The sequence below is a fragment of the Amblyomma mixtum genome, chromosome 10, assembly GCF_055824585.1.
Source record: "Amblyomma mixtum isolate Tamu chromosome 10, ASM5582458v1, whole genome shotgun sequence".
Lineage (NCBI taxonomy): Eukaryota > Metazoa > Arthropoda > Arachnida > Ixodida > Ixodidae > Amblyomma > Amblyomma mixtum.
The window spans coordinates 98,083,225-98,155,313 of NC_143021.1; the positions used below are offsets into that span (position 1 = coordinate 98,083,225).

The following is a 72,089-nucleotide window of genomic DNA, read 5'->3' on the forward strand; positions in this document are numbered from 1 at the left end:
AGCCCGTTCGTTTGAGGATGGTACGCTGTAGTGAGTTTATGCTGCGTGGAACAGGACCGGAGTATGTCGTCAACTACCCGGGACAAAAAGTAGCGGCCGCGGTCCGTCAGCAATTGGCGTGGGGCACCGTGATGAAGGATGACATTTTGCAACAGGAAATCGGCGACATCGGTGGCGCAACTGGTTGGTAAGGCGCGTGTGATAGCGTACCGAGTGGCGTAGTCAGTCGCGACGGCGATCCAACGGTGGCCGGAACTGGACGTAGGAAAAGGTCCGAGGAGGTCTAGTCCGACACGATGAAAGGGTTCCAGAGGTACGTCGATAGGCTGCAGAAGGCCGGCAGGCAAAGTGGAGGGCCGCTTCCTTCGTTGACGGAGGTCACAGCTGGCAACGTAACGGCGAACACTACGGTAAAGGCCGGGCCAAAAGAAGCGGCGTCGGACCCGATCGTACGTGCGGGAGACACCGAGGTGTCCCGCGGTGGGCAGGTCGTGTAGTTCCGCGAGGACAGACGAGCGGAGACGCTGAGGAACGACGAGCAGGAGCGGAGGGCCGTCAGGGCGAAGGTTGCGGCGGTAGAGGATGTCATCCTGAAGGACAAAGAGTTGAAGCGAAGGATCGGGGTTGGCACAGGTGAGGCGGTCAATAAGGGGACGCAAGGAGGAATCTTGCCGTTGCTCGGCCGCGATGTTAAGCAGATCAGAGATAGCGAATAAGCACGGGCCTAGGTCATTGTCTCCAGGATCTGGCGGCTCCACAGGGTGACGAGACAGGCAGTCAGCGTCTTGATGTAGGCGCCCGGACTTGTAAACAACGGTGTAAGAGTACTCTTGCAGGCGCAATGCCCAACGACCAAGCCGGCCTGTGGGGTCCTTCAGCGAAGAAAGCCAGCAAAGAGCGTGGTGGTCCGTCACAACTGAGAAAAGGCGGCCAAACAGGTAGGGTCGAAATTTAGCGACCGCCCAAACAAGGGCGAGGCACTCGCGCTCCGTTATGGAGTAATTGCGCTCGGCGGTGGAAAGAAGACGGCTGGCGTACGCAATGACACGGTCTTGACCTTGGTGACGTTGGGCGAGCACAGCGCCGATACCATATCCGCTGGCGTCTGTGCGAACTTCAGTGGGTGCCGACGGGTCGAAATGGGCCAATATAGGAGGGGAAGTGAGCAATTGGATTAAGGTAGAAAAGGCCTCTCCTTGGGCAGGGCCCCAGGTAAAAGGGCTGTCTTTCTTAAGGAGGTCGGTGAGGGGACGTGGGATGCCAGCAAAATTTTTGATGAAACGTCGGAAATAAGAGCACAGGCTTACAAAGTTGCGTACGTCCCTGGACGATTGCGGAAGAGGGAAGTCTTTGACAGCTTGAACTTTAGCAGGGTCCGGGCGGACACCCGAGGCATCGACCAGATGTCCAAGGATGGTCAGTTGGCGACGAGCGAATTGGCATTTCGACGAGTTGAGCTGCAGCCCGGCTTTACGGAAGACAGAAAGAATGCTCGTCAGTCGTTCGAGGTGCGTGGAAAATGAGGGCGAAAAAACCACGACGTCGTCTAGGTAACACAGACATGTAACCCATTTAAATCCTCGAAGCAAGGAGTCCATCATTCTCTCGAAGGTAGCTGGCGCATTGCAGAGCCCGAACGGCATAACTTTGAACTGATATAAGCCGTCTGGTGTGACGAATGCAGTCTTTTCACGGTCTTGGTCATCCACAGCAATTTGCCAATAGCCGGATCGAAGGTCGATGGAAGAGAAAAATTTGGCTCCGTGAAGGCAATCCAAAGCGTCGTCAATTCTGGGGAGAGGATACACGTCCTTTTTCGTGATGCGGTTAAGGTGCCGGTAATCAACGCAAAAGCGCCAGCTCCCGTCTTTCTTTTTAACTAGAACAACTGGTGAGGCCCAAGGACTCGACGATGGCTCTATAATGTCTTTGGTAAGCATTTTGTCCACCTCCTGCTGAATGATGTTCCGTTCTGTACTGGAGACCCTATACGGACGTCTGTGGATAGGAGCGGCGTCACCGGTGTTAATGCGATGCGTAACCACAGAGGTCCGAGCCAAAGGGCGGTTGTCGAAGTCAAAGATGTCGTGAAATGAGGAAAGAAGACACCTGAGGTCGTGAGTTTGTGCTGGTAAGAGGTCAGGGGCAATCATTTTTGCGTATTGGTCAGATGGTGGTACGTCGGACGCGGAGCATTTCGGCGAGGGAGGTTCACAGCCGGTGACAGCTGACACAACGCAGTCGGAAGCAGGGCACAGCGTGGCGAGCGACATGCCTTGGGGAAGCGGCTGAACGTGCGATGAAAATTTGAGGATCGGAAGGGACACTCTATTGGCAAACATAGTGACCACTGTATGTGCGAGGGCAACACTCCGTGTGAGAGTTACATCAAGGGCTGGAGTAACGATGTATTGGCCATCGGGAACTGGTGGGACGGAAGAGAATGATACGTAAGTGACGGCTTCGGGGTTCAGGCGGACAAAATCCACGGTACATAGGCGATGGACAACTGGAGCCGGTGGTTCCTCGTTAAAAGGTAGGGCGAGCTGAACGACACTTGTGGCGCAATCAATGAGGGCAGAATGTTCGGAAAGAAAGTCAAGGCCAAAGATGAGGTCATGAGGGCAGTGTTCGAGGACAGTGAAGAGAACCGAAGTATGGCGGCCGGCGATTGACACACGGGCTGTGCACATTCCAACGACAGCGGAAGTACCGCCATCGGCGAGACGAACAACAGCGGAGTGGGCAGGAGTGAGCACTTTCCTTAGGCGACGGCGTAGAGAGGCATTCATAACGGAGACGTGCGCTCCCGTGTCGATGAGAGCGGTAACAGGGATCCCGTCCACGTCTACGCTAAGTATATTCCGTCGGGCTTGTAGAGTCAAAGGAGGATTTCCAAGGTCGGTCGTCGGAGCAGCATCACCTCCAGACGCTGCAGCCATCAGTTTTCCGAACGGGATCGAGCATACGGGCCAGGAGATGATGGGCGTCGAGTTTGGGGCGACGGAGATCGACGACGGTAAGGAGACGACGAGCGGTTAGTTGGAGGGGCCTGAGCGTCGGAGCTTGCGAGCTGTGGTTCATGGGGCGACGACGAGCGGCGGGGATAGAAAGAATCAGGATAGCGGCGGTAGGTCGATGACGGACGGCTTCGGCAGTGTCGGGAGATGTGACCAACTCGGGAGCAGTTAAAACAGATGGGCCTGTCGTCAGGTGTTCTCCACTCATCCGGGTTGCGGCTGCGGCGAGTGTGGTACGGATGTCGGGCACCGAGCACGGGAGACACATTGCGAGCATCTGGGCAACTAATGGAGCATACAGGTCGGATCCCGAGATTGGCGAATTCTTGTCGGACAACAGCCTGTATAAGGGATACTGCAGGGGCACTGTCCGGTACCGATAATTGGGAAATTGTGGGAGACACTGCCTATAGTTCTCGGCGTACAAGTCGTGTCAGGCTGTCGGATGTTGGCAGGGAGCACGGTTGGGATGAGTCTACGCAGGACGACGTTGCCGCCGTGTTCGGCAACCGCGTGAACTGAGGGGAAATACGGCGGCTTTTCGCTTGTTCAAAGTGGCGGCATTCTTTTAAGATGGCGTCAACCGTTCCACAGTCCTTGTACACCAGCAAGTTAAAGGCGTCGTCTGCAATTCCTTTGAGAACGTGACCTACTTTGTCACTCTCTGACATGGCGGAATCAACTTTCATGCAGAGGGCTAAAATGTCCTGAATATAAGACACATATGACTCTGTTGAGGATTGTGCGCGGCATGCAAGCTCCTTCTTCGCAGCCAGCTGACGTCCGAATGGCTTACCGAACAATTCGGTGAGCTTCTGCTTGCACAGGTCCCAACTGGTCAGTTCTTCCTCGTGTGTCTCGAACCAGACCCTTGCAGTGCCCGTCAAGTAGAAAATGACGTTGGCCAACTTCATCGTGGGATCCCACCGGTTGTGTGTGCTCACACGCTCGTACAGCGAGAGCCAGTCTTCAACGTCCACGCCATCGGTACCGCAGAATGTGCCCGGGTCTCGAGGGTGGGCTAGGACGACAGTTGGCGTGGCAGGCGCGTCGGTAGCTATCTCGACGGATCGGCTCGTCAGGTCAGCGGCATGGCGGCTCTTACCCCGCACCTCCACCAAGAGATGTTACGTAAATGTAGGCGCACAAGAAGTAGTCACTGAGGGATGCTGACAGCAGCTCACAGCAGCTCAATTGAACTACTGACGGCCAACGGCGCACAGATCACACTTCGTCCTCTTCGCGCTCCGTGCACGAGCCCAGCACTGTCTTCTTCGTTGTCCACTGACAATATATATATATATATATGTGTGTGTGTGTGTGGGGGGGGGGGGGGGTGCGTGTGTGTATTATATATTGTATATACTATAGAATAATGTATGTATATATTGTGTGGAGTACTTTCACACATTCTTTTGTCATCACTTCACTCGCTATCTGTAGGCCTGCATACCAAAGCGTCCGAAAGCTGTTTATGAATTGGGTCTGCTTGCTTTTCCCTCTGGCCACGTGCGCATGATAGGTGACGTTAACTTTGACGTGCTGAGGAAAGAACGGCACAATGTAGCTTGTCACTTCAACAGGCTTCCTACGTTGGAATAAAAGCAGTTGCCAACCTTCTAATACGTGTCGAAATTTTGGGCGCATCACTTGTGCCTTCATGTATAGATATGTCAAGGTGCGCACCGAGAACAACCAGGTATGTCCTTTCATTGTTAAGCAAAAATCTCTCTGATCACTTCTTTGTTGGGTGCAGCTTTTTTCGTCGCAGCATGCTGCCGTTAATAAAACCCTTATAAGAAATAGAGGTTGTTGATAAAAGAAACCTCTGCTTCTAGTTACAACTTTAGGATTGGCTGTCTTGCCTTGCAGAAGTTCCTCCAAGTAACCTGGACGAATTTTTTTCGCGAGTGTTACACTACGCTACCCTGTCGAGCATTTCGCCCCGAGCCTGGGAGGCCGGTAGTGCACATGAGCGAACCCAGAGAGAAGCAGCAGGTGCGCGGCGCGTGACGTCAGAGTTCGCCGCTGCCGCCGCGCGAGGAGCCGGGCCGACCCGACTGCGCCCGCCGGCACCGCGCATGAATGCGCATGCGCGGCAGCCAGAAAGGGGCAGCTGGTGGGCGGCACAGGACCACAGGGCTCGGCTGCCGCCGTGTGTGGTGGGGTCGTGTGGATAAACTGTTTATGTGCCGCTGTGAGTATGAAGGCTGAGGTAATACGGCTCGATGCATCACAATCGCTTCGTATTGGTGACGAAAGGAGACTCCAGCCCCCTCTATGCGGTGGTATCATCAGGAGAAAATCACTTCTTCGAGAATTCTTCGCGAAGAGATGGCTTGTCGGTGGACATTCTTCGAGGGAACTTCCAGGCCGTGAAGAACGTTCTTTTAGCAGTCATAAAAAGCATTATAGGAACATAAATCATACGGCATGGCGTCAAGGAAGCTCGTGGAGTTGTGCTTTACAAACGCACACAAGTTATTTTTTTCGCAAACTATATACCTATTTCGATTCTTTCGTGCATTGATTTCATACTTGAAAAGCATATTTTCACGTATTGCAAAGCGTCATTGATGCAAAAGCTGTTCTTTTCCGCGTTGTCATTCGAACGGCTTATAAGAAGGCACTCGGCCTGCTCACAAAAGCATCTACGGAGCGCCTGCTAAAACTAGGGGTACACAATACGGCTGATGATTTGATTAGCGCCTATCTTACAAGCCGGGTAATGCGGCTGGCCACAACTACGACCGTCCACAGGGCCTTAGAAGGTTTAAACATTAGCTTTCCGCAGCAAGTGGCTGGGAGACAAGATATACCTCAAGAGTGGAAGAGGAAATTCCTTACGCTTGCGCTTCCCAAAAACATGCACCCGGAGCATCATCATGCTAGACGAGTGGCGAGGAGCAAGAAGATGAACGAGTGCTATTCATAAGAGGGAGCCTTCTTCATGGACGCTGCGGGTCCTGTACAAGGAATATCAACAATCTCAGTGGTGCACCAAATGCAAGTCGTCGACGGGCTTTCAGTTCGTAACGGGGATACACAGGCTATGGAGGAAGTAGCGGCAGCCCTAGCCGCAAAGCACTCCGCATCGAGATACATAGTTACAGATTCCCAAGCGGCTTATAGAAACTATATGCGTGGCAGAATCACGCCGCTAGCCTGCAAAATTTTTAGTCAGTGTAGGACTTCAGCTGAACGGAAGGAATTAATATGGGTACTAGGTCACCAGGGAGTTGAAGGAAACGAGCGCGCACACGCTTCGGCCCGAGCTTTTCTTCCCCGGAATCCTTCTACGTCATCCCTTACTGACTTAGGCTCCCCTCTCTGCTAACAACATAATCAGAAATACTGCAAGATTTGCGCCTTGGAAGGCAGACACTCCCGAGGCCCACTAAGGGTCTTAGTAAATCAGAAGAATGTCACCTTCGCAGGCTACAAACTATGTCTTAGTAATCCAGCTACGCTTCACGCCATTGCGTCCGAGTCCTTTTCGGCACAGTGCAAATTTTGCGGCCAGAAGGCAAACTTATACCATATGGTATGGGCTTGTCAGAAAAGCGACAGCATCAACATCATAAATCAGCCAACGCGGGAGGGCTGGGAGGTTGCCCTGTCTAGCTCGGACCTCGAGGAACAACGAGCCCTCGTCGCCAGAGCACGGGCAGCGGCTTTTACTAACGGCGTCCCGGCCTAGGGACCCGATGAGCCTTCCCTTCAAAAGGATCAAGGATCAATAAAAGGATCAAGTCAGGATTTCAGTTTGCCATAGCAAAGTTGGTCGCAGGAATTGTAGTATCGGCAAAACGCTTGGAATATTTTTGAACAAGATATTGGTCTGGGACGCTCAAGTTGGTAGTTTTCTGTTGTCTTGCGAAGTGTGTAGGAGTGCTAGCAAGATTTCGGTACTTTCTTCCAACGTCTATAAAAATGATTTACAATACACTGTTTTTATCTAACCTAAACTATTGCTTCATGGTATGGGGAAATGCAACGGAGGCAAACATAAATAAAAAAGTCAGGAGGCACTTTGGTGGTGGTGGTGAAAACTTTTAATTTCTGAAATAGAGTTTGGGAGCCACAGAGTGGCCACGCTACATGGTCGGCGTCCCTAGTCCGGGATACCGCATGACAATGCCCCGTCTCTAGCCCGTTTCACCAGAGCCCTTTGGGACTCAAGCGAGGAGCAGTTGAGAAGGGCAGTCTCCCATGCCTCTCTGGAAGGGGTAGGGGAAGGGGGGAGGTGGGGATTTTGAGTACATGCCCACACCATGTGGAAGATATCACAGGTCTCCCCACAGTGTGGGCATCGCCCATCCGTGTTAGGATCGTAATGCTTTAAGATTGCAGGACAGAGTAGAGTACCTGTCTGCAGGCGCCTTAAAGTTCGCTCCTCCGTCTTACTCAGCCCCTTTGCAGGGGCCGGGAAAAGGCGGTGGATGTCGCTATAATGCGTTATAATTTCTTTGAATCGCAGCAGCGGCTGGTTAGTCTCCGAGCCAGAAGAGCTAGGATGAGGAGCCCGGTGAGTAAGCGCTCGGGCAGCCGCGTCAGCGGCCTCATTACCTCGTAAGCCCTGGTGGCCAGGAGCCCAAATGATTCTTTTGGGTGTTGGATCAGTGGCAGTCCCTCTTAGAATGCAATTAATAAGAACGGTAAACTGGGCTAGTTGGTAGGAATTCATACTGAAAACTGCGCAAAAAACGAAGACACAGAACGAGAAGGCACGACACGGGCGCCCGTGTCGTGCCTTCTCGTTCTGTGTCTTCGTTTTTTGCGCAGTTTTCAGTTAGAATGCAAGCAGCTAAGGGGGAGATCTCCCCTGCCAAGTAATGATCACATGCTTTTCGGGAGTCCGTAATGATGATTCTCGAATTGGCGTGGGCGGCAGCAAGCGCTATCGCTACTTCCTCGGCTCGCATTGAATTCGGGGCTCGAAAAGAGAGTCCATCAACGTGCATTTCCTGGTGAACGACAGCGGCCGTGTAAAATCCCGTGGGCGATGGGCCTGCTACGTCTACATAATATACACCGGGTCGGGAGCCGTGTTGTCTCTCAAGAGCCCGAGCCCGCGCTTGTCGCCTGTTTACGTGCATGTCGGTGTCCATGTTACGAGGGAGCGGGGAGCCCAGAGCATATGGCGCCACAGTACTGGGATACGCTCCGCCTCCTCTGGAGTGCAGTCGTGTTGGATGTGTAAGCGGTTTAGCAGGCGGCGCCCAGGGGCCGTCTGCATGAGCCGCGTGTATTGGTTCACGAGGTGGGCCTCCCGCAGCTCCTGGTAGGAGTTTAGCACCCCCAATGCCTTGAGTTTGGCATTAGAGGTAGCCACCAGGAGATCCAGGGCTCGCTTAGTTGCCTTGCGGATGACGGCGTCTATTCGCGCCTCGTCTTGCTTAGTAGTGCGGAGATATTGCACGGCGTAGAGGATCCGGCTAGTCACGAAGGCATAGACGAGCCGAAGCGCGTCCCTGCCCCGCAGACCGCCCCGCTTGTTGGAAACGCGGCGGATCATGCGCCCTACCTGTTCGCCTACTCTCTTGAGTTTCAGAATGGTGGAGTCCGGTCTGAGTCTGTGGTGAATGAAAAGGCCCAGAATACGGAGCTCCTCCACCTCTCTAATAGGACCTCCTGACAGAGAGATGTAAATTGCTGTCCTATCCTTTGGGTTCGCTCTGACATGCAAAAGCTCTGATTTCGCTGGAGCACATTGGAGCCCACAGTCAATGGCATACGCATCGACTATGGAAGCGGCCTGCTGAAGGCGGGCCTCCATGTCCCCAAGGCTCCCCTCAGTGGTCCAAATTGTAATGTCATCTGCATACAACGCGTGTTGAATGCCTTCCACCCGGGCCAGGTGGCTTGGGAGGTGCATCATAGCTATGTTGAACAGGAGCGGTGATAACACCGCTCCCTGAGGGGTACCCCGTGTTCCCATCATGTAAGGGCCGTATTCCTCGCCCTCAATCCGAAGAAAGGCCTGGCGATTAGTCAAGAAATCTCTTACATACGCGTAGGCCCTAGCCCCACAATCGGTAGAACTCAAGTTGGCCAGGATGCTTCCGTGTTTAACATTGTCGAAAGCTCCTTTCAGATCAAGGGCGAGGATGGCTTTGTCATTGTGTTGCATAGTTGTGGGTCGTATTACATCCCTGTGCAGCTGGAGAAGGACATCCTGTGCAGACATGGGGGGGCGAAACCCGAACATGGTAACTGCAAAGAAGCCCTTACTCTCCAGGTATGGAGAGAGGCGATCCCGAACCATCGTCTCCATAAGCTTGCCCGCACATGAGGTCAGTGATATGGGCCTCAGGTTGTCCGTATTCACGGCCTTACCTGTTTTAGGGATAAACGTCACAAGTGACGTTTTCCACTCGGGAGGGAGTGGACGCCCGTCCCAGATCTGGTTGATGTATTCTAATAAATGGAGGTAGGCTGAGTCCGGTAGGTTCGCCAACAGGTTCACTGTTATGTGATCCCGTCCCGGAGCCGTACCCCGGCGCATTTTTGCTAAGGCCGCCTTAAGGTCGTGCAACTCAAAAGGGGCATCAAGTGTTTCATTAGGCCTGCCAGAGTACATGTACTCAGGCCCAGGCGGGCCCTCCGTACGACAAAGATATCTGTCGCACAGAGTGTCCGCAAGTTGCGCCGTCGTACCTTGATACCCTTGCAGAGCCCGCCGGAGCTGCTTTTGCGTCTCCCCTCTCGTTTGAGAGGGGTCGATTAGACTGCGAAAGAGACGCCACGTCCCCTTCGAGCTCATCTGATGAGCTGCGGCGTCGCAGCGTGCTATCCAATTTGAATCTGAGAGTTCGGCAGCATACGCTGCAGCTTGCTCTGTGAGTTTGACTATCGGTCGCGTAATTTGCGATTAGTTTTCTGCTTTGTCCACCGTTTAGTTAAGCTCCGGCGCGCCTCCCACAAATGCAGGAGGTGGGTGTCCACTGCGGGGATCTCTTCGGTGGTTTGTAGTGTTGTGACGTGTTGTTTCTGAATGTTGTATATGTGGTTAGCCCACTCCGCGTAGCCGCCGGAAAATAGTACGCCTGGCTTGGCCTGACCCCATTTTTTGCGCGCTGCCTTCGCCATGAGTGTAATCCGGAGAAGGAGGTGATCGCTGCCTAGAGAATCTCCCAAGTTCTCCCAAGCAGCCGCTCTAGCATTTTTGACGAGAGAAAGGTCTGGACACGTGTCGCGGGTTACCGAATTCCCCACTCGGGTGGAATACGCCGGGTCCGTGAGCAACGTGAGGCTGAGGGTGGAGATGAGCTCCGCCAGCTTACGTCCTCTTGCCTGTTCGAAGTGGTAGCCCCAATGAAGGCTGGGAGCATTGAAGTCTCCAATGATCACTAGAGGCTCTTTGGCTGCCATTTTTATCGCGCGAAGGAAGATTTCATTAAAAGTTACGCGCGGCTTATGCGGAGGGCAGTATATGTTGAGGATATGTATTGACGGGTCGCGGCGTCTGAGAGGCAGTACCCGGACCATTGTATATTCTTGCTCGGTACTCAAGTCTATGTCGACCTGAACCCCGGTGTAAGCCTTATTCACCAGGATGCACGTAGAGGGGCAAACATAAATAAAAAAAAGTCAGGAGGCACTTTGGATGTCTAAAGTGCGTAGAGCGAAAGCGTTTACCCCACCACTTTGACTGCCTCTGTGGCACTGGTGACGTCACACGTAATTAATTAATAACTCCTAAGTACTAACTAATCATTAATCAACGAGTAATTATTGCTTAATGAATAATTACTAATTAACGACATTTAAGCGTCGTCTTTAGGAGTGGAACACGACAGCGTGTTGCAGCGCAGCCAGGCAGTCCACGGGACGCCATCGCCCGTTCGGCGCGATTCCTTGCCTGTTTGAAACACCTTCGAACGCAACGCATTTTTGAGGAAAAGAAATTGCGCAGTAACCATCTCACATATGTCGGTGGACACCTGTCAACCGTTTGTACAGAAAGGGAGGAAGTCTGAGTGAAAGAAGAGAGGCCGTAATGAAGGAGATGAAAATTCTATTTCAGGAAAGGAAATTACGCAGCGACTGTCTCACATATCTCGGTGGACAACCGTCATCCGTTTGATTAACAGCTTGAGCTGGATGTAACGCCGGACGGACGGGAGCATGAGCCATTACAAGCTTTCGCCTTAATATTCATGCTCCAAAAGAAAGCTGTCCGACACATTGCAAATGTGGATTACGATGCGCACACAGAGGAATTGTTTGCTCGCTTTCACATCACACCAGTTCATGACCTATTAGAATATAATTGTAAAATGTATCGGTTACCACGAAAATAAGTTTCTAAAACTGTCTTGCCTGAAAGCAACATTTCCAAGATATACGTTTCGCAAACAATCATTTTGGTGCATATCCTTCTCCCGCACAGAATGCGGTCGTTTGATGTAGCGCTTTGCTCTTCTGCATTTATTAAATAAAATTCTGAGTAAAGGTATATCTGTGGAAACGCGCAACCCGCGTGAAATTCGTGACGCGCTGATACGATGAATTTCATGTATCTTTTGATATCTGCGCTCAGGTACGAAATTCTAAATTATTTTTTTGCTGAGCTAAAAGTTTATGAGTGTATTTTGCCGTCCTAATATGACCTAAATAGTCTTAGCAATCTTCTTTTCCTGCCTTTTGTTTCTTTTTTCTTACCAGATGTGCCCGCGCTGTTAAATGTTGTTGAATTCATATTCCTTTACGCCAAGCTAATCTGTAGTATATCGCGTGTTGCGGAAATAAACGCGCCCCGTAAAATGCTTCTTTCAACTAAACGGGAGCATTGTTCGAGCTCAAATTTCGCATAGAAATGGAATTTGGTAACCAGAATTGTTTAATACCACGTTTTCTTGGGGTACTTACCTGATTCGAACAGAATAAGTCGGATATTCACATCGTCTGCGGCTACGACGAAGGAAATTAAGCTGCTCTGTCAGCTATCGCACCGGTGGCGCCATCTCGTTTGTTGGTCGTGAAGAATCAGCAAAGGAGGGAGATTTGGGGGGTTTGAAGACGCTCTTTCAACTGGTTTTTTAATGGTCACAGAAAACTTAACTTGCTGGAAACTTAGTTTTGCCAAGCTAAGTTTTCTGTGACCATTAAAAAAACCAGTTGAAAGAGAGTCTTCAAATCACCCGAATCCCCCTCCTTTGCTGATTCTTCACGACCAACAAACGAGATGGCGCCACCGGTGCGATAGCTGACAGAGCAGCTTAATTTCCTTCGTCGTCGCCGCAGACGATGTGAATATCCGACTTATTCTGTTCGAATCAGGTAAGTACCCCAAGAAAACGTGGTATTAAACAATTCTGCCGACCAAATGCCATTTCTATGCGAAATTTGAGCTCGAACAATGCGCCCATTTAGCTGAAAGAAGCATTTTACGGGGCGCGTTTATTTCCGCAACACGCGATACTATCATGGTGGAAAGAAACGCGAACAGTGCGGCGCCTAAGCACTCCATTGTTCGAATATCTTTTGATGGCGCTTTTTTCTGGGCTGTAAGGAAAGGACGTTAGAGTTTTCCTAGAATGCATCCCGGACAACTCTAGCATCTTTTTACTACCACCGAAGTTAAGGCGTGTTGGAAAAAAAAAATCTCTGCCTCTCCCGTAAACGAGAGTAGAGTAAGCATGAAATGTTTACGGGCCTAATGTCATCTCGGTGGACACCCGAACCGCACCGTACAGGAAGGGAGGAACGCCACCACCCGTTCAGCGCGATGCCTTGCCATTTGGTTTTTTGAGGAAAGGAAATGGCGCAGTAATTCTCTGCCATCTCGGTGGACACCCGAACCGCACCGTAAAGCAAGGGAGGAACGCCACCACCCGTTCGGCGCGATGCCTTGCCCTTTGAACGCAGCGCTTCTCCCCCGGGCCCCTGTGCACCTGCGCAGCTTTGCTTCGATGCGCGAAGCCCCTAAGAGATCACGTACGACAACGAAGTGTACGTGGCATTTATGTGCTTTTTGCAGGCGTTATTAGAAATCGGAAATTATAATTTTTTGCATTATCAAACGCACAGCGCGACTGATATCTTGATAAACATTGAGAAGGACTGGCAGCAGTTATTTTTTGTGACTCGTTTGGAGACCAACCGTTGCTTGCATGCCGGTCGCGTAGGAGGGCTTAGAGAGTCTCGTTAAATCTCGTTAAGTCTCGTACGGTGCCCGGATGTTCTCGTTTCAGAGCCCGGATGACTGGAATTCAGTGCCCGGATGACTCGATTTCAGTGCCCGGATGACTCGATTTCAGTGCCCGGATGACTCCATTTCAGTGCCCGGATGACTCGATTTCAGTGCCCGGATGACTCGATTTCAGTGCCCGGATGACTCGATTTCAGTGCCCGGATGAGTGGATTTCAGTGCCCGGATGAGTGGATTTCAGTGCCCGGATGATGGCTCTCGGTCTCGGCGTGACGTCACCACACTGCCGACAACGGGGGCTAAAAGCATTTCATGCTTAAAATGCGAACAGAGCGGAGCCTTGGCGCTCTGCTCTGTTCGCGTTTCTTTTCATCGTGATAGTACATGACTTATCCACCATGCTCTGTCGTTTGCATACTGTTTTGCCTTGTACGGGCCCGGGCTGCTTCAAGTGAATGTGATTCAATTTTTTCCCGGGCCTACACACATTGTCCTTGTTGTGATGCGTGGTTCATCAGACGCGCGCGTTCATGCGAAGGAGAAAAGTTTCCAGGGGCGAACGCGGTGTTTATTCCCGCATGTTCGTCGGTGCGTGGCTGGCCGAGAATAACCAACCAGTAGGTTGCGGCGCACGCCTTTTATTAGTTTTTTGGCGCACATGCGCATCAGCGACGGCGGCGGCGATAGCCGGAGACCACTTCCCTCCCCTTTATATTGACTAATTTAACAAGCTAAACTCCAGCTTGATATCTGTCCGGTGGTCGACGGTCTCTGGTCGGGAACGCTTCTGGAACGCCGTCTGGAGCGCTTGCGAAGCGGCAGGACCTCTGGCGGTAGGGGCGGAGGATGGCACTGGATCGACGCTTGGTGGAAACGCCAGGAACTCGTCTCCCTCCTGGTTGGATGCCTCGCGTTCCGGATCGGTGGTCCGCGCGAGCAGCTGGTCCTTGTGACGACGCCAGGTGAAACTGCCTCTGGGTTTGGTAGCACGAACGGTAAAAGACAAAGGGCCGGACTGCCCCACAAGAACACCAGGGACCCAGTTTGGTCTGTCTTGATAATTGAGAGTCATCACTTGGTCACCGACTGCTATGTCACGATCACGACGTGGGCGAGCCACGGATTCCTTGAACTGATTATATGCAACCCTTCCTCCCACCGCTGGCTTGACAACATCGAGTCGATTCCGCAGCCGTCGTCCTAGTAGCAAGTTTTCTGGTGACAGCTGTTGTCGCATGGGGCGAGTTGCCATAGGTAAACAAAAACTTGTGAAGCCTCAGTGTAATGTGTCCGCTCCGCTAGACTTACGAAGAGCGTTTTTAAGTGTCTGAATAAAACGCTCTGCAAGCCCGTTTTAGCTGGGATGATACGGTGCAGTAAGCACGTGACGACAGCCCAATTCTTTCCCAAAAAGCTTGAACTCTTCGGAAGTAAACTGCGGGCCGTTTTCAGTGACCATGGTTTCTGGGAAACCAAACCGTGCAAACAGCTCTCTCAGTTTGTCAACTGTAGCGTCCGACGTAGTCGAGTGCATAACAAACACTTCCGCCCACTTTGAATGCGCGTCCACGACCACAAGAAACATTGCGTTCAAAAAGGGCCCAGCAAAATCTATATTTACGCGCTGCCATGGTGCTGTTGGCCAAGACCAAGGGTGCTAGGGGCGCTTTGCACGGCTCGGAACGCTGTTCTTGACAACTTACGCAGGCCTGCACGGCTCGGAACGCTGTTCTTGACAACTTACGCAGGCCTGCACGGCTCGGAACGCTGTTCTTGACAACTTACGCAGGCCTGCACGGCTCGGAACGCTGTTCTTGACAACTTACGCAGGCCTTGACACGAGTGTCTTTGAGCGGCTGTTTGTGAGACAGGGGTCAGCAGTGCGTTTGTTGCAGTGCATTGCCTACTTACATGCTGCAGCGTGTTTGTTTACTTACTAGCATTGGCTCGTATACTCGTTTGTTTTGCATTTACAGGTGCATCGTCTACCTAGATGAAACCTGGGTCAACGCAGGATACACAAAAGAATACGTCTGGCAGGAAAAGACTGTAAAGTCATCTCAGGATGCCTTCCTGAAAGGTTTAACAACGGGATTGGCTGCGCTTTCGGGCAAATGAGCCCGTTTGATTCTTGTACACGGTGGGAGCAGTGCGACAGGATTCGTGGAAGACACTGCTGACTTCTTCAGAGCAAAAAAGGGAAACCACGCTGACTACCACTCTTTTTGCCAAACATTCCGACCAATAGCATTGTCGTCATGGGCAATGCTCCATATCATAACGTGGCTCTTGAAAAAACACCACTGGCTGTTTCCAGAATAAACCATTTTTCGCAAACACTCCGGGGTCAGCATTTTTTATTGTCCTATCTCATTTATTGTTTGCTCTTTCTAAATATTTTTACCTAGCATTGTACAACTTTTTCTGCATTCTTACTTGACGTTCCCACAGCTTGGAACTCTTTTTACCTGACAGCACGGGAAAACAGGCCATATCGAGGTGGTGTGTGTAAAAATAATTTGACCCGAAAGTTACAGACGGCCACTTGTTAATCGGGCCACAGCGGAGCACTCAGAACTGTGCTAATTAACTAAACCCGACGAATGAACGTAATCTTTCGCACAAACCTCTCGCTTGCATCTAAAAAGTATAGTCGCAATGCTGCTGAATCGGGAAGAAAACCGCTACTGGTGACCAAAAGCCGGTGCGAGCTCATTGACAACGAATTTCGGACAGCTCACATTAAAGCGGTATGCATCAAATGAACAGATGCATGCAGTTCATTTCAGAGCACGCCATAATATTCAAGCGATTCTGAACAAAACGAGTTTGCTCATTCAAGTCATGCGAAATTCAACTTGCGATGAAAAAAAAATGTGCGAAAAAAAAGTTTCACCACCCGGGATTTGAACCCACGCGCCCCCACTGCCTGTCGACTCCCCGGAGCGACGCGTTAGACCACACGGCCACAAAACATCGCGCAGTGATACATTTCTCTTTATTTTTTTCTGCGGACTACTTCCGTAGCCTTCACAGCGTTGCACATGATGTGTGAAACGGAGTATAATGTGAACAAACGACCGAAAATGTAGAAATGAAACTTCTTAACACCAAATATTATTGCAAGGGCCTCTTTCTCAAGCTGGCTGTATTTATTCTCGGCATCGGTCAAGGTACGCGATGCGAAAGCGATTGGCTTTGTGCTGCCATCATCCAAAACATCAGAAAGAACCGCGCCTAAACGATAGTGCGATGCATCGCATGATAGCTGCAATTGTTTGCACGGGTCGTAGGGCGCCAAAATCGGCGGAGAGGCTAGCAAGCTCTTTATCTTGATGAACGCTTCCTGGCAACGCTCATCCCAGCACCACGGGGCGTTTTTACGTCGCAGCCTGAAAAATTGTTGTGCCACCGTTGCTAGGTTAGGAAGGAACTTGCCGTAGAAATTGACTACTCCCAGGAACGACTGCAGCTGCTGCCTGTTGTTAGGGGCTGGAGCCTTGAGGAGTGCGTCAACCTTCTCCGTCGTTGCCGAGATGCCTTGTGCGCTGATTCTGTGTCCGAGGTAGCGAAGGTCCTGTTGGAAAAACGAGCACTTCTCTTTCTTGACACGATCGCCTCTTTCAACAAGTCGTTTTAACACAGCTTCCAGATTGGTTAAATGCTCTTCGTCACTTTTACCAGTGACCAGAATGTCGTCTAGGTAGCAGCAAACGCCGTGCAAGCCCTTCACATGGTGTGAATTATTCCTTGAAAAATCCCAGGTGCGGAAGAAATTCCAAACGCGAGTCGATTAACAACAAAAAATCCGTTTTGCGTATTTAACGTGAGGTATTGTTTTGACGACTCAGACATGACCACTTGCTGATAGGCCCGGCTGAGATCAATCTTCGAGAAATGCTTACCCCCCGACAAGGCTGTGAACAGGTCGTCCACCTTTGGTAATGGGTAGCGGTCGACATCAAGGCACGGGTTCACGGTCGTCTTGTACTCGCCGCAAATCCTGATGCTAGCATCTTGCTTGATTACGGGTACCGCAGGCGTAGCGTATTCTGACGTCATAACCGGCGATATAATTCCCAGTTGTTCCATTTTGGCCAATTCAGCGTCGAAAGCTTTTTGCAACGCGAACGGGACATTCCTGGCTTTTAGGAATCTCGGCTTCATACCAGGTTTAAGAAAAAGTTCTGCGCGCTCTTCCGTTATGGTGCCCAATTCGTCTTTGAAAAGGGGCTGGTACTTCGCCAGCAATGCGTCAAGCCTCTTTTTTACGCTGATATGAGTAGGAGTATCTGACCTTGTAATGTTGTTGAGGTTCCAGATTTTCGCCCACTCCAACCGGACGGCGCGGAGATACTCCCGGCCCGGCCACATAACTACCACCGGTGGTAGTTATGGTGGTGGTGGTGGAAAGAAACGCGAACAGCGCGGCGCCTAAGCACTCCACTGTTGCAATTTCTTTTGATGGCGCTTTTGTCTGGGTTGTAAGGAAAGGACGTTAGAGTTTTCCTAGAATGCATCACGGACAACTGTAGCATCTTTTTACTACCACCGAAGTTAAGGCGTGTTGAAAAAAAAAAATGCGAACAGAGCGGAGCCTAGACGCTCCGCTTTGTTCGCGTTTCTTTTCATCGTGATAGTACATGACTTATCCACCATGCTCTGTCGTTTGCATAGTGTTTTGCCTTGTACGGGCCCGGGCTGCTTCAAGTGAATGTGGTTCAATTTTTTCCTGGGCCTACACACATTGTCCTGATGTAAATAAAGACGTCTTGACTTGACTCGATTTACTTGCGGGCGCGGCACTTGTTTTGCATTAGCTAAACTAACTGATTTCCAACACAATGCACTCGAAGTGCATTGTTTTTAGACATATCAAAACCTTCTGAATCCGTGAAACATAGTATATTACTTCGGAAACTACATAGCTGTGGCTTTCGAAGGCCCTTCATGACTTTCCTTGAGATTTATTTGTATGGTGGTGATAGCGCTCCTGAGATTCTTAAAGGACTCGGAGTTGTATTCGCGTCTATAATCTTCAAGTTTTCAGTGCGCGCCCTCTGTCCCCGTGACATAGTGGTCGCTGGAAACTTAGAAAACTCATTTCGTTGCCGCTCTTTTTCTTTTTTCCCCTTTGTTCCCCTCCCCAAGTGTAGGGTAGCCAACTGGTCATCGTCTGGTTAACCTCCCTGCCTTTCCGTCCTTCTCTCTCTCTCTCTAATAGTATGGTCCAACCCAAGTGGTAGTTATCGAAAATATTAAATGCAAGCCCACACAGATGGCAGCTGTTGTTCCTCAGGGATCGATTTTAGCCCCTCTTTTATTCAATTATAACGTTGACGACATCAGTCAGGCCATTCTTTATAGACTGGTCATTAAAGTGCGCAGATGACACGCTTTCAGCATCGTGTCAGATAAATTACGATCAGGCCACGGTTGATTTACAAATTGGCACTGTAAACATCATGAGTTGGTACTGTAGTAACTTAATTATTGCTATCCAAGATAAAACTAGATTAGTTTGGTTCCACAATCCCCTGAGAGTTCCTGTCGCCACTCAAGTGATTCTTCATTCCCATCAGTGTTGCAATTGTGCCTGCTCTTCTATTCCATACATTTCAAATGTGAATTATATTAGTGTTCATCGCGATTCCACAATATCCTGGAACAGACATTCGGCTAACGCTTGTAAAAGGCTGTGCGAAATACCTTGCCTGCTATGCACTCTATTAAAGCGTTACGCACAATTTACATCAGGAAGATAATAGCACAGGCAATGGCGTACAGTGTGCTGCGGTATATATTTTTTCCATTTAATTCTGCTATGTGTAGTGGTGCAACAAGGTTGATTGCTTACTGAAAACTGTAACCCACGCGTTGATGTTTGGTTTGCCAATAGCCAACAATTCCGGTCGTATCTCCTGCTCTCGTATGCCTTCATTCACGTTGCACCTATGGAGCAAGGACTTCTCCCCCATATCTTCCCGCTCGAGCATTACGTCCACGCGATGGATTCATTTTGCCCCGAGTGCAAACAATAGCTGGTGAATTTGTACGTGCTTTTTATGTGCCAAGTGTGTTGAACGACTCACCAAACGTTTTCACTACACGCAGCTACAAAGGCGTGAAGCCTGTTATCTTACATATCTATGGTTGTTAAAAAAAAATGGCTGTATTTTTTCTTTGTTCCCTTCATTAATCTCCCCCTTTTCTTCCTGCCTATTCCTTAGTTCTGGTCTAATTGTCTTCTGAAGTGAACTGAAACCAGGCCCGTATATGCACCATGACACTGCACCAAAAAATAATTTATTATTTTTGCTATTACAGATTTTTACGGCGTATAAATGGCGTTCATCTAGTTAGCAATGACAGGTCATAGCCTAGGCCCTGACCAGTGCTTTTATATTTAATAGCACTTTTTAATTACAAACAGCACGTCGCCACAACGGGTGTCGTTTCGTTTCAGCGGAATAAGACGATACGCTGAGCCATGGATGCGGCGTCGTGCATAGGCATGGAGCCCCCATCTAGCAACGCCTGCATTGTTGAGTTCGGCCAACACGGGCCGGGGCGGAATTCCACGAAGACTTGAGTCGTGCAACGAAGGATCGGCGTGGACTGGGGATGGCAGAAACAGCAGTGACGGCGGCGTCAGGTGGCCCAGTCTGCCCTCGGGTCGCCGGACTAAGTGATGCGGTGAAGGGTCAAGCTATTGATCTTACTTGAAAGGCGGCTGCGACATTGACAGAGGTCCCACGTTTCGGACCTCTGACGGGGGAGTCCAAGGCCCTTCATTCCCCTGCTCGGAAACGGAGTGCAATTCTTTTCCCACGGAGGCACCGATCTTAACAATGTGCTGAAGTCGACACGACAGCCTTCGGCTGGGAAACAGTGTGTCATTCAGAAGGGTAAAAGCTTCGGCTTGTGGCTCATATTTGAATGGTAAAAACGTAGCGCAAAGAGACAAGGACACAAAAAGACAGACAACACATGGCGCTAACTTCCAACTGGTTTATTTCAGAAAGGAAAGGTGGTTTTATATCGACATCAAGACCAACACGCCGTCAAACCATGCGCTAGCAAAGCGTATATCAGCCAGACATGCGAGCTCTTTTGCCACCAATGTCAGCACGTGTGTTATTCTTTTCCCACAGAGACACAGTCCTTAACACAGTGCTGAAGTCGACACGACAGACTTCGATGACATGTCTTTCCCTCTGTCCACCGGCTGGGAAACGGCGTAGCAGTTATTTCCCACGGAGGCGCGGAACCTGCCAATTCGACACGACCGTGTTAGATGACTGCTGGCTTTTCCCCTTCCCATCGACCGATCCGCAAGAGAGCGAGAGAGACCAGCAGCGCCCCCTGATGTGGGTGCGACCGCCAATGCCCACAATTGTCCACCTGATTGGAGAACGTTTTCCGAACTTTACAAGTCAGAAATCTGGGGAATGTGAAGGGTACTTAAAGAGATGTTCTTTTGTGACCACAGGACTCCCATTTACACTGTAAATGTGTAAAATAAACCTTCTGTGAAGTTTCATTTCATTCCATTTCATTTTATTACCTTAAAGGCCCCTTAAAAGGGGTGTTACATAAGGGGTGGCAAGAATAAAAGCACAAATTCACAATGACAGGAAACTTTCTACATTATCAGTGAAAAGTCGTGGGCAGGTGATGATGGCAACGTTGTTTGGAAGGCCGTTCCAGTCTGCGGCTGCACGACGAAAGAAGGAATTAGAAAAAGTGACGGTGCGTGATCGTGGACGGGAAACTTGTAGGTGATGGCTGGTGCGGTGAGATATGCGTGCAGGTGGAAGAATATAAGGTGCGATGTGCATAGGGGGGCTGTGGAAGAATTTGTGAAATAAAGACATGCTGGCAATGCGACGGCGGAGCGATAAGGGTGATAATCCGGATGCTGTTTTTAAGGACGAAACACTGATGTCATAAGAGTAGGATGAATTAATGAAACGAGAAGCGCGATTCTGAACATATTCGAGGTCATTGATGAGATATGCTTGATGAGGATTCCAGATGGGCGACGCAAATTCTAGTTTGGACCTGACTAATGACTTGTAAGCTAATAACTTGACATGATGGGGAGCATGATGAAGATGGCGCTTTAGGAAACCTAATGTCTTGTTTGCTGACGTTATTATATTAGTAACATGCAGGCTCCAAGAAAGATCGCTAGAAATAGTTATGCCTAGATACTTGTATGATTGTACTAGTTGTACGGGAACTTCAGATATTACGTAAGAGAAGGTTAAAGGATTACGGCGACGGCTAATGGATAAAGATTACACTTACGTGGGTTAAGTTCCATTAGCCATTTATTACACCACTCTTGAACGGCATTAAGATCATTTTGAAGAGAAGATTGGTCAGCGCTGGTGAGAATAGCACGATTAAGTACACAGTCATCAGCGAACATGCGTATGTTAGATGTTACATTTGAATGCAGATAATTAATGTATATAAGAAACAGTAGTGGGCCAAGCACAGATCCCTGAGGGACGCCCGACGTTACTGAGAGTGAGTTAGAGTTTTTATTGTTAACGAAGACAAACGTCGAACGATTAGTCAAAAATTCTTCGATCAACTTCAAAATATGGGGGTGCAAATTTAATCGATAAAGTTTTATCAGCAGGCGTCTATGGGGTACTTTATCAAAGGCTTTGGCGAAATCTAGAAAAATGATATCAGTTTGTAGATTAGAATCAAGGTTAGCATGGAGATCATGAATGAATGTGGCAAGTTGGGTCTCGCAGGAGTAACCCCGGCGAAACCCGTGCTGAGCAGAATGGAAGAAGTTATTCGAATCAAGGAATGTCATGATGTGGGTATAGATGACGTGTTCCATGATTTTGCAGGGAATACTAGTTAGAGAGATGGGACGGTAATTAAGCGGGGAGTTCTTGTTACCTGATTTGTAGACTGGAACGACCTTCCCATTTTTCGTGTCTATGGGCAGTTGACCTGTGAAGAGTGACTGAGCGAATAACAAGCACAACAGAGATGAACATATATCTTTGGTATTAATCAGTATTTTAGCGTTGATATTGTCAATTCCAGCAGAGGATGATTTTTTAATGTTTTCTATTAGTGACAAAATTCCTGCAGAAAAAAATATAAGAGGAGGCACAGTATCTTGAATAATTGGGGGGTTTGGAGGAAATGTCGGCTCTGTTTCATTAGTAAACACGGATGAAAAGGCTGTGTTGAACATGTTGGTGCATTCAGTTTCAGAGACAGTTGCACCCGAAGCATCAGTGAGGGAAACAGTGCGTGTGTGCTGGGGGTTAATGACTTGCCAGAACCTACGGGGGTTAGTTGACAACATTTTAGGCAGATCGGAGTTAAAGAAAGTGCGTTTGGCTTCTCGAATACTTGATAAATAAGTTTTTTCGGCTGCATAATATTTGTTCCAAGCGTTCTGACTACGAAGCAACTTGGCTAATCGGAAAAGACGCTTCTTTTTATTTTCAAGACGTTTCAGTGAATTTGTGAAACATGGGTTTTGAGGGTTATTTCGTATATTTATGTTTGGAATAAACCTGTCGACCAAATCTTCGATTTTCCTCTTAAACAAGGACCAGTTATCATGGATGGATCTTTGATGAAAGCTGGATTGAAATACTGGTAAAAATGTGCGAAGTTCATTATTTATTGCTGTGTAGTTTCCTTTATCGTACTGTCGGATAGTTCGTTTAGTAGTTACGCGTAAGGACGGTTTAATCGTGAAGCCGGCATGTATGACGTGGTGATCGCTGACGCCTGGTAGATACGTGACGGAATGAACGCATTCAGGATGATCCGTTAATATTAGGTCCAGGATATCAGCGCAGTCTGCAGTTACACGGGTTGGTTCGGATATAGTTTGAACGAGGTTAAAATTAAGGCATGCGTCTAGAAATTCATTATTACCTGTAGCTGTTAGATTATGCCAGTCAATGCTCGGAAAATTGAAATCTCCGAATAGGAGAGTGCAGGTGTTAGCGTGCTTAGCTTTAATTTCATTTAATGCGTTATGAAGTTTTCCAGGGAAGTCTGGGCAGCTAGGAGGCCTGTAGCAAACGCCAATCACAACTGATTTAGGTGAAGCATGGCATAAAACCCATAATATTTATATATCTGATGAAAGGTGAACAGCTGAGCATGATAGATCCCGAGCGGTTGCAATCAGTACCCCCCTCCCCTTCGATCTGGGCGATCTTTCCGAAAAACACTGAAATTAGGCAAGTCAGCAAGGACCTCACTATCAGGAATGTCACTGTTCAGCCAGGTTTCCGTCAAGACTAGTACGTTGCTAGCAGATGAAGTGACAATATGGGGAAATAATGTCACGCTTTGAAATGAAACTCCGCACGTTAGTAAAGATCGCTGACAATGAAAGTGCTTCTTGCTGTGCATGCTTCGAATGATCTGTCGATAGGTGCTGAGATGGTTGCTATTTCACTTCTTTTACTGTTTGTGATGATTCATCGAATATGTAGCGTTGGGGCCAATATGTAATGTTTTGAAGCGCAAGGAGAACTTATCGAATACTAATTTGCAAAGGTTACAAGATGTTTGCGGGCGTTACGAACGGGAAGGGAGAAGTCTTCACCAATACTGTAGTTGGTGTCTTTAAGCTTAGTACCTAAAGAAAGGATGCTTTCTTTAGTTTTCGATGAGGTGAATTTAACGATGATTGGACTAGTGCGATCAGTTGAGTGGCGCCCGAGGCGGTGAGCACGCTCGACTAGATTGGGTTCGATGGCAAAATCTAGTTCAGTGGAGCAATGACGAATGACTGTTTCTTCCGAGTCTGCATACGTTTCAGTGGGGTTAGTGTCAGGAATATTGTAAAATATGAGGTTGTTACGGCGAGAGCGATGTTCTGCATCGTCGATGCGTGCTTCAAGTTTGTCGATCTTGCAGGTAAGTTTGGTGTTTAAAGTTTTCAGGGCGTCTATCTCAGAATGAAGTGTGGAAAGTGTGGCGTAGTGTGATTCCTGGGTGTCCATGCGCTTGTTTAAGTCGCTCAAGGTTGTTTCGGTAGTGTTTAGTTGATCTCTAATGTCCTGTAGATCGGAAATTAATGTAGCTTGCCCGGTAGTTAGTTTTTGGAGCTCGGAAAGTATGCAATCGTAACGGTCGGGGCCTGGGTTAGATTCGACATCGCCTGACAATAGTAAAAGAAAACGGAGAACACGTGAACACTCGGCAACAATACTACAGCAGCACTGAGGGCTCGGCAGCTGCATTAAAAATTAGTTACTGTTTTTTTTAGCAAATAGGGAAAACTTGTTACTAACCTGCATTGCGAACAGCAGAGGATTAGTAGTCTGTGCTGACACACAGCTACCGAGCCCATACCAAGCTCTATATCGGAGTTCAACCCCGTCCTTCAGAGCCGAGATCTGCAGGGTTGAACGAGTCAGCCATCGCCACGCTCCCTCCGTCTTTAAGAGTGATGCCAGCGGTGGGATTGAAGCGCAATCCTCAACAGCATCCAGGAGGGGGATGCAGGACCTTACCGGTTTATGCGCTTTTGGAAACAGCGTTCGTATATGCGTCATCTTTTCATGTTTCAGTGCGCAGCCTACTCGAGGTAGAAAATTCCCTTCTGAATTTTTTCCTACTCCATTCGGATTACCCGGTCGACTCCGTTAGACGGCTGGAACTTCTTCTGCACAGCGACATTTCCCAGCTGAAATGACATTGGTGTTCTTGATGTTATAAACCACATTCTACCAGATTTCGCACCAATTGATGGTAGTTTCAAAGCGGGCGAGCGCAGATAACTTCTCATCGTGCATCATTCTTATTTAGCGTCTAAGAGCTTCGCTCCCAAAAAAAAAAGTCAAGAATGAGGCGACACAGCGGTTCGGTGATCATTTTCTCTCGTTGAGAAGCTTGGCGTTGAATAGCCATTGAGCAGTTTCTGTAAATTCTTAATAGTGCTTACCATAATTATTACATTGAGCGCGTGGACCACATAACCATTACGCAATGGTTTTAAACCTTACGCATCTCAAACAACTGCTCGTGTGATCCGTTGTCGCTGAAAGAATGCACATGCAGCCACCTTTACTCCACAACGCTGCCAGTCGTCCTATTAATGCACCTGCAAGCCTCTAATATCTGACTCCTTTACTTTTTCTTAGTGTTTTGAAACTTTTGAAGACAGACGCCAAACTTGCTAGCGCTCCAACATGTTGTTTTCGTCAAGTAGGTAAAATAGGCAATGAAATCAGGTTTTCTACCTGGCCCTTAGATCTATGTAATATTTTTTGAACTGTTGTGCCTAAAATTATTCAAATCAGTGCCAACTCAGATTCTATGGGCAACGCCAAGCAGAATAAAAACAATTAATGGTTAAGAAAAAGGCAAAAGGAAAAACAACGGTCTCACTCTCGGTGCTCAGCTGAGCCTCGTGTGATGAAAAAGCAGGAATAATGTAGCGGCAGTTCTGAGAGGACTACTGTGCTAGTCGACCATGGTTCAATCCTGGCCGCTGCACAGTGACCATAAGTCTTCATTGGGAAAGTGATAAAATGCCAGTAAGAAAGGGCATTGGCCAAGAAGACACAGTGGCACAGAGTAGGAATTTTGTGCCAAGTGCATGAAAGAAATGCTCGCTGCGCGCACAGTAGTGTGCACTCGCCTTTTTTGCCGTAAGATATCATGATTCTCGCAGCATTTAATCTTCTGAATTCAAATCAAACCAAACACAAAGCTACGTCACGCACGCCTAACATTTAGGCCCTAGTAAAGCACCTTGGGAGAAGCACAAGAAACGTGCCTATTACCGCCAGAATTGTATGTTCAAAATACGGGGCTGTTCTGAAAGTAGTAGGACTGGTTTTTTCCTGGGAGAACCGGCGGCCGAGAGGCGGTCTGCGCGTGTAGGATCGTTGAAGCCGGATATAGGGAATGCTGGGGAAAATCAGCAGTCTGCTCTCGGCCGTTGAAGAGAGCAGGTCTCTTCTACTGTGAACCCCTGTCGAAACGTCTCGTCACGCAGAATCATAGAGCGTTTCCTGGATCAGCGATACGGGATCAAATTTGGTGTAAATGTTGGTAAAACGGGCAAACAGACTCACGACATGATTAAGGAGACCTACAGTCACGCTGCCATGGGTAGATCAGGTGTTTCTTTGAGTGGCACAGGCTGTTCTCAGAAGGTCAGGAAAGAGTGGAAGACGACGACCGCTCCGGATGCCCTTCGACCAGGAAGACCAACGAAATTGGGTAGCGAGTGAAACATTTAGTGAACAGTGATCGTAGGATGAGTATTAGAATGATTGCTGATGACTTGAGCATTCCTCAATCCAAAGTTTTTGAGATCTTGACAGAAAACGTAACCATGAGGAAAGTGTGCGCGAAGTTGGTGTCTGGAGTGTTTTCACAGGAGCAAAAGGCCAACCGGAAAGCGATCTGCCAGGATCTTCTTCATCATGTGAATGAAGCCGCCGCGGAGGCTCAGTGGCTATGGTGCTCGGCTGCTGGCCCTAAAGACGCTGGTTCGATCCCGGCCGCGGCGGTTGAATTTCTTTGGAGGAGAAATTCGACGCCCGTGTACTGTGCGATGTCAGTGCACGTTAAAGAACCCCAGGTGGTCGAAATTTCCGGAGCCCTTTACTACGGCGTCTCTCATAGCCTTAGTGGCTTTGGGACGTTAAACCCCATAAACCAAAACCATCATCATGTGAATGAGGACCCCGATTTTTTCCCAGCACAAGGCGTCAACGCTGCTTCAGGCCCCCTACAGCTCCGACTTGGCCCCGCCATACTATTTTCTATTCCCTTGAATAAAATCGATGCTCAAGGTGAAACATCACGGATCGGTAGAGGCGGTTCAACAGGCTGTGACGAGGGAGCAATACAGCATTTCGGTCCAGGCGTTCCTGGAGGCGTACGAAAACTGGAAAACTCATTGTAAGCAACCTGTAGCTGTAAAAGGGTGCTACTTAGAAAAAATTTTAATCGTTTGTACTATTCGATAGAATAAAGTTTATTACAAAAATTTAGTCCTACTACTTTCAGAACAGAACCTGTATACTACGAAGAACTCTTCGACAGGAAAGATGCAAAGAAAACAAACTCGACCTGCTTTCTTCTAACCCCTGATATTCTTTCGAGAACCCTCAGCTCCTGTAGTAAGTGAAGTCACGTAACTTCATCTGTGGCCTGAGAATGACGCTGCCCCTTTGGCAGTTGCGATCAAGTTCTCAATTAATAATGTATCCTTCCTGAAAGCACGAGACCTGTTCCTATACGCATCGCGCTTGCCGACATGCTAAACAAGAGTGCTCGATAAGATAAATTTTATATGTTGCGAAAAAATGTAACCTCCGGACAGCGCAGGCGCATGACTGAACGAAGAATTTTTGATAATAACGCACACGGAACTAGGTATAGGATCCCTACATAGGTCTGGTGTTTTAGCAATAAATGCGTGAGGCACGTTCATCAGCCTTGATAACGATACTCTGTGCATTTTCCTTTTTCTGCGCATTTGAAAGTGCTCCAATTGAGATAAGTGCGTTCGGTTCTGTCAAAAGATAACTTCCGAACCATATAAAAAAGGACAAGGGGCGTTTGCATCATTTTGTTAGGACAGGGTTCTCTGCAAAGGGATTCCAGCGCGCCATAAAATCGTACCGTGTCCAAATGCGGCAAAAGTGGAGGAAGGCCTTTTGGCAGCCGCACTGGGAAGTTGTGCTCGCATAGAAACCTTCAAAGCCCCAGGGCCAGGAGCCCGAGACGAAAACAACGGTGGCAGTGAACGGCTCACTTGTTTCACATCATCGGCACAGTGTTCATTTTCCAGACATCGACGAACAGCGGCTGAAAATCACCAGCATCGCAACTCTGCTTCGCCATGACATCTACGGCAGCGGCTGGACAGACGCTCTGTCTTCGTTTTCTGCTTCGCAGATTCGCACTATTCTCGCTCCTACGCCTGGACGAAGTGAATATTTCGTGGTTGCCGCGGCTTCAGGGACTGCCACCTGATGATATCCGCAATGAGATCTGCCTATGCGTGGAAGAGGCTGAGGATGGCGCTGAGACCCTCCGGCGCATAGCGCAGCTACGTTGCTGCCTGTTGCCAATGCAGCGCCTAGAGGGGCTGCGGATCTACGCCCTCATGGTTTCACTGGACTGGGAAAAGTGTCTCGAAGTGCTGCAGGTAATGGCACGTGTGTTTCGATTTGACGACTCTGAAGCAACGTTCGCTTGGAGAATGTACCGAATAACACTTACTGCGTGCTTGCTGCCCAAACCGCCGGATCTCCTGTCCCTTGATGAAAGCGCCGTCTACGTGGTCCTGCGGCCGGGGTTGCATTTCTTTGCTCCACTACGTGGGGTTCAACAATCAGCGGAGAGTGCAATTCGCTCTGAGTGCAGCGCTGGGCTATGATCCTCAGCAGATCGACAGCCTAGATGTCAACAACATCGACACGGCCTTGCGCGTCATTAACAACCTGGAGCGCCAGCGCGACCGCTTGACGGAACCACAATAAGAAGTGCATTTGCAACAGCCCAGACATTTTGCGACGGATTCTCGCGGTGGAACTGCAGCGGCTTCTTTGGCGGAAGACGATGATGATGTCCTCAGGCGGAAGAAGGCAAGTACATCTTGGTTGCTTAGACTTCCTACTCCTCGGGAATCATTTCGTTCTGTAAGTGTTTCAGGAGAAAAAGACTTTTGAACATTATCGCGCTTCTTCTGAGCCATGGGACGAAACTCTTAATCTGAGAACATTCTATCCATAATAGGCGGTTCATCTACGGCTACGAATTTTATATGGAGTGTATAAGTATGTTTTGTGCACGTTCTAAAAATGAATCGCAATTCACCTTCGCGCATACGCCCACAGGTTATCGCCAGTTCGCTCAAAAATGTTAGATTTCGTGACCAAGTGCCCTAAAACATTTTTTGAGGCACTGTCAATTTTTGAGTGCGTTCTGATTAGCTAATAAATAAATGTAATACGTGGGATTCATTTAGGCAATAGCATTAACTCTAAGCTATATTTAGCTACCTCATAAGTGCTCGTCTACCGCGAATGCCAGAATTCTAAAGAAAGTTTTGAATACAGGTCGTATCTCATTCAGTGACTCTTTGAGGTGAACAATCTCTTTGAGCATTCTATGTCAGCATGGCACTTGGAAGAGAATTAACAAAGAATTTGTCGCCACTACACTTTGCGACCAGATATTTTGGCAAACATGGGGGAAAAAACGTTTCTAGACCTTTTCAGACTGTCATATCTGTCGATGCGATCCGGTAAGCTAAGTTCTCGAGGTGGTGCTAAATATTACACCGCAAGAAAAGCCGTTCGTACAAACAATACGCAGGAGGATCGGCGAAACATCTGTTATGTGCGACACTAACTTTAACTCTGATTCAAGCAAAACAAAAATTAGCCGTTGATTTAGCACAGGTAAGCGAGGAATATCGTGCAGTTACACTAGTTGCGGTGAGCTCGTAAGGTCATTACGTGCTAAACGCGTTTCACCAAACTGCCTTTACGATAAAAGTTTGTGCCTTAAAGGCATTTACCGGGAAGAAAGTTACCATGACGACCATAACAGTAAAAGCCTTTAAAATAAGGTCATCAACGTAAAGACCTTTGTCCTAAAAGGTTTTTACTCCAAAATGACTTTGAAATGAAGGCTTTTACCACCAAGTAAATTAAGGAATTTCACGCGGGTGAAGATCTGGAGGTATATACAGATGCACACATGTATAGACCTGACAGGAGGCCGCACCGTCTGCCATTTCAAGCGCGCACGTATGCTCGATATCAGAAACTGCTCCGACTAGAGCTACTGCGCTAAATCTTCAAAAAAAAAATTGCAGCTGGCTTCTGTCTGGGTGAACTTTCCAACTCTTGGTGTGTCTTGCTGGTGTATTTGCGACCAAAACTGCGAAATACTCATTTCGAACAGCCTGTAAAAGACACTGCCGCACATGCCTATTGTTCACTCGGCTTCCTTGCTATTTTGGTATGCGCGTCAGGAGTCGGAGAGCAGGCATCAGTTCTATACCAGGCTAAATGTAGAACTAAAAGTAATGCGACCTCTTTAAGACATTCTGCAATAAAGATAACTTTGTTTCGTTCTCCTATCATTTACAGAGGCTGGCGCTCACACCTGCAACAAGTGCGGCTATAATTTCTTATTGCGTCAAAACGGGACACGCATCAGTGGCACGAACACCCCAAGATGCAAGTGCAGCACCAGCAGCGTTGCCGCGCTAAGAACGACTTCTTTTAGTGATCGACCAAACAGAACGGCTCCTGGAGCTCGGGGCAAGGATCAGAGCTCAATCTGGTCTGCCAGAAGCTTTTATTTTTCCAGTAATGACGATGATAATTATCAAATAAAGATATTTCACTAAGCCTATCTGTCCTTACGGAAGTCTGGTTGTTGCTAAACTACGTGAGTGCACCGGGCAGCAGTATTTTCACGCAACTCAGTTACGTTCAAAAACCGCGCCATATTCGAAAACCGAGTGTGCAGTTATATGTTTAGGACTGCAAAAATAATAAAAAAAAAACTTTGACGAGACAGCGTACAGCGGTTGAGTGATGCGTAACTGCGCTGCGATGCCAGGCATTCCCAGCGGTGGACATTGTGCGCCCCAGGTTGTTCTTCCTGACCAATCATTTACTAATGTAACTACCACCATCCACGTTGCGCAGTCTGCTTGCTATCCGTTGGCTGGGTTGTGATGACTCTGCAAGTTTGCATGAATTAGAATGCGTTCTAAGGCGATTCTGGTCTGGGCTAGTTGGCTCACACTTTCTACAAAACAGATTAACACAGCGCAACGGTACGAGGGCAAGAAGAAATATGAAGCACGGGACGGGCGCTGACTAGAAACTTTTTATTGCATCATAAAAACCAGCTCAATTTATAACATTTTCCTGGACCAGGTGGTACATTGTCAGCTAGTGGAGATTACGAAAAAACACACCTCACAATCTTGGCGATCATTAAACAACGAAAATAAAACTCGTGACAAATGCACGGACCAACTTGCAATAGCATTACTAAGATAATGAAAAACGGACCATAGATAAAAGGTGCACATGTACAGTCGCGGGTAAAAAAGATTAGCACACATGACGGAACACCAGAGCGCCGGAATGACAACGCGTGGCGCTGCGGGTGGCGAAGAGGCTGACAACGAGAGTGCTGGGCCGCTGCCATTCTACAGTATTAGGGGGGTTCCGCGGACTGCCACGGACAGCAAAATTACTGGCTAAAAGCAGCGCTATCATCTATTGTTCCCGGGAGTTCCTTTTGATAGACCATCGCGGACATAAAAGAAACAGTAATAAAAAAGAAGCCATCTTTGCTCATTATGACCGAGCCAAAATAAATGCCGCAAGCACAGTCACGTAGGGTCGGCACTTCAACGCTCGGGCGTTGCACGCTTGATAAAGCTTACTTCCTCCCCCCCCCCCCCCCCCCCCCCTTTGGCTGCAAACATGGAAATGCCCCGTTAGGCAGGTCTGCGTACCGCAGCGCCGCTTGGTGAGATATACGAATTCTGATCGCCAGTGATCTGTGCTAATATTTTTTGCTCGCGACTGTACCCGCCAGCTACAGACCTTAGACAACTACAGCTCTGAAAAAGCTAGAAAGTAAGTTTTAGTGCATGCTCTTGTCATGAGTTTATTTTCGCTGTGTAATGATCGCCAAGCGTGTGAGCCATTCCCTCTCAATGTCCACTGGCTGACGATATACAATGTGGTCCAGGAAAATGATATAAATTGTGCTAGTTTTTATGACGCAATAAAGAGTTGGTAGTGAGCGCCCATCCTGTGGTTCTTGTTTCTTCTTGTCCTCGTTACGTTGCGCTCTGTTAGTCTGTTTTCTAGAAATTAGGCTGCCCACCTCCCTCCGAGAGTTGCTGTCTCGGTGCCGCCTGCCAAGGTCAAGCATCCGATTTTTCGCCCGCAGCACTCACGCCGACACCGAATTTTCTGAAGAGGGGCTTTAACGCTCTCGCGTTAAAATCTTGTTTACACTGCGATCGCCCCGCGCATGAAAGCTGTCCTGTAAAAGAGCAGGTTGGTGTGTCAAGTGGGCTCCTAACTTGCTGGAGAGAATAACGCTTAAAAGGGACAAAAAAAGTTAGGCAGTTTTCAGGTTAAAAAATTAGAGCCTGGGATTCATCAATTCAGCATACTATGACATCAATTCATCGCCACTAGTTATCACAACAGAGCACTCTTACCCATTCTATGAAGTTCACCTGAAAGCAGAGAGGCATGCTGTACTGTAGCGGGGAGGCACTAACCTGCTGCTCGACTCGCGAGATAGCTCTGGTTGGGCGATTGACGAAATTCATTTTGCCCGTGCACCGTGTGCGACATTTCTTCCATGCTTCGCCGTTTTTTCTGTGCAGCCTCGTACCCCCTGATGACTCTGAAGCGCATCTGTTTAAAGCACGTGTTCTGTCCATGAAGTGATACTACTAGTTGGTATATTTCAAAAGATCTAAATAACGCGACCGCGACGAAGGCTGGCACTACCAAGGATGTCTATAAAACTGACGGCTCTTTTTCTGAGCGGGAGGTTACATGGCCTCGAATAGCAGGAAAAGAATGAAAGAAAATATGAAGAAGCTTTTCCGAGCCCTGCGCAGCAATACCAATCTGACGCACAAAGAGAAAAGACCAATAAGCTTCTACCTGCTTTCTGAAAATTGGCAAAACCACTGCCGCGATTCCCGCGGGGAATAAAGCTATGGGCTGCTCAAGCAAGATCTAGACACAAGGCGAGGGTAAGGCACATCAGCAAAAGACAGAAAGAAACGACCAAAACTGCACACACCTCTGCGTAATTTTGATTGATTATAAAAGTAAGACTATGGCATAGGAGGAGGAATAAAAAAGAACCAGATAGGAAGAACGCTAAACATAAACTGAATTTTTAAGCTGACATATGACACATGTTTCTTTGTTTACTGCTTTTCACGGACAAGCTTGTCGGTGGCGGGGAATAAAACGTCCACTCTGGAATTTTCTGTCTTTCTTCAGCCGGTGTGAAAGCTGACGCACGTAAGGTATGGCTGTACGCCTCCACATTTTGCCGCCATTTTCGCCTGTCATGACTGAGTGCGCACCCGTCCTAATCTCTTTTACCAGGCATTCCACCACGGCAATCAGTTTCGCAAGAAAAACCTGCTTTTCTCAAGCGCACCACTTGTCGATGCATGCTGTCCGCCATTTTGTGTTGACACAACCTTTCAAGAGAACCGCGCAAGCATAATTTTGCATTCTCCGTACAACCACTTTTGAATGGGCGGAGTCAAAAACTAAAGTATCCTTTTTTGAGCGCGGCTAGTATATCCAGCAAATGTACCCCTTGTCACACTTCGCTACTAACACAGGCAGGAGTTGAAGCATCTTATGATTAAAAAAAAACAACGAAGTGTTAAAGGTCAAACACCAGTTATAAGCATAGCATAAGCTTTGTCGCGAAAAGTACCAACAGAAAAGATGTCTAAAAGTTTGAATATTATTTGACCTTTTTTTTCGAGACAGTACTCGAGAACAATGCAACTAAAGTTATCATGTAACTGAGGGAGAGTATACGAAGCTGAAAATTTCTGAACACTACGAAACTTGAGTAGCTGGAGTCCTGGTCAACATTTTTCTTTCGTTCAAATTTAAGCAGCGCTAACGTTTAGGGCGAATACACAGACGACATGACAGGACGGATGCTGACTCCAACTATGTTTATTGAACACGTTATTCGTAGAACATATAAGAAAAGACGACCGTGAGCGCATGCGCATTTGCTACAGACCACAGAAGGAAAGGCCAAGATGACAAAGTTGACAGCAAAGGAAGATTAAGGCGAGTGGAACGCATTTCGTTCCTTATTTTCAAGCAATCTGAATTCGCTGGCATGCAGGGAGACAGAAGTGGTGCTGACACACATGTCGCCTCTTGCCTTGATGAAAAACGCTTCGGATAATTCCCGAGCTAATCTATCTTTGCTCCTGGTTAGAATTTTGATTTTGTCAAGCCGTGACAGTTCTGATCGTTTAGGTCCTTGCAAGAACGGAAATGGTTTGGTTTGGTTTATGGGGTTTAACGTCTCAAAGCGACTAAGGCTATGAGAGACGCCGTAGTGGAGGGCTCCGGAAATTTCGACCACCTGGGGTTCTTTAACGTGCACTGACATCGCACAGTACACGGGCCTCAAGAATTTCTCCTCCAAAGAAATTCTAGCCGCCGCGGCCGGCATCGAACCCGCGTCTTTTGGGTCAGCAGCCGAGCACCATAGCCACTGAGCCAGCGCGGCGGCAGAACGGAAATGGGTGGGTAGATTCAGGCATGAGTCTGATGCGTTACCCAAACTTCATTCATGTCCCCTGGCACGTTCGTTAACACAACGGCCGCCGCGGTGGCTCAGTGGCTATGGTGCTCGGCTGCTGACCCAAAAGACGCGGGTTCGATCCCGGCCGCGGCGGCTGGAATTTCTTCGGAGGAGAAATTCTAGAGGCCCGTGTACTGTGCGATGTCAGTGCACGTTAAAGAACCCCAGATGGTCGAAATTTCCGGAGCCCTCCACTACGGCGTCTCTCATAGCGTTAGTTGCTTTGGGACGTTAAACCCCATAAACCAACCAACCAACACAACGTCCTGTCTGGCCAACGTACACTTTGCCACAAGAAAAGGGGATCTCATAGACCACACTCGTGGCACACACGACAAAGGGCTTAGCGTGTTTTTTTCCACAGCCGGATGTTGCAGGGCCACTACTGTTGACCTTAGTGCACATCTTGGCCAGTTTACAAAGCGCAGAGAACACCATCGGAGTGCCGTACTTGTTGCCCACCCTTTTTAGGTTATGGGACACCTTGTGGATGTATGGCATGACCACTGGTTTGGCGTTCCCGGGTCTTTCTTTTCTGCGTGTCTTTTTCTGCCTTCCCTTGAATTTCTGTAGCAGTGCCTCGGTCACAGCTGTCCACACGTGATCAGGGAAACCTGCTTTTCGCAGTCTTTCTACCTCGCCCCGAAAGCTCTCTTGCATCATGTGAGGGCACGACTTAGCAAGTGCGGATTCTAGAGAAAGGGTCGCAATAGCCCTCTTAACAGTTTTTGACTGGGCCGAATCAAAAGAAAAAAAAATCTTTCTTGGCTCTAGGGCGGTAGGACCAGCATACACACTTTTCTCCGAGCATGATGTTCAGGTCCAAAAACTGGAGGCGGTTAAGCGCAGGTAACTCGTACGTAAAAGAGAGGTCTTTTCCATGTTGTACAAATTGTTCTAAAATATTCATCGCAATTTCCTCATACCAGCTTTGGTCACTTTTTCTTTAAATTACTGAAAAATCATATACTTACCTAAAAATCTTCAGGACATTGCCTTCGTCAGGTATTGAAGCCAAAGCGTTGCCGAATGATGCAAGAAAAATGTTACACAAAACTGGAGCGACACATGATCCGATGCAAATGCCCTGAAGCTGTAGATAGCGCCGGTTGTCAAACTCGATAAAAGTAGCGTTGATATAAAATTCTAAAAGTGACATGAAGTTATCTACGCTTAAGCCGACTGTATTCTGGAAGGCGATAGTACCGTTTGCTTCAATGCGCTGTCTGACAGCAATAAACAGGTCGCTATGTGGTATAGAACAAAAACGATCTTCAACATCTATGGAAAAGGCATATCCAATCTGCTCTCCTTTCAACACACTGGTAAGTTCCAATGAATTATTGGTGGCAAAGGGATCAGGAAGAACCAGATTATTTAAGTGCCTAAGCATGAAACGACTAATATGTTGCTGCCAGGTCACATTCTCGCTAACAATCGTCCTGAAGGGTGCATCGGGTTTGTGAGTTTTCACCGCGAAGAACACGGACAAGGTGTTCACTCGAGAGTGCACAACGGCTCTTGCAAGGCTCTGGAGTTCCAAGGATTTACATAGGCCAACTGCGTTGGTCTCGACACGGGTTGCGGCCGGTTTAGCTGCCACCGATTTCTTCTCTGTCGCTTGCATTGCCTTCTCGCTGTTAACAAGAGAGAAGAAAGATGTGTAGGGTTGGTAGAAGACGGAAAACATAAGCGTTTCACCTCAGAATATAAATATTGTGAAAAAGAGCCTAAAATTACCAATGCATCAGAAAAAGTCGATCAAATCTGAACAGCTAAATGGTGACGGAATAAATATTAGACGCTTTTTCCATGCTAAGCATGTGTTCTCGCTACTGTTGCCAAACCGCAACTGAGGCATTATGGCAAATCACCCCGCGTGCTCAGAGTGAAAAAAAACCGCAATCAGCTTTCCATTTCTCCCAAAAAGAGTGAGGAGAGCCGAACTACAATAACCTTAATGAAGTAGTCTTCAGGCTGACACAGGAAACCTACAAGTTTTCTTTTCTGTGACAAGCCGCCGCGGTGGCTCAGTGGTTATTGCGCTTGGCTGCTGACCCAAAAGACGCGGGTTCGATCCCGGCCGCGGCGGCCGAATTTCGAAGGCCCGTGTACTGTGCGATGTCAATGCACGTTGAAGAACACCAGGTGTTCAAAATTTTCGGAGCCCTTCACTACGGCGTCTGTCATAGCCTGAGTCGCATTAGGACGTTAAACGCCCACAAGCATCTTCTTAAAAGATAAGAAGCAACCACCACAAAAAGCGACGCCTCAGTAGAAGTGAGACAGCACAAGGAAAAGCCAGTCCTTTCTCCAGAAACACGGAAACTTGCTCCTAATCTTAATAAACTTAGAAATTGAGCCATAGACGATATTTTTAGCCTGCCATCCCTCTTTTCTTTAGATAAGTACAAACGACAATAACAAAAGAGGAAGACTGATTGCGCTACGCGGCAATGAAACTGCTTTTTAACATGCGCTCAAGGCGTTGTCTGCTATATTATAATCATCATCAGCCTGATTACCTCCACTGCAGGGCAAAAGCCTCTCCGATGTCCCTCCAATTAACCCTGTACCTTGCCAGCTGCGGCCACCATATCCCCGCAAACTTCTTCAAGTCGTCCGCCCACCTAACATTCTGGCGGCCCCTGCTACGTTTGCCTTTTCTTGGAATCCACACCGTTATACTCAAGGACCAGCGGTTACACTGCCTTCGCATTATATGCCCTGCCGAAGCACATTTCTTCCACTTGATTTTGACCAGGATGCAATTAATACACGTTTGTTCCCTCGCGTACTTTGACCTCTCCCGGTCTCTTAGCGTTACACCTATCATTTTTCTTTCCATAGCTCACTGCGTAGTCCTTAACTTAAGCTGAACCCTCTTTGTTAGCCTCCACGTTTCTGCCCCATAGGTGAGTACCGGTAAGATACAACTGTTGTAGACTTTTCTCTTGAGGGATATTGGTGAAAGGCCATTCATGCTCACTTTCCTACGGCAAGCTTACAAGTGAAGGGAAAAGAGGTGCCCGTTTTGGCACCACTTCAATGTTCTGGAAATCCGTAATATTTATCACTACGTATTCGGTGCTGTTAATATGTAAGCTTCTATCCATGCTATTACTTTAGAATTAATGCCAATAAGCTTTGATGTTTCCATTAATTTACTGTGTACGACAGGGTCATAAGTGTTACAAAAAATCAATAAATATCCCGTCAGCTTGCTGTCGAGAATTTATTGCTTTCGTGATGTCGCGTGTTATTTATTATAATTGCGGTACCGCGGATAGCCCTTTCTGGAAAGCGTGTTGCATTCGATCCAGTAGGTTGTATTCTTAGAAATAACTCATGATTTTTTGTTACGATTGTGTTGCATGAGATTGCAGCAACCACATGCAAGAGATTTTGGTATGGAGTTATTAAAGAGCATTATATTTCCTTTTTTTTATGAATAGGGATTATCTTTGCACGAAGCCAGATCGCAGGAAGCGTGATAGTTTCTGGTGGCCCCACCAGAGTAGTGTGCGCATCTTTCTTTAAAAATACATTTGAGATGTAGTTTCGACCAGATGACTTTTTCGGGTCATTCAGTAATCGCAACATAAGCACGCCTGCCTTAGTTATCGCTCTATTGGGCTTCAAAGGATTAAAAGTTGCCTCGAGGATGTCTAACGCAGTTCTTAACGTAAGAACAGATTAGAAATGCTCATTAATTGAATTCGCTCCGCAGATATTCTCCACAAATATATTTTACAGGACTTGCTCAGCCAGGCAGGAACGGGACAGCGTGCTGCGGGCATGCAATTAAGCAGCCACGAAATTCAGTCTGCGCGTGCTTGACAGGCGTGCGGGGGTGTCGTCGACTTCTGCGGCCGGACCACGCTGGCACGCTACAGCCCCCCCCCCCCCCCCGCCCCCCTCTAGCGATGAAGCCATGAACGAAGTGTCAATGGCGAAAAGCGGATACTGTGGGCGCAAATCGTACGCGGCGAGAACTGGCAAGGTTGGTAGTGGATGCAGCGGCTCAGTTTGCGATGGCGTCGGAGTCAAAGTGGCAGGCTAAAGGCAGTCAACTGAGATTGTGTCCTCCCGGCCGCTGCTGATAAGCAGGAGAAAGTGCTTAGGAGCACGCCGAAGCACTTGATACGGACCATCGTATGATGATGATGAATCGTGATTCTCATAATACTGAGAACTTCATCAGTGTCGTGGCGAACAAAGATATGAGTACACTGAAGGTCGGAAGGGACGTGGACACGACGAGAATACTGGCGCTGACGTGAGGGAACGACAGTGCTCATAGCTGTACGTAAACGGTAGGCGTAATCTGAGACGTCAGCAGGCGTGGGTGGAGAGGGCTCGAAGCATTCGCCAGGGACACGGAGAGTAGTGCCAAATTTTAGCTCTGCTGCACAGGTAGAAGAGGGACTGCGAGGTGCGGTGCGGAGACCAAGCAGGACGAACCATAGGCGCTCAATCTACGGCGAAGGAAATGGGACGATAACAGATGGGCAGCTAAGGTATTTAAATATTTATACAGAAAGAACGTTGACTCACAGTGGCGGAAAAGAACTAGAAAACTAACCAGTAAGTATGCCGGTCATGAGGACGGAGAAAGAAAGAGCATTAAACGACAGGTTAAAAAGGCGGAAGTTAAAAATTGGATGAATTCAATGGAAAAAAAAACATAGTGTAGAACTATATCGATTTTGGAAAAGGCAGATCAGGAAAGAATTTTTTTATGATAACTTAAGAGGCAGTGCCCTACTTTTTGAAGCTAGATCAGGGTGTCTTACAACGCGCAGCTACAAAAAGAAATTTAACGAAGAAGATGACACATGTGCAGTGTGTGGTAGATCTGTGGAAAGAATTGAACACCTCATAATCAGTTGTGATGGTATTCATCCGGATGTCGATGCAGGCACAGTCACTCTTTCTGAGGCCCTAGGGTTTAAAGATAACAATGGTCATGTAAATAAATCTGCAGTGGAAATCAGCAAAAAGCGATTGGAGGATTGGTGGCTGAAAAGCAGAGATGTGGCATAGGGTTAGAATTGTAGGAAACCGTAGGCAAAGGTGTGGAGAATCTTAATGAGAATTGCCAACACAGTAAACAAAAAAAATAATAAATAAAGAAAAGCTGAGCATGGTGGCAATTGCCACCACCCCGTTTCAAAGGGGGCGCTCCCATCCATCCATCCATCCATCCATCCATCCATCCATCCATCCATCCATCCATCCATCCATCCATCCATCCATCCATCCATCCATCCATCCATCCATCCATCCATCCATCCATCCATCCATCCATCCATCCATCCATCCATCCATCCATCCATCCATCCATCCATCCATCCATCCATCCATCCATCCATCCATCCATCCATCCATCCATCCATCCATCCATCCATCCATCCATCCATCCATCCATCCATCCATCCATCCATCCATCCATCCATCCATCCATCCATCCATCCATCCATCCATCCATCCATCCATCCATCCATCCATCCATCCATCCATCCATCCATCCATCCATCCATCCATCCATCCATCCATCCATCCATCCATCCATCCATCCATCCATCCATCCATCCATCCATCCATCCATCCATCCATCCATCCATCCATCCATCCATCCATCCATCCATCCATCCATCCATCCATCCATCCATCCATCCATCCATCCATCCATCCATCCATCCATCCATCCATCCATCCATCCATCCATCCATCCATCCATCCATCCATCCATCCATCCATCCATCCATCCATCCATCCATCCATCCATCCGTCCGTCCGTCCGTCCGTCCGTCCGTCCGTCCGTCCGTCCGTCCGTCCGTCCGTCCGTCCGTCCGTCCGTCCGTCCGTCCGTCCGTCCGTCCGTCCGTCCGTCCGTCCGTCCGTCCGTCCGTCCGTCCGTCCGTCCGTCCGTCCGTCCGTCCGTCCGTCCGTCCGTCCGTCCGTCCGTCCGTCCGTCCGTCCGTCCGTCCGTCCGTCCGTCCGTCCGTCCGTCCGTCCGTCCGTCCGTCCGTCCGTCCGTCCGTCCGTCCGTCCGTCCGTCCGTCCGTCCGTCCGTCCGTCCGTCCGTCCGTCCGTCCGTCCGTCCGTCCGTCCGTCCGTCCGTCCGTCCGTCCGTCCGTCCGTCCGTCCGTCCGTCCGTCCGTCCGTCCGTCCGTCCGTCCGTCCGTCCGTCCGTCCGTCCGTCCGTCCGTCCGTCCGTCCGTCCGTCCGTCCGTCCGTCCGTCCGTCCGTCCGTCCGTCCGTCCGTCCGTCCGTCCGTCCGTCCGTCCGTCCGTCCGTCCGTCCGTCCGTCCGTCCGTCCGTCCGTCCGTCCGTCCGTCCGTCCGTCCGTCCGTCCGTCCGTCCGTCCGTCCGTCCGTCCGTCCGTCCGTCCGTCCGTCCGTCCGTCCGTCCGTCCGTCCGTCCGTCCGTCCGTCCGTCCGTCCGTCCGTCCGTCCGTCCGTCCGTCCGTCCGTCCGTCCGTCCGTCCGTCCGTCCGTCCGTCCAGGAAAAACAGACGCCATAAGTGAAGCTTTCAACTGCCGATGAAAAAGCTTAATGACACCATTGAAAACGGTTGATTGGTTTATGGGGTTTAACGTCCCATAGCGACTAAGTCTATGACAGACGCCGTAATGGAGGGCTCCGGAAATTTCCACCACCAGGGGTTCTTTAAAGGGATACTGAGGCGGTATTCAAATCAGCTAATTTTTTAGGGTTTTGAAGTAGTGTCATTGCTGATCACGTCTGTGAAATTATTTTTTCGATTTTGGCTAAAACAGTGGCGCAATCATCAATTAAAAACGCGATGTTCAAATCTCCCGCGCCCCGCGCGCGCGTAGTAGAGGAGAACAGCGGAGAGGGAAACCTCGTCCATGTCGGCCAACGTGACGTCACGTTGAGGAGCCGGGGATACTTCGGCGCACCCGAGCGAGCTTTCAACGCGCGTTGTTTTTCGTGCTGCGTGCGTTGTGACGTACAAAGCGTGTCAGCCGACCTTGAGAATCAGATTCAACACGAGGTACTACTCTGCGTTCATGTCCATGAACAAATACGGCCGAGACTGTGTCGTCTTCCACTGTTTTTAGTAAGATCAAAAGCTGTAAGCGCAAGCGTTCGCTGCTGTTATGAAGAATTCAAGGTGACCAAAGCAAGCCGGCTCTGCTCGAATCACTTTCGTAAGAGCGGCTACATGCAGAGCTTGTCCCTAATGTGACCTCTGGAGATTTCTGTCGAAAAGGCGCGGCTGAACCATGACACAGTTCGTTCGATTTTCTCGCGCATGAGAGGCGTGTCACCATTCTGAAGAAGCGCCTTTTTTAAAAGTAGAAACATGGTCACTTAGCCCCTGAAAAAACCTTATAGAGGCTTAAGCATGTGTCGCTCTCCTCAGCTTAGGTACGGCCAGACCACCTGAGACGTGCTCAGCAAGGCTCGGTTAGTGATTTTATACTCGGTTCGACGTGTTCAAGCAGCAAGCAAGCAGAGCAAAGCACAATAAAGCAATGCAAGCAAGCATCGAAGCTCTTCATATGCGGCATCTCTTTTAATCGTAGCTAAGCAATTAAAATGAAAGCGTTCGACGTTGATTTCGGATTCAAATTTATGAGAGAAATGAATGTCACCCGAGTTTTTGCAAAAAAAAACACCGCAACCTTACTCGGTTTCTTCATCAAGCTGTGGCAGCGGGCGAGTTGCAGCTAGCTTGGCTTTTAAACACACATATAGTTGGCAACTACTTCACTGAACCTAAACTGCAAATCTAGTAAGGGCGAACGTTTCGAGGCAGCGATTAATATTTTCTGGCATCTGCTGAACGCGACACGAGTGAAGCAGCAGCCTTGTGCGCGTTTTTGGCTTGGTTTCCAGCGAACAATGATTGCGTCACTATCTTGTGGTCACATGCCTCGCAGTGTTTGGCCACTGCGCTTCGCTAATTTTGACACCAACTTTGTGCTACTTCATCGTTTCCTTGAAATACTTTCTTGCCCCAACCCGCAACGCCGGGTACTGAGAACAGGATTTTTTGTACACAGTGCTTTGGGCATTTTCTTTAGATGACGCTCTTCCGGGCCAGCCAGGAGGCGTCCGGTGGTGGTAATTGACTTGAGTATTGTTCGCACCCCTTCCTATCCGAGAATACGAGCCGAGGTTGTGCTGGCACCTTTTACCCATGGTCTGCATCGCGTCTTTGACTCTGGCGTATGCTTGTGCTAGGCGTAGAATATTTTGGTTGTGTCTTTTTTGGTTTCAGGCGATACGTGGAATGAGCAAACTGTAGTATCCTTTTCTTCGGAGGTCAGTACAAAAAAAATAGTCGCCGCATTCGCTTTTACAACGACACGGAAAGCTGCGATCTGCACTCAACGCAGCGCCGGATCCGCATCGGCAGCTTCTCCAGTCCTCAAAGTGACGTCACGACCTATCTTGACCAATCACGGGCGGCGGCGCGCCGCGCGGCGTGCCCCGCGGCACAGGCCGCATATTTCGGCTAAAAAAGGGCAATTCGAGCTTGTTTTTGCCTTATTTAGTAGTAGTAGTAGTAGTAGTAGTAGTAGTAGTAGTAGTATGTTTATTTGGCCATATTATATACAATATGCCCTCGAGGTGAGGCTAAAGGAGGTAGACCAAGCATGCCTCCTGACAAGGCCTACACCCCGATCACACATCATGGAAACGGGGGCCGCATGGACAAAAGATAAAAAACAATGAGCAAACATGATCACAATAGAAAAAAGTTAATGATAGACAATAATAAATATCAATTAACAATAAACAAAACATTTCATATTATGCACATTAAAAAAAAGCAGAACACAAACACACACTCAAAAAAAAAACTAAGTGTACAGAATTACCTAAATTTAACCGGGGGGGAAAGAATCGTCAGTTTTTTCTTCAGTACAGACACACTATAACTTTCTAAAGCAATCTGAATAAGAGACTGGTAGGCATTACGCAATGTTATAATTTGATAATCGGTTGTTTGTTTACCATAATTTGTTCTGGGTCTTGCAGTAGATAGGGCAACGGAACGTAGACCATACGCAACGTTTCTTGAATTATAAGTATTAGAAAAAGAGCTAAAGTCATGCTTGACTTTATAAAAATTGTGAAGAGCCAAACTAAAATTGTATGAATGAAAGAAATTGCGAACATGAAATGTTTCGAAAAGATTTGCTTGAACAGATGAACTTGAATTTAATAAACGTAGAGCTCTTTTCTGGAGAGAAAGCAATTTGTATGAATCAGTTTTGTTGCATGTACCCCAAACTAGGTTGCAATACACCAGGTGAGAATGAACAAGAGAAAAATATAACTTTTTTTTAACTTGTAGTGGGACGAGATGTCTAACACGATAAATAACATAAATAGATCTGGCCATTTTTAGTCTAATGTAGTTTATATGATCAGTCCAACCCAAATCGCTACGAAAAAACACACCAAGGAACCGGCAACTATGCACTTGCTCGATGTTAAAGTCATTAAAAAATAGTTTGATGTGATGATCTAATGGTTTGTTTTTGGATGGAAGAGCACAAACTTTGTTTTGTTTACGTTTAATTGAAGTTGATTAACATAAAGCCAAACCGTTAACTCCTCAAGCCAGCCATTACATTGGTGTTCAATTACTTGGAGACTGGAGCCGGAAAAAAAGACATTAGTATCGTCGGCATACATCATGATATTAGGAGTTAATGGAATGTTTACAATATAATGTCATTAATATAGAGAATAAATAAAAGTGGTCCCAAAATTGAACCCTGAGGGACGCCGAATTTTATCATACAAGAACTGGATTTTAAATCATGAATCTGAGTGTACTGTATCCGTGCAGTTAGATAGCTTTCCAAAAGTGAAATTGCACTCCACGGATCCCGTAAGTCTTTAATTTATGGAGCAGTATTGTATGTTGCACAGAATCGAAAGCTTTGCGCAGATCAAGAAAAATTCCAACAGAAAAAAGCTTAGATTCATAATTGTTAATTATAGAGTTAATTAACAATCTAAATTTTAACAATTGTTAATCTAACAGAGCAGATTCTGTTGATTTACCGGCCTGAAAGCCATAATGTTGGGGCAGATAAGATGTTTAGCTTGTAAGAAATTGTTTAGTCGCCTATAGAGTACACGCTCAGCTAACTTCGAAAACAGAGGCAATACCGACATAGGACGGTAATTATTTGGGTCATTTTTGTTGCCTCCTTTGAATAAAACGGTAACGCGCGCGGCTTTTAATTTGCTAGGGAATACACCAGAAAGTAGCATTCTGTTACAAATATGCGTAAGAGGGCCAGCAATAATATTTACAGCACATTTGATAGGAAAAGCAGCAACTTCGTCATCTCCGGGTGAGCAGGTGTTCCTAAAAGAATTAATGATAGAAATAACTTCATCCACTGAAGTTGGGTGCGATATTCCAGTATACAGCATGAAAAACTATAGGATGCCGCTGCCAGCCCGATTTTCAAAAAAAGTGCTTCAGTCTCCCTTTAACGTGCACTGACATCGCACAGTACACGGGCCTCTAGAATTTCTCCTCCAAAGAAATTAAACCACCGCGGCAGGGATCCAACCCTCGTCTTTCGGGTCAGCAGCCGACCACACATAACCATTGGAAATCGAGCGGTAAGAGGACGTCTTGATGTTACTGACGCCGAGGAGCCGATGTAAATAAGGTAGGTCGGCAAATAAGGTGGAGTCGAATTGACGACCACGATCATTCTTAATGGTGCAAGGGAGACCGTAGCGGCTTATCCAGAGGGTGATGAGTGCTCTTGCGATCGACTCCGCCCTTATGTCCAGAAGGGCCATCGCTTCAGGCCATCTCGTGAACCTGTCCGTGCAGGTTAACAGGTAGCGGTGGTACCCACAGGGAGGAAGGGGCCCGAATATGTCGACGTGCAGGTGGCTGAAGCGGGCGTACGGAGCTCAGGCACGTGCGCGACCAGCGGCGAACGTCGACGTTGATGCGAGGACAGACAGAACGAGCAGTGGCAACACGCTGCGTTGCGCGGATGCCAGGATGTGCCAAAGAATGGAGGGCATCAAGGAAATCAAATACGGTTCGTCGGTATGGTGGAGGCACGTAGGGGCGAAGGCGACCGGTTGACGGATCACAAACGAGGGGTACGGCGGAGTCAGGGAGCAAGACGTCCTCGAAGACCGGATTGGTGTCGCGCGTGCAAAACCGTTGCAGCTCGGCATCGGCTCGTTGAGCAGCAGCCATTGCCGTGAAGTGGATGACTAGTCGTTACCGATTGCGGTGATTGTCCGTCGCATTGACTTCAGCCCGAGAAAGAGCGTCGGCAGCTATGTTGGACTTGCTGCTGACGTGAAGAATGTCGCAGGTAAATTCGGAAATGTAGGCGAGCTGCCTGATTTAGCGAGGAGCATAGGAGGTACTGCTGGATGCCAGCACGGACGTTAGAGGTTTGTGGTCAGTGCGAATATGAAAGGTGCGTTCCTCAAGAAAATGACGGAAGTCCTTCACGGCTGAATATATTGCTACGGACGCTGGGAGGACGACGAAGTGGTTTGTAACGAAGACGACGCTGAGGTGCGCGCTTGTGTGCTGAGCGAATACTCCAAGCCGTCGGTTCCTTGCGTAGCAGGTTACCTCTGCTGTTTCTACTGCTGCTTCTAGCCGCCAAGTATCATTTGGTGGAGGTTGCTAAATTCGATCCCCGACCTCAAGCTGGCTCTCCGCCGTGGCCGCCGTCTCGCCAACATGTCTACCGAGTACGAGCCATCTCCCTCTCCATCAACACCGCCAGCGGTAGTCGTCGCCCACCACCGCGAACCGGGCACGTTCTGCGGTACAGATGTGGACGACTGGCTGGCCCTTTACGAACGCGTCAGCACGCACAACAGGTGGGATCCAACTCTGATGCTGGCTAATGTGATATTTTACCTGACCGGCACCGCGAGAGTGTGGTTCGAAAGCCACGAAGATAACTAACTTGACCTCATGGGACATCGGTAAGCAGAAGCTCCGCGACCTCTTCGGAAAATCCATCGGCCGCCAACTCGCCGCCAAGAAGGCACTCGCGTCACGCGCCCAAATTTCCTCCGAGCCATACATAGCCTACATACAAGGCGTCCTCGCCTTGTGCCGTAAAGTTGATAAAGACACGTCCGAGGCAGATCGAGTTGGCCACATACTGAAACGCATTGCCGACGATGCCTTTAATCTCCTTGTATACAAAGACTGTTCCGCGGTCGCTTCTGTTCTTGAGGTGTGCCGGCGTTTCGAGCAAGCCAAACACCGGCGCATTTCTCACCGTTTTGACCGGCTGCCGAACACTGCTGCTAGCTCCTTCTGTGAAGATCTGCCAACATTGCGGCAGCCTTCTTACCTGGCTAACTTAACCCGTATCGTGCGCCGCGAACTGGAGGCGATGACGCCCACTGTTTCTTCCTTGCCACTGCCGGACAACACCTTGGCCCTCATCCAAGCCGTCGTTCGCCAGGAGGTTGCGAACATGGCCGTCCCTTCTCCTCGCGTCGTGGACAACGCTCATGCCAGCCCGGACCCTCCAGTGATCGCAGCTGCCACTTACAGTCGCAGCTTCTCGCCTCGGTACCGATATCGCAGTCCTGCCGAATGACGTACCTCTGATGACAGGCCGATCTGTTTTACCTGTTCTCGCGTCGGACACATCTCCCGTCAGTGCCGAAGCCGTTCGTCCCCGCCAACTCGCCCCTACTCCTTCGTCGACCGCCGCAACGACTACGGCCCGCGCCTCTTCACACCACGTCCCGATCTGCTCCGTGACGAGCCCGCTCCGCACGCTCGTGGGTCCAGCCGCTCACCTTCCCCATTAGGCCGCCGCTCCCGTTCTCCTACCACACGCCGCAGCCCTTCTCCTTCGACCTCCCGCCACTTCTCGGAAAACTAGCGGATGCAACCCCCGGAGGTGACGCTGCATCATTGACCCGGCCTGAAAATCCTCTCTTGACCCCCGCTGCCCAACGTAATCTCTTGAATGTTCTCGTGGATGGTGTCCCGGTTCTTGCCCTCACTGATACTGGCGCCCAGGTATCTGTCCTGAGCTCTTCTTTGCGCCGCCGTCTGAAGAAAGTTTTAACGCCTGCCGCCATGTCCACGGTTCGCGTCGGCGATGGCCGCCCCGCTGCCGTGATTGGAATGTGCACTGCGAGAGTCAGCATAGCCGGACGTCATATACCCGTTCTGTTCACCGTCCTGAGCAGGTGCTTGGCCTTGACTTTTAACCGCCCATCCTTGGCCTTGACTTTTTAACCGCCCATTCAGCTCTTATTGACTGTTCCTCAGGCCTTCTCCGATTGGATCTGCCCCTCTGCAATGACGAGTCCACCAGCTCACCTCGCCTTCAATCCACCGAGTTTGCTCGTCTCCCGCCACAAGCTGCTGTCTACATCCCTATATTGCCTTCTCCTCCCGTTTCTGATGGAGACTACGTCGCCTGCCCTATCACCGCAGTGATTCTGAATCGTAACGTCCTGTTTCCCCACACCATTGTCCACATCACCAACAACTGCACCTGCCTCCCAGTCCTCAACTTCAGCCTGTCCCCTCAGGTACTTCCGACCGGTATTTGACTTGCTGATCTGTCCCCATTGACCGATTGCACAGTTTCTGTCCTGGCTCCTGACCCAACGACTGCCGTCTCCAATGTCCCTACATCGCAGCCCTCCCGTGAGGTTTCTATTTCCCGGATGATCGCGGCCGATCTGCCCTCAGCTCATTCTACAGCTCTTTACAGCCTCTTGTCCTCCTACAGTGATATTTTTTACTTTGGGGACCGTCCCTTGGGTCAAACCTCTTTTGTCGCCCACCACATTGACACCGGCGAGGCCCGCCCTATTCACAGACGGCCCTATGGGGTCTCTCTCGCAGAGCGCCGTGTTATTCAGGCAGAGGTGGACAAGATGCTGGCCCGCAACATCATCGAGCCTTCGAGTAGTCCTTGGGCGTCCCCTGTCGTGCTTGTTAAAAATAAAGATCAAACCTGGCGATTCTGCGTCGATTACCGCCATCTGAATGCCGTCACAAAGAAAGACGTCTACCCTTTGCCCCGAATTGACGACGTTCTCGACTGCTTGCACGGCGCCAGTTACTTTTCCTCCATCGATCTTCGCTCAGGGTACTGGCAGATCGCTGTCGATGAACGGGATCGGGAGAAAACCGCCTTTGTCACCCGGACGGCCTGTACCAATTTAAAGTCATGCCTTTCGGCCTGTGCAATGCCCCTGCGACCTTCGAGTGCATGATGCACTCCCTCGTGCGCGGTTTTAAGTGGACAACATGCCTCTGCTACTTAGATGACGTGATTGTTTTTCATCCACATTCCAAAGCCACCTGCATCGCCTTTCTGCCATCCTTGCCGGCTTCCGCCGCGCTGGTCTTCAGCTGAACTCGAAGAAATGTACCTTCGGCCGCCGTGAGCTCAAGGTCCTTAGCCACTTGGTCGATTCTGCTGGGATCCAACCAGACCCCGACAAAGTACGCGCCGTGCGTTGATTTCCTACTCCACGCTCCTCCGGTGATGTGCGCAGCTTTCTCGGCCTATGTTCCTATTTCCGCCGGTTCATCCAAAACTTTGCGGAAATAGCCCGACCTCTTACCACGCTCCTCAAGAAGGACTCATCCCGTTCTCTTGGGGACCCCCCCAAGCTGACGCCTTCAGAGCCCTTATCAGTGCCCTCATTGCTCTACCTCTGTTGGCGCACTTTGATCCTTCATCCCCTACTGAACTTCGGACCGATGCGAGCGGCCATGGCATTGGTGCCCTACTTGCTCAGCGACAACGTAACAAGCTTCGCGTTATTGCGTACGCCAGCCGTCTTCTTTCTGTGTCAGAGTGCAACTATTCTATCACTGAGTGGGAATGCCTCGCCCTGGTTTGGGCTATTGCAAAATTCCGGCCTTACTTGTTTGGGCACCCTTTCTCTGTTATCACGGATCACCACGCCTTATGCTGGCTTTCTTCGCTCAAAGACCCTACTGGCCGGCTGGGGCGCTGGGCTCTTCGCCTTCAAGAGTACACATTTTGTGTCGTCCACAAGTCCGGCCGCTTGCACCAGGACGCGGATTGCTTGTCCCGTTACCCTGTCGATGAGCCTTCCTCCAACGAATGCGAGGCAGACGCCTGCGTTTTATCCATCTCGGCATTCAGCAAAATTGCGCAAGAACAGCGCTTGGATTTTTGGCTTCGTTCCCTCATCGACCGCCTCACTGCCAACCGCTGTTATGCGTCCCTCGCCCCGTTTGTGCTCCATGAGAACGTCCTCTACTGGCGCAATATGCTGCCTGACGGCGCTGACCTCTTGCTCGTGGTCCCTTAACACCAGCGCAGCAGCGTCCTTGAGCAGCTTCATGACGTTGCCACCGCCGGTCATCTTGGAGTCTCCCACACCTACGACAGCGTGCGCCGCCGCTTCTTTTGGCCCGGTCTATACCGTTCTGTCCGCCGTTATGTGGCCGCTTGCGAGCTGTGCCAACGACGGAAGACGCCCTCGGTTCTACCTCCCGGACACCTTCAGCCGATTCCCATCCCCGTAGACCCGTTTTCCCGTGTCGGCCTCGACCTGCTCGGCGCTTTCCCGGTGTCTGCTATGGGAAACAAATGGATCGCGGTCGCGACGGACTACTCCACGCGCTACGCTATTACTCGAGCGATCTCAACCAGCTGCGCAACTGATGTCGCTGACTTTCTCCTGCACGACGTGATACTCCACCACGGTGCTCCCCGTCACCTGCTCGCCGATCGCGGCCGCTGCTTTCTTTCCAAAGTGGTCGCCGAACTCCTCCGCTCCTGCTCCGTCCGTCATCAATTCGCCACGGCCTACCATCCGCAGACGAACAGCCTCACTGAACGTCTGAACCGTACCCTCACCAACATGATTTCCATGTACGTCTCCGACCATCACGGCGACTGGGATATTAGCCTCCCATTTGTTACATTCGACTACAATTCTACGCTTCACGATACAGCCGGTTTCTCCCCGCGATCCTTTGCTGCCCTTCGACAGTGTACTGCCCGCCACCGCCTCCACGAGTCCTTACGCTCGGGACGCCATCGCTCGCGCCGACGCTGCCCGTCTTGTCGCCCGCCAGCGGCTGTCGACCTCCCAAGTCAATCAGAAGCGACGTCATGACTGTCGCCGCCGTGAAGTCACCTACTCTCCTGGCTCCCTTGTGTTACTCTGGGTCCCTTTCCGCCTGTGGGCCTTTGTGAAACACTGCTCCCCCAATATAAATGCCCTTATCGGGTCGTACGTCCGGTGACCACGGTGACGTACGAGATCACCCCGCTACATCCGCCATCCCCGGCCGCTGCACCCCGCACCGACATCGTCCATGTGTCCCGCCTCAAACCTTACAACTCGCCGTCTAGCTGGCCTGTGTAGTGCGCACCGGGACGGTGCTTTTGCCGCCAGGGGGGGGGGGGGGGGGTCATGGTACGGACGCTGGGAGGATGACGAAGTGGTTTGTAACGAATTCGACGCTGAGGTGCGCGCTTGTGTGCTGAAAGACTACTCCAAGCCGTCGGTTCCTTGCGGAGCAGGTTACCTCTGCTGTTTCTACTGCTGCTTCTAGCCGCCACGTATCAATATTGCTAGCAGCTCTACGTCGAGGGTGCTGTAGCGGCGATCAGGGGGCGCAAGCTTCTTGGAAAGGCGATTGGCTGCCAAACAATAGCGACGAACAGCTGCAAGACCACGCCGACAGTAGTATCGGATGCGCCAACCGTGACAGACGTGGGCGCGTCGCATTTAGGATGAACCAGGATTGTCGCGCCGGCAGTGGCTGCTTTGATGCCGCTGAATGCGCGGTCAGCGCCATCAGTCCAAGCATCATGAGCGGTCGGCTTCCAGTGGCCCGAGAGAAGGTCGTGAAGAGGCTGCAGTACTGCGGCGAAGCGAAGAATGAAGCCCCGATTATAGTTGGCGAGGCCAAGAATTTCGTGCAGTTGCCGGGTGGTAGTTGGCCGGGGAAACTTACTGATGGTGGTGACATGGGCCGGTAAGGGCGAATGCCATGGGCGTTGACGCGATGGCCGAGAAAGGCCAACTCTGCAACGCCGAACTCGCTTTTCGGTCCGTTGACCACAAGACCAAAGCGGCTGAGTCTAGCGAGCACTTGAGGCAGGTAGAGCTTGTGGGCCTCTGCCGTAGGGCTCAAGGCGAAAGTGTCGTGAATATAGGCAAAGCAGCACGTCAAACAGCGTAGGACTTGGTAGACAAAGCGCTGAAAAGTCTGGGCCGCATTGTGACGGCCACAATGTATCTTCATATATTCAAACATGCCAACAGGTGTAATAATGGCGGTATTCGGGGCGCCCAAGAGGGCTGCACAGGAATCTGGTGGTATGCCTCACATGATGGACTCTCCTTTGCATTTCGCGGCTACCTTACGAAGTTTGCACTTTCTTTCTTGCATTTCGGCACCTGCTGCTATTGTCGAAGCATAACTGTTAGATTAATCAGTCAGCATGCAACACAGCGATGGAGACAATCTTTGACAGAGCTTGCGCAATGACTGCCTGCTACAGTGAAAGAAATCGCGAAGTTATTGGCTGACTGTAACCTTCGCGCAGTTGTTCGTGCACTCCTATACACCCCTAGAGCGTGTGGTGGAGCGGTCGTGGTCGCAGAGGGCATGCCTCGACTCAGCGTGGAAAGCTCAGCAGAAACCAGCTACGAATTCACAAGCAGGAGTGATCGTTTGCGGACAAGCTTTCGCCGGTCGCAAGCTAGAGAATGGGTCGGAGCCAAAGTTTCACAAACAAAAGATATAAGAGACGGTACAGAGGATTTTATAATAACTCGTAATAACGCATACAAAGCGACCTACTGTGCAATGCAACGCATGCAATGTAGCACAAGAAATACTACAAGGCAACAGAGGGCCTTGCACCTAAAGTTCATTAATTCCGGAAGGAGACAAGCAAAAAAAAAACGTTACAGATCACCGCGACGACCCGCATTGGAAGAATACGAAAGCACTAACGCCTCCTCGGCACTCGTCGCCTCTCTTTACCTGTTTCTTTTATTGTATTTGACCCTGTTTGCCGCTCTTTGGCACTATTTGCCTCTCTGTGCCCCCTTTGCTTCTCTGTGATGCCCTTTGCCCCTCTTTGATTCTCTTTCCTCTCCTTACCTCTCTTTCTTTCTAGTTTTCACTCTTTGTCCGGCGTGCTATGTTGCGTTCTTCCGCATTGTTACAACCCCAACCGGCCCCTCTTCGACCTCCGGCGCTTCCGCACAAAAAATTTTAATATTGCAGTCATCAAAGATACATTGATACTGTTGCATTTCTTTATTTTCCTGACTGATGAATGGTGATTCTCTGCTCCTTCACGCGGCTAGTTCTTCAACGTTGCGAGGCAACTCAGTGTAATCCATATCCTCTTCTGTCACCGTGATGTCGCCATCCTACGGGTAAAGGTCCGCTGACCGTAAACAATCTGTGTTTTGGAATTTCGGATCCATAGACACGAAAGCATTTTTGGGATCGCCGAAGTAGCATCCCACTTAAGTGATGTCTGAGGACGCAGACTTCTAGCACATGACGAGACAACGCCTACATAAGCACATAATCACAGCGTCATCCAACGCACAAACACAGCGCGCGCGCACCTGCGATGAGAGTGCGACTGGCCTACGAGAGGCGCGCATAACGGAGGGGCCGTATACTAAATTGAAGCACGTTTTTTGGATTTTGCCGTCGCTTCGCGCATCCGACGTCACGGTAAATTGGTTTTTTAGGAAAGGAAATGGCGCAGTATCTGTCTCAATATCTTGGCGGACACCTGAACCACGCCGAAAAGAAGGGAGGAAGGTGGGAGCGAAAGAAGAAAGAGAGAAAGAGGTGCCGTAGTGGATGGCGGTGGTGAAAAAAATTTATCGTGCAATAAATTTTTACAGAGAGGTGATTGGGGTATGCTCTATTGGCCCTTTCCCCTAAAAATACTAGGTGGAGCCCCTATTCCGGGCCCCATTGGCAAGCAATGCCGCCCGCGTTCGGTGAACCAAGGCCTTTTGGGTCTTTAGGTCCTGACAGCCGAGCAGGGCCGCCTCCCAGTCCTCTCTGATGGGGTTGGGGGGGGGGGGGATAGGTGGGTTTGATTGACACGCCCAAACCATGTGGAAGGTGTCAGCCACCTCCCCACAGAACTGGCATGTGCCATCAAAGGATGTGTTGAAATGTTTAAGTACCGCCGGGCACAGAACAGTGTTAGTGAGAATTTTGATGAGGAGACGCTCGTCAGCGCGATTCAGCCCCTTACAAGGGGCCGGGTAGTGCCGGTGCTCTTCCTTGTAGTAATCGGTGATGTGTTTGAATGTAAAAGCCAGACTGTCTGATTGGGAGTAGGCTTCCAAGGACAGGGAGATAGCCCGGGGAGAGAGTGCGCGTGCGGCCTGATCGGCATGATCGTTTTCGTGGAGTCCCTGGTGACCGGGGACCCAAATCAGGCTACGTGGAGTTGAATCTTCGCATCGGCAGCTATATTCTAGTATGCGCTAGACAAGCGGGGGAGCCCAGCCCAACTCATAGTTCCGACAGGCCTCTCGCGAGTCGGTGATGATGTGTTTCGACTTTTGAGTAGTGAGAGCCAGAGCAATGGCAATCTCCTCCGTGTGTGTTGCGCTGTAGGCTTTGAAAGTGAGCCCGTTAACTGTGCTTGTGTTGTGTACGACTGCGGCCATGTACCACACCACGGTGTACCACCCCCCGTGGTGTGGGCGGGCAAAATCCACGTAATACACATGTTGTTGGTTACCATAGTATCGCGCCAACGCTTCCGCGCGCGCCTGGCGACGACAGTTATTGTCTTCTCTGGACATATTGCGGGGAAGGGGTCGGACCCGGATCGGACTCCCGGATCGGTCCTGAGGGGAAACAGATGCAAAGCGTAGTTGTGTCCCGAGAGGAGGGACGTATGTGCAAAAATTCTGATTTAGATGGGGCCTACTGGAGACCGCAGTAGGCTGCGTAGTCGTCGACTAGGGTCGCCGCTGCTTGGAGGCAGGATTCCATGTGGCCCAGGTTACTTTGCGTGGCCTAGATTGTAATGTCATCCGCATAGAGAGCGTGATGTATCCCGGGCAAAGAGGACAATTTGGAGGGAAGATGAAACATTGCCAAATTGAAGAGGAGGGGAGACAGGACCGCGCCTTGAGGTGTTCCCCTCGAGCCGATGGTGTATGGCCCGTGTTCCGCATCTTGTATGCGTATGTAGGCTTGACGGTCTGTAAGAAAATGTTTTATGAAGTTGATTGTTTTGTGGCCACAGTTGGTGTTACTGAGGTGGTCCAGGATTACTTCGTGTTTGACGTTGTCGAATGCGCCTTTAAGATCCAAGGCCAGGACCACCTTGTCGTTGTGGGGACATTCGACAGGATCTAAGATGTAGTGGAGGTCTCTGGAATAATTTCGACCACCTGGAGATCTTTGACGTGCACTGACATCGCACAGCACATGGGCGCCTCTTGCGTTTCGCCTCCATCGAAACGCGGTCACGGTGACTCAATTTTAAGGAGACGCACGTGACATCATTCGTCCCCATGGCAACACATTGGCGCGGCGGGCGCTCTCCTCCGGCGTCACGGTGACTTCATATAAATGGTCGGTCATGGCGTCACAACATGATGTCGCACGTCGAATAGTAACCACGCTCATTATTCCTCTCAACAATTCCGCATTTCGCTCTAACTTTTTATTTCCTTTTTGCGTGTTAATTACTTTATCCACATAATTATCGTAATTATCATAGGCTTTAGTTAAAGATCGATTTAAGTACTCAGATTATACCTTCTTTTATCTCAAACATTTTGCTTTCTGAAATTTGGCGCCATAGTTGCTTTCCGTCTACTTGCTATGTTCCCGTCCAGCCTAATGAACTATTCACTGATTTTCGCTCATAATTAACCAAATAATCTATATCAATCAAACTTTTTGTTCGATTATCACTCATCAAATACATTTCAATTAACTTCAAAGCTTATTTTGCCCCGCCGCGGTGGCTCAGTGGCTGCTGACCCGAAAGACGCGTGTTCGATCCCGGCCGCGGCGGCTGAATCTCGATGAAGGCGAAATTCTAGAGGCCCGTGTACTCTGCGATGTCAGCGCATGTTAAAGAACCCCAGGTTGTCGAAATTTCCGGAGCCCGTCACGACGGCGTCCCTTATAACCTGAGTTCCTTTGGGACGTTAAACCTGAATAAACCAAACCAATCAATGCTTATTTTCAGTCCTTTTCCTATTTTTTAGCTATTTTACCGGCCAGGGCAGTTTTCCCGGGCATTCTATATTGACGGCTGCGCTATTTCGACGGTCTGTCGACATTGTTGGCTCTAATCAATTACCTAATCATCCTATGCACATCAAAAATTTTGCGCATCATGCCCACACGCTCCTCTATCTAATGGAACTATTCGCGTGATCCTACCTAAACTGAGAACGACACAACTACCGCCGACACGTTTTCCTGACATGACCTCACCGAAATAGCCTAGTAATGATTTAGCATTAAAAACACGAGTTGTTCACTGGACACTGCGAGAGTACAGCGACAGGAGGGTCACAACGGATCCGTCCCGAAGACTAGGGTACGCTTCATTGCTGGTTCGTGGCTGGGCGAGTGTTGACCCGTTAGTAGTGCGGGCGCGCTTCTCCGAAGCTTAAAATGCGCCTGGAACCGGCAAAGTGCGCTCGACGTGCCCTTCGTATTTAGGCGCGTGCCGCGACTGTTCGTTATTCTGAGGCAAGATTGGTGCGCGCATATACACAGATACCCTGTACGATTTCACTCATCCTTACGCCTGCCCCATGTGGCCATTGGTCAAACGTGGAGTCTGTTCCGGAAGATTCAAGTTTCTTTTTTAGAGCGCCTCTCTTAGGCGCCCGGTTCTGTGTTTCGCGGCGTCCCTTTCGCCGTTGTCCTTTGTAACCAGCAGTGAAAGCAATGGAGCGGGAGCTTGGAAAGGAGAGGGTAAAAGCGCAACATCCTCCCCCCCAGCCACTGGCGTGGCGGTGGCAGGCGCAGCTGTGCATAGCAACCGTGACATCACCGTGAATGAGACGCATGGCTCCGAAGCGGCCCAGTAATTCCGCGCCGAGCGGTTGGGAGAAGCGGCAGTTTGTTCACCAGAAGGCTTTCGACAAGCACAGTTAAGAATTTCCAAAGTGTTTTCGCTATTTTTTTGAGGAAAGGGAATGCGCAGTATGTGTCTCCCACAGCGGCGAAACCAATAGAAAGCAGAGGGTAAAATTCGTAAATTAGTTTTGAAGAAAGGAAAACAAAAATAGCGCAGGTACAGAACAAGGACAAGCAAGGACACACACGCGCGCTATGTTGCTTTTCCTTGTTCTGTTCCTGCGCTATTTTTGTTGACATGCGTTACCAACAAGCCTAAGCTGCCACCTTAATAGAAGATAGGAAATGCTCAGTTTCCGTATGACACATCTCGATGGGCACCTGCACCAGAGGGCAGGCGAATAACTGAACTCTTGAATCAGTGGGCACCTCAATCGTGCTTTAAGTTACGTTGCGGTCGTGACAGATGTGCGCTGCATGCTTTGGAATTCACAACCTTGTGCCAGAAACGTCGCCACCTGCCAGAGTGGCAGTGTGGGTGGAGACTTTAACGTAGATATAATAGCAAGCGGGAATTTCTTACCACTCATGCAGGAGAACAACCCGTTCCTCTCGCTCGTAACCACTCCCACAGCTGTGACATCCTCGCGAAATACTTGCGCAGACCTCGTATTTAAGAACCAGGCATTGGTGCAGCAAGTCGAGCATATATCCATCTATTTCTCCGTCCACAAAGCTTCCTTCCTGACAATCAAGAGCTGTTAGTGGAGTGCTTCTTGAAGAAGGGATGTGTGTGAAATATAACAAGTTGTCTGTAATTGCACAGACATGTCTTGCTGGAATTCTCTGCCTCAATCTATCGAAAAGCTGAAACAGCTGATGAGCTGGGCTCAAATTACGAATTAGGAAGTAACGTAATCGTCGGCATTTTTTTTTTCTCACCAGCCACCGCAGGCGTGCGAGCGAAGTGGAGAGGGTATCATTTAGCACGTTCAAGGCTACACGCTCTCCTCAGAGATGAGAATATTTTCTCCAAACTGCTCGAATGATCGACGGCACGAAAGGAAGTGATTACTTTCACACAGCGCAGCTGAATGAAGTGGGGTGTGCAGAAACACACACAAAAGGCTACGGGCTCTCTGGGGTTCTTTTCTCCGATGCTTCAGAACGATCTACGGTGCACGCTGGCTGGATTACGCTCCGCGACGTCTTTCCAAGTGCACGCTTAATTTTGTGACACTGACATGACACAGAAGCTACCTATGGTTAGAAAAACAATAAGAATAGGCATCCGTGGCGATATCGTAGATATCGTAGCCGACCACAAGGAGCTGAAAGCATCAACTGAGTTGATGAATGATACGTTTGAAGACTTTAAAACAAGTCAAATCTGCCGAGTAATTGTTCATAGCTGACTTCAGTGAAACGACAGAAGAGGAAGGACGCTAAAAAATAAAGCAGGTGCAAAATCAACTGGTCCAGCTGAGCAACGAAGTTATTGACACGAAGTCATACAGTAGCAGAAACAACATCGAAAAAAGGCTATTACCATGTAACGCACAGTGGGACGCATACAAGATTAACGCTGATGCCTTTGTATCTGCACTTAAGCAAGCAAGAGATAACTTTATTTCTAACACGTTACCATCCATGTCATCTACCAACACTAAGAAATTTGTGCTCGTCATCAACCGACATGCCGAGAATCTGTTATCTTAACTGACGCCTCAGGGGACCCTATTTTGGCTCTTCTTGCTTCTTGCCGCCTGCAACCCGATGAAGCCGCAGAAAATTTTTTGCCTCACCGTCTCATGTCAGAAGCGGCGCTTACATGACGGGGTTGAGTCTAGGAGTTGAGTTGAAAACCGGTTACTGGGTTCATGTAAACACTGCAGAGTCGGATCCGGGAGTCGAGGGAGTGAGTCCAGTCAACCCCGCTGCATGGGGTGGGTTGATTCGCTCAACCCGAACGGCAGATAGCATGTAAACCGGATCGAGTCGAAGAGTCGAGTTAGCGGGAGGGGAGAGGATAAATGCGAACCTCTTTTTCGCTTCAGCCGTTGCTCCTCCGAGACAGCGGTGACGGCGCTCAATCTCGTAGGCTGCCACTGCCCATTCCAGCTGCTCAGCTCGACACTTCGTGCCGCTGCAGTTGAACCGGTCTCCACTCGCTAAAACCGAGTTCATGTACAGACACAGTCGTCGAGTTGGGCTGGCCTTGCACAACTCAGTCCCCTGACTCGACCCGTCGCTGTAGGGTTCATTTAAACGAGGCTAGAGCGGCCTATAGATTGACCTCATACCCCTGACCTGCCTTGTTGTACGATAACCTGGATAGGCCTGCGCGCTGGTTGCCTGTCTTTCTTCGCTGTAGGAGCGCCTAGAGCAGCCCTTTCTACAACAACTAAAGCTTCTCCTGTTCTGGTGTCTTTTCGTCAGCAGCGTTCTTCGCGCAGCAGCCGAATCGCATGACCAGTCATATTTCAAAACTCGAATTGGTCGAATGGAACGGTGAGCGTAAGAGAGAAACTTGACTATATTGCCGATTAATGTTGCCAGCGAACAGCGCTCCGGCGGATTAAGGGGGCAAGGTGGATAGCACCGTCATATTTGACGCGTAGCATGTGTCATGCATAAAGAAAACACGGCAACGCACGATGTTAAGAAAATTGTTAAGAAACATAAAATTATTGGCGTGACCTTTGCTGCTGACATGTCGTGGAATCATTACCATCAATCATTATCAAAGACACTATCTACGTCAGTCGGCGCACTAGCTCGGTGCCGTCCTTTTCTTCCAGATAGAGCAAAACTTCAAAATTATCACGCACTGTTTTCCTCTCACATAAATTACTGTACACTGGTTTGGGTCACAACCCCGCAAACAAATATTCAAACACTGCTCCTTCTTCAAAAGAAAGCACTTCGTTGCATTGCAAATGTGTCCTCTTTACATTCATCTGTACCATTGTTCACACGATATAAGATAATAAGCGTCGAAAAAATTTACGAGTTCCGTCTACTGTACTTATACTTATTATCCGATGAAAAGCCGAAGAGCCTCGTAAGATGCCTTTCGCAGTTGCAGAAACAGAAAACTGATTGTCGTCGCACCCGTGGATCTAAGGCGTGGCTGATACCACGTAGACGTACGAATTATATGCTACAGTCGCTCACACACAACTTGCCATGCTTGCTTAACAAATTCACTTATGAAAATTTTCACGTCCCCGAGGCACATCACGATGCAGCCATCCCTGGCATCTTGTCCTGCGCTCTCCCGTTGACTGCCTTATGCGCATGTAATAGAAAACAGACGCATGAAATGTTTTCTAATCACAGTTTTTGGGCAGCTAATGGTATTCACTGTATTTTCATGGCCTTTGAAATTTTACTACTATATGCTTTATTGCTGTGTTTTGATGTGTTTTGAATGTGTTTCGATCAGTAAATTTGTGTGAAAGTGTAACTGCACATCCTTTCAGAATTTTCTGTTGGCTATTCGCTGCTGCCTTGTGCGGGCATCAGGCACCCTCAAGCTGCCAATGGCAGCTTTTTTTACCTGATAACCCCCAACGAGTCGTTGGAAATAAAGTTTTGAATTGAATTGAACCAACACTCCCGTTTTCAATTTCGGCTGTTGACCCGAAAGACCCGGATTCGATCCCGGCCGCGACGGTCGAATTTCAATGGAGGTGAAATTCTAGACGCCCTCGAACTCTGCGATGTCAGTGCACGTTAAAGAACCTCAGGTGGTCGAAATTTCAAAAGCTCTTTACTACGGCGTCCCTCATAGCCTGAGTTTCTTTCGTACGCTACACCCCCATAAACCAAACCAAACATTTTAGAGCGAAAATCTAAGAGGCATAAGTATAATAAACCAAGAAGAGTAAAGGCAGGAACGTTGGCCTTAGAGGTAGACAGCTGCATAGATGGTAGTCTACGGTTGGAATGCAGTAAATTGAAACGTTACTTTAGGAAATGAGAAAAGCAGGTGATTCAACTATGACTGTGTCAAAGTATGCAGAGAACGCTCGTAATTCAGTAGCTGCCCGGTGCCTCGCACAGCATTTATGGTTCCGGCAATTGGGCCACCAGGCGCGGTCTAGAACTTGACAGCACAGACCCTTCAAAATGGACAGCGCGCGCATAGGCACGACACCGCGAGGAACATGGTCAAACACTCGTCATTGTTTTTCCAGGTAGCCCTGCTGTGGACCATAGCCGCACCCTCGCGCGACGCCCATCCAAAAGAGCCACTGCTGCTTCAGCCTCACGAGCCGGTACAAACGCCGCCTTCAGCCAGCAAAAACATACCCACAGACAGCAATCTTCCGCCATCCCTAGCCGGAACGAACTCCTTCGTCAGGCAACCTGGTGCTACCTCCTGTGCGGCCAACCCGCCGCCACTACTTCAGGCGCTACCGTTCTACGGCCAGTTGGCGCACGACACCGCGAGGAACATCGTCACACTCGTCATTGTTTTTCCAGGTAGCCCTGCTGTGGACCATAGCCGCACCCTCGCGCGACGCCCACCCAAAAGAGCCACTGCTGCTTCAGCCTCACGAGCCGGTACAAACGCCGCCTTCAGCCAGCAAAAACAGACCCACAGACAGCAATCTTCCGCCATCCCTAGCCGGAACGAACTCCTTCGTCTGGCAACCTGGTGCTACCTCCTGTGCGGCCAACGCGCCGCGACTACTTCAGGCGCCACCGTTCTACGGCCAGTTGGGGCACGACACCGGAGGAACATGGTCAAACACTCATCATTGTTTTATGCGAAGCGTACTACTTTAGCTACCACTTCAGCCCTTCACCGTGGTTATGCGCCTCCAAATCACGTGATACATGACATCACACCACGTGACACGATGACGTCACGACAGTGGAGAAACGGGGGCCCACCTCGCGCCGTCGCTGTGGTTGTGCGTCTCCAAATTACGCGACACGATGATGCTTCGCAGTCTCCAGGCTTAACCAAGTTAAGCCTCAGCCATTTTTTTCCAGGTTAGTTACATGGCAAACGCCACTTGTGCACGCACAAACGATCCTTTTTTGCTCGCAGTGTCGTGCCCCATCGAGCTGCGCAACTGTGTACGTAAACATATGTACCACCTACCTTGTTCCCTCTGCCAATCATACTTTGGCCTTTCGTTCCTACTCATAATGTCGGGTGACGTGGAACTAAACACCGGACCTGCAAGCAGCGATACATCTACTTCTCTTGAACAAATATCGCAAACTCTGTCGCGCCTTGAGTCAACCCAGGGCACAATACTCAGTGAAATAGCATTAATCCGTGCCGCACAGAATAACACAGAAAGTATCGTCAATGGTATTTCCTCCCGCGTTGACACCCTCGAAAAAAACAGTAGAAAAGATTCAGGCCGCAGAGCCGAATGCACCCCTTAGCTCACATGGCGCCGTTGCCAAGCTGACATCTGACATCAGAACACTTACGGAAATGTGCGAAGATGCGGAAAGTCATCTGCGGTGATCAAATTTGCTATTCTTTGGGATTCAAGATTCTAACAATGAAACATGGGCTCAGTCTGAAACACATATCGTTACTTTTTTATCGGAGAAACTAAACATCGCCATCACAGCTGACGACATCGAAAGAGCACACAGGTTGGGCCGCTTTCAGGCATACAAGAATCGTCCCATTATCGTAAAATTTCTGCGCTTCAAAGATAAGTCCAAAATCCTTGCCGCATCATCAGAATTGAAGGACACGTCTTTTTCCATTACAGAAGACTTATCAGCGCGAGTGCGTCTAGCTAGGAAAAAACTTTACTTATACGCATCCCAGTATGAATCCAAGTTTAAGATTCGTTATGATAAACTGGTCATGGATAACAAACAGTTCATCTACAAAGCTGAGTCCGATTCAGTCGTCGAACTGTCATAGCCATCCAAATGCGCACGTGTTTCAACTGTTTCACACGCACCTCATCACAGCCATAACCCTCAAAAAGCGCCAACTGTTAACACAGTATCTATCATGGTGTCAAACGTTCGCAGTTACATATGCAAAAAGGAAGCACTGGAAGCCTTTCTTGAAGATAACGATACTGACATCGCAATAATGACTGAATCATGGCTGAGCCCAGATATTCAGGACCACGAACTTCTCAGTAATATCGTCACCTACACCATCCATAGGCTTGACCGTGTAGGGCGTCGAGGAGGAGGCGTTTTGGTATTTATGAATCCCAGACTCGTCTGTCAGCGCATAGCAACTAACTGTCATCACGAAATCCTTTGCCTTCATGTTTCAATGCCGGCTAACGCGCTAATGCTTATTTCTTGCTACCGCGCACCCAACTGCGATAATTCTTTCGTTGATGAACTTCACTCTGTCAATTTAAACTTGCATTCCCGCTTTCCTCGTGTGACCTACTTATTGTCCGGCGACTTCAATTTCCCTGATATAGACTGGAATAATTTCATTGCTAAATCCACCCTATCAAAAAACTTTGTCGACCTTGCTCTCACGTTCAACTTCACTCAGATGGTCACTGTGCCAACTCGTGGTTCTAACGTTTTGGATTTGTTTCTCGTCTCTAATCCCGAGTTAATTAAGTCTGTTCAAAGCATAAAGGGCGTAAGCGATCAAAACATTCTCTTATTCGACCTCTCCATTACGTTACAACATCGCCAACCTGAAACCAAGTACATCAGGGACTACAACAAAGCCTAATTTTAACAAGATAAATACAGAAATAGATGTCTTTCTTCAACATTTTAGTCCCCTCGCTAATTATAGAACAGTTTAACAAAATTGGTCCTTATTCAACAGGTTCGTTCGACATCGACAGGTTCGTTCCCCTGGTGCGCATTCAAGGGGATGCCAGCAAGCCTTGGTTTTCTAATTCATTGCGAAAACTAGCCAGAAGAAAAAGCGTACTTTTCGAGAAGCTAAGCAAGGGGATTCTCCCCAGAAGTGGTCTTCCTACTTTAAAGCGCTACGTGAATACACGGGCCAATTGAAGCGCTCCAAACAAAATTCTTCCACCAAGACCTTCTAACTATTCTACGCGACAAACCGCAAAAATTTTTGGAGCATATTAACCCCGAAACGCTGCCCGCCACACGTGTCATTGACCCATTCTGATGGCTCGCATGTACCAGGTACCAGTGCGCTGAAGTCATGAATTCGTATTTCGCTTCTGTGTTCACTCGTGAACCCACTTCCTACATTCCCTTTCAACCGTGTTTTAACTACTCCCAAATGCAGCCGGTCACAATCACATCTGAAGGCATAGCGAAACTAATAGATAACCTTAAGATCTGTAGCAGTCCAGGCCCTGACAACATATCGCCTAAAATTCTAAAAGATACCCAACTGGTATCCAGTTTGATTTTACAGATAATTTTCAATCAGTCTATCGCCAGAACATCAATTCCAAGTGACTGGAAAAATAGCACCGTAACCCCTGTACAAAAATCTGGCAGCCGTTCTGACACTTCGAATTACCGCCCCATTTCTTTGACGTGCATCTCTTGCAAACTGCTAGAGCATGTACTGTATTCAGTCATTGCATCACACCTTGACGCCAATTCTTTTTACTTTCCGAATCAGCATGGTTTCCGTCGAGGCCGTTCATGCGAAACACAGCTATTCGAATTCACAACAGACCTTCAGCTTAATCTCGACTCCGGATTTCAAACTGACGTCATTTATCTGGACTTTTCTAAAGCATTTGACTGCGTATCCCATCGTCGCCTCATGGTCAAACTATCGAGCCTTCATCTTGACCCGCTGGTTTTATCGTGGATCCACTGTTTCCTTTGTAACCGTTCGCAACGCACTGTAATAGACAACCACCATTCTTCAGCTACAAACGTCATTTCGGGTGTTCCTCAGGGCTCTGTGTTCGGCCCTCTTCTTTTTTTGGTATTTATTAACGACCTTCCTTGCAACATATCATCGTCAATTCGCCTATTCGCAGATGACTGCATTCTGTATCGACGATAACGAGGGGGTACCCAAAAGAAACCGGACTAAATTTTTTGGTCCGCAAAGCTTCTGTGGTACCGCGTTTTGCCACTAGGAGCGCATAGGACGAACATTCCAGAGTCAGTAAGACGAGTGCCGTCGTTGAAGGAGGTCAGACTAGTTTAGGCAGAGTTTTAGAGTGACGACTGTTTTGTGTGAATGTCGTTTTTGCAATGGCTGATTTTCGTGAACAGCGTGCGCCAGTGAAATTCTGATTTTCGCTCGGAAAAAGTTGAATGGAAATGCTTGAAATATTAAGAAAAACATACAAGGACGATGATATGGGGACAACTCAAGTGTTGCTGAATCGAATCCTGAATCAAAGCAACAATCATGCCAACGGAAAACTTCAAATTCACCTCGCCTCAAGAAAGCTGGTCAGGTGAAACCAAACCTCAAAACAATGCTGATTTCTTTTTTCAACGTGAGAGGAGTCGTCCATTGAGAATTTGTTCCGCAGGGTCAGACAGTTAGCCAGGCTTTCTACTTGGATGATTTTGAAAAGATTGGACAACAGTGTGCGGTGGAAGCGGCCAGATTTGTGGCGGTCGGGTGACTGGTTTTTCCATCATGGCAATGCCCCTGCTCACACAGCCCTGTATCTACGACAATTTTGCACCAAAAATGGCATGACCCCTATTCCTCATCCCTCATACTCTCCCGACCTTGCCCCGTGCTACTCTCTTTCTTTCCTAGAATTAAAAAATAGGTGAATGGAAGGCGTTTCGCTGATGTTGCTGAGGTGAAGAAAAACACGACGGAAAAACTGTCAAGCATCACAGAAGATGAATTTAAACAATGTTTTGAAAAATGGAATGAAAGATTCGACAAGCGTATCATTGTAAGTGGGGAATACTTTGAAGGAGGTTGAAGGTCTGTGCTTAAAATGTGAACCAATAAGTTCAAACAAAAATAAGTCCGGTTTCTTTTGGGTACCCCCGAAGACGCCTTTGAAGCCAGTTCTCAGGGCGTAGACACAACCCCCGTGCACAAAGCGAGCCGCCGCCTGCTAGGCCTACAGCCAGAGATCAGCGGCCTGACAAAACCGCCAAGGAAGATGACAACAACCACTGGTAGCCAGACCACTCAACGTTTTGGAGCTGACGTTCCGTTCGTGCTCCCGCGCCCCGGTCACCGCCGACGTTCCACGGAGACAGGTTTGAAGACGTTGAAGATTGGTTGGCCAGTTTCGACCGTGTGGCAGCCTTCAACCAGTGGGATGGTGAGCGCAAGTTGAGGAATGTCTACTTCGCGCTAGAGGACTCGGCAAATATCTGGTTCGAGAACCACCAGACCTCTTTTGCCACCTGGGAGGTTTTTCGGCGTAAGTTGCTGGCGACATTCACCAACAGTGAAAGAAAAGAGAAGGCGGAGGTCGCTCTGCACTCCAGGTCGCAGCAGCCAAATGAGAGTGTCACCATGTTCGTTGAGGACATGATGCGTCTCTTCAATCGAGCCGACCCTGCTACGCAAGAGGCCAAGAAAGTGCGCCACCTAATGCGCGGCGTAAAGGAGCAGCTCTTTGGCGGACTGGTCCCTGACCCGCCAAGAACAGTGGCCGACTTCACAAGGGAGGCAACGGGTATCGAGCGCTCTCTGCAGGAACGAGGGGCGCACTACGGACGTCCGGCTACCGTAGCAGCCGCTTCCCAGTACACGCCTACGTCGCTGCCCGCCGAGGAGCTTCGGGAGCTTTTAAGAAGCCTCGTTCGCGAGGAACTGGCGAAACTTCGCCTTGAAGATCCACAGGCCAGTGTCGGTGCCGTAACGGACGTGGTCCGTGACGAAATCCGACGAGCTGTGCAGCCGCCTCCCGCTCCACACCCGGCGCCCTCCGTTATGACGTACAGCGATGCACTACGAAGTCCTAGGCCAGCGATGCAAGCCCTTTCCCCCGTCGTTCCCGTGCCAGTACCATCCCTGCCAGTAACTGCCATGCCAGTACCACCCGTGCCGCAGGAGTTCAGGCCCCCATGAGCAAAGCGCACGTGTGGCGTACGCCAAACAATCGGCCGCTCTGCTACCACTGCGGGGAGCCCGGCCATATCCTCCGTCACTGCCCCTACCGCAGAATGGGTTTAAAGGGGATTTCAGTTGACGCACCTCGACCACGCTACGGTGAAAGACCACGGGATATCGAGCTGTACCTGGCTGATAACGTGCAGGCCTCTACCCCGCAGCGACGCCAGTCCCGATCGCCATCCCCAAGGCGGTTCTCTTCGCCCGGCCGCCCGTCGTCCTCTGACCAGTTCAGAGGCGCGTCACCACATCGGGAAAACTGAAGACGGCGTCCTCCGGGGGTAGGGCCGCCGCTACTGGAACGTGTCAAGAGCCTCCACCCGAAGAGTCGCCGCGACGCTCCGATCAACGACGACGTGACCCGACGACATCAACGACGCGCTGCGACCGACTGGTTTCCGCCGAAACTCCCGTATCCGCAGACAACAATGACGTTACCGCACTCGTGGATACCGGCGCCGATTTTTCTGTAATGAGCAGTTGGTTGGCCACAGCCCTGAGGAAGGTTCTAACCCGTTGGTCCGGGCCGCAGATCCGGACAGCTGGTGGCCATATCGTAACTCCGATTGGTGTCTGCACTTCGCGAATCCAGAGCCGCGGTGTTACTTTCCCTGGTTGCTTTGAGGTGTTACGCGAGTGCTCCTAGGACCTCATACTCGGTTTGGATTTCCTTCAGGAGTACGGTGCCGTCATCAATCTTGAGGAGCTAATCGTGTCGTTTTCCACCCAAGGCCCTCTCGACGACGATACCGTGCCACGCAGGGCTAAGTTGTGCGTCTGTGATGACCAGGTGTTGATCCCGTCAAGAGCCAGCATGTTTGTTACCGTAGAGTGCGATAACAGCCCCAGCACTCGTGGTATCGCTGAAACCAACATCTCGCTGCTCCTGGGTCGGCAAGTGTGTGTAGCTCACGGAATTATTGAATTGAACAGTGGGCGAACCGAACTTTTGGTGACCAATTTTGGCTCTGAATCTCAGTGTTTGCCTGGCAAAACAGCTATTGCGTATTTCGAAGAACTTTGTGAATTCGCGGGACAGCACGCGTTGTCCAAAATCCCGGCATTAGTGGAGGCGCCGACAACTCCCATAAAGACCGACGTGAACCCGAACCTCCCGTCTCATAAGAAACGCTGCCTGGAGGGCATAAATCGAATCTTTCCGCGACTGTTTTGCCTCGACCTGCAAGGTCAGGCAGACTCCGCTCACAAAGCATCGCAGTATTGTTGACGTAAACCAGCGACCGTTATGCCAGTCACCTTATCGGGTCTCTTCGAAGGAACGTGACGCCATTCGCCGGCAAGTTCAAGAAATGCTCCGGGATGACGTGATACAGCCATCGAAGAGCCCGTGGGCATCGCCTGTTGTTCTTGTGGCGAAGAAGGATGGGACCCTGCGGTTCTGTGTTGATTACAGGCGTCTAAACAAAGTCACCAAAAAGGACGTTTATCCTCTGCCACGGATTGATGACTCCCTGGACCGGCTACGCCACGCCACGTACTTCTCGTCGCTAGATTTACGTAGTGGCCATTGGCAAATCGAGGTGGACGAGCGCGACCGGGAAAAGACTGCCTTTATTACACCGGATGGTCTGTACGAATTCCGGGTGCTCCCTTTCGGACTGTGCTCGGCTCCTGCCACCTTCCAGCGGATGATGGACACCGTGCTTGCCGACCTAAAATGGCAGTCCTGCCTCGTCTACCTGGATGACGTTGTCATCTTCTCCGCTACGTTCGAAGGGCACCTGAGGCGCTTGCGTGCCGTGTTCGCCGCAATTCGTTTGGCTGGTCTTTCCCTCAAGCCCGAATAGTGCCACATCGTGAGCGCTAAGGGAGTTAGCCCTGATCCCGATAAGACAGCCGCTGTCGCTCCTTTTCCCATGCCAACCGATAAGCGAAGTGTGCGCCGCTTTCTGGGTCTCTGCGCCTATTATCGGCGTTTTGTGCGGAACTTCTCCCAGATCGCTGAGCCCCTCATCCGCCTCACGAAAGATGCCGAACCGTTCTCCTGGGGCCAGGAGCAACAACAGGCCTTCGAAGACCTCAGCACTCGTCTGCAAAGTACGCCCATCCTTGGCCACTTCGACGAGTCAGCCGACACTGAGCTGCACACAGACGCCAGCAACATCGGCCTCGGTGCGGTGCTTGTGCAGTGGCAGGATGGTCTCGAACGCGTAATCGCATACGCAAGCCGCACCTTGTCACGCTCGGAGGAGAACTATTCCGCCACTGAAAAAGAATGCCTGGCAATTGTGTGGGCAGTGACCAAATTTCGCCCGTACTTATACGGCCGCCCTTTTAGAGTCGTCAGTGATCACCATTCCCTGTGCTGGCTGGCGAACTTCAAAGATCCCTCGGGGCGGCTTGCACGCTGGAGCCTTCGCCTTCAACAGTTCGACGTCACCATCGTTTATAAGTCCGGCAGGATGCACAGTGATGCCGACTGTCTGTCTCGTGCTCCTGTTGAGGACAACCGAGCTGATCCCGACACCGATTTTGTTTTTCTCGGCGCCATCTCCCCGTCTGTGCTCACTCAACACCAAAAAGACGACAGTGAAATACGGCCTCTCATTGAGTATCTTGAAGGAAGCGCTGAGTCTCCACCGCGAATCTTCTCTCGTGGACTGTCGTCGTTCTGTTTGCGCGATGGCGTTCTGTATAAGAAAAACTACCACCCGACGCAAGCTGTCTATCTGCTCGTCGTACCTGCGGCCTTGCGCGACGAAGTCCTGCAGGCATGCCATGATGACCCATCTTCTGGTCACCTGGGTTTTTCCCGCACTTTGGCGCGGATACGCTAAAAGTACTACTGGCCCAGGGTTGCTGCAGTTGTGCAGCGTTACGTCAGAACTTGCCGCGAGTGCCAACGTCGCAAGACACCACCGACTAAGCCAGCCGGACTACTGCAGCCTATTGATCCACCACACGTTCCTTTCTACCAAGTCGGCATGGATTTACTCGGCCCCTTTCCGGAGTCTTCGCTGGGTAACCGGTACATTGTGGTCGTCACCGACTACCTCAGTCGATACTGTGAGACGAAAGCTCTTCCCCGTGGAACAGCTGCGGAAATTGCCGCCTTCTTCATGCACAACATCGTGCTTCGTCATGGCGCACCCACGGTCGTTATAACTGACAGACGGACGGCCTTTACCTCGGCGCTGACAGAGGAAGTTATGGGACTCAGCGGCACCAGCCACCGACGAACAGCAGTTTATCATCCGCAAACTAATGGACTCATTGAGTGCCTAAATAAGACGATCGCCGACATGATTTCCATGTATGTCGACGACGACCACCGCAACTGGGATGCAGTACTCCCTTACTTTACTTTCGCATATCACACTGCCCTGCAAGAGACGACTCAATTCACACCGTTTCGCTTAGTCCATGGTCGCGAAGCCACGACTATGCTCGACGCAATGCTTCTTCCTGGTAGTGTAAACTCCGCTGTGGTGGGGGCCGACCGCTTTGTTCACGAAGCTGAGGCCGCCCGCCAACTTGTTCGGCAACATATCCGGCATCAACAAGCAAAAGACGCTCACCGTTACAACCATCGCCACAGGGATGTCACTTACCAGCCCGGAGAAAACGTTTGGGTGTGGAGCCCAATCCGCCAACGAGGCGCGCTCTGAAAAGCTGCTTCGGCGGTACATTGGCCCCTATAAAGTGATACGCCAACTCGGCGAGGTATACTATGAAGTTCTCCCTCAAGGAACTGTTCGTTCCTCCTGACGACCAAAGTCCGAAGTTGTGCATGTCGCACGAATGAAGCCGTACCACGCCCGCTAGCAGCTCACTCGTCTCTACCTGCGGGCGCCGGAGACTAAGGTGTTCAGCGTGCGCGCCCGTCGAGATGGTGATCGGCCAGAACCGCCTTATGGAATCCCACACTCGTCCTGCTGTCCAACCACAACACGCTGCCGCTTGAATACTCCGTCGGACAAGTACCCACGCCTCGGTTTCGGGAACGCTCAACGATCGCGTGCTGCTCGCACTGGAAGTAGCAAATGTCCAGACCACTGAGAGCTGTCTCTCCCTCCTCGCATACGAGATCAAGACGGCCGAGAGAGTGGATTCCGAGCCCGTCGACGACAACTGCTCCATGCACCAGGACTACTGCCCCTCTGCACGGGCACCCCATGAACAGCAGGTGTTCGTGTGCCAAAATCCCGTGCCCGGGGGAGCCGCCGTCGGTCCAGACGACCTGCCGCGCCGAGGACGGCGCTTTCCAGAGGGGGGGAGCAATGCCACATTCCTGGGCACTCTCATGGCACCGTCTCCCGGCCGAACTGCCTTCAGCGCTATTCTGGCTAGCCTTAGCCATGGTGGCGGGCAGCGCTTCTTCGTCGTCTCTTCTGTGTGGTCCCCTCGGGAGTCCGCTGCTGCCTGGCGCTGCACACTAAAACGTGTCCTGGCCGTCCCGACTGTCTAGCCGTGACAATATAAAAGTGTGATTCAACCTAAGTTAGAGTACGCAAAGGAAAATATGGGACACACATTACCACAACAAAATTGATAAAATTGGGCATACACGATACTAACCGCAAAAAACAATCAGAGACATGTCTACGAATTCACGTTTAGCATTCAGAACTAGCCATACATAGAAAAACCGCTAGCCACAAGTTTCTGTGCGTGCTCCGTGAAAATACCTTAGATTCTATCCAGTACATTCGACCCTCAGGCGGATTGTCGCCCTGTACCAATCATTCGTTCGCCATTATGCCGTATACACCATGAGTCGACGTCGCCAAGTTCTCTTCCCAATAGAAAACCATTGTTGAACTAAATAATCTCGATCCGCATATGTTTTTTGAACCGAAGTCACCAGAGAGTTATGAAAAGAATCTCGAATTGTGCTTCTTGTAGCACATTGTTTTTACAATGTATTTTCTTTTCTCACTCTGTAACAGCCCACGAACCGCTTACAGAATTGTAAATAAATAAATAATAAAGAAATAAATAAAGATAGCGGATCCTTATGCATCCTTCCCCATGTTGGCCACCGCTACGCGCTTCACTTGGTCGAGCCAATCTATAATGTCCTCACTAGGGAGCCATTGAAAACTAGAGGTAACTGGGGCAGCCACAGGATCATAGCAGTTCACGCCGGTGTTAGTTCTTGATGGACTTCACACTTCCTTCCGCTGTCGGGTGCGCTCCTGAAGGCTTCCAGCTCAGGTAGTAGCCCTTGCAGACGGCGGCTGCTTCGAGTCTCATCACTGATTTTAGCTGCCTCCGTGCTTTATACACCTTGTCTCCTGCTGTAAGTATTGGATGAAGGATCTAAAGAAAACAATGCACATCCACCACATGTCATGCGGTGGTTATAATGCCAGGGACAACATACAACCTGACAGGCGTCACTGCACCGAGCTTTTTATTGGGCTGACATGCACGCGC

The 72,089-nt window shown here is 49.5% G+C and overlaps 1 protein-coding gene across 1 annotated transcript; it reads right to left on the minus strand.

The window, feature by feature from the left end:
• Positions 1-3,427: 3,427 nt before the first annotated feature.
• On the minus strand, positions 3,428-55,207 carry LOC149326502 (uncharacterized). The gene is made up of 3 exons (XM_089564596.1): positions 55,120-55,207; positions 51,572-51,735; positions 3,428-4,132 (listed from the first exon to the last, which is right to left on the minus strand). Exons 1-3 carry the CDS (start codon positions 55,205-55,207, stop codon positions 3,428-3,430), a joined length of 957 nt encoding a protein of 318 aa, XP_089420722.1.
• Positions 55,208-72,089: the final 16,882 nt, after the last annotated feature.

Bases quoted from the DNA above. Each gene is read 5' to 3' on its own strand.
- LOC149326502 (XM_089564596.1), bottom strand. From the start codon at position 55,207: ATGACCGACCATTTATATGAAGTCACCGTGACGCCGGAGGAGAGCGCC. The intron at 51,736-55,119 runs GTGCGTCTCCTT...GCCCTACGGCAG, and splicing joins ATGGGGACGAATGATGTCAC to AGGCCCACAAGCTCTACCTG. The intron at 4,133-51,571 runs GTAAGTTTCCCC...CTCTTGGTGGAG, and splicing joins GGCCCATGTCACCACCATCA to GTGCGGGGTAAGAGCCGCCA.